General features: G+C 45.9%; 3 protein-coding genes and 1 non-coding gene across 4 annotated transcripts; all 4 read left to right on the top strand.

Moving 5' to 3' along the window:
- The first annotated feature begins 19833 nt into the window (after positions 1–19833).
- Positions 19834–20400, top strand: LOC123781249 (interferon alpha-1/2-like). The gene has a single exon (XM_045780647.2). The coding sequence runs from the start codon at positions 19834–19836 to the stop codon at positions 20398–20400; it is 567 nt and encodes a 188-aa protein (XP_045636603.2).
- A 7082-nt stretch (positions 20401–27482) lies between these two features.
- On the top strand, positions 27483–27672 carry LOC123781392 (U2 spliceosomal RNA). The gene has a single exon (XR_006776721.2). It is a non-coding gene; the product is annotated as a U2 spliceosomal RNA (small nuclear RNA).
- Positions 27673–29564: 1892 nt separating this feature from the next.
- LOC123781251 (interferon alpha-1/2-like) lies at positions 29565–30257 on the top strand. Its single transcript, XM_045780649.2, has one exon. The coding sequence runs from the start codon at positions 29694–29696 to the stop codon at positions 30255–30257; it is 564 nt and encodes a 187-aa protein (XP_045636605.2). The 5' UTR covers positions 29565–29693.
- A 30613-nt stretch (positions 30258–60870) lies between these two features.
- LOC123781329 (interferon alpha-2-like) lies at positions 60871–61422 on the top strand. Its single transcript, XM_045780767.1, has one exon. The coding sequence runs from the start codon at positions 60871–60873 to the stop codon at positions 61420–61422; it is 552 nt and encodes a 183-aa protein (XP_045636723.1).
- The last annotated feature ends 10387 nt before the right edge of the window (positions 61423–71809 follow it).

Below are 71809 nucleotides of genomic sequence, written 5' to 3' on the forward strand. Positions count from 1 at the left end.
GCTGTTTCCAGAGTCAAAAGTCCCACTTTTTATGGACAAAGGTCTGGAGGAGAGTGTAGCGCTGAAGACATTGGTCAGGTAAGTGCATGGCAGTTGCTGGGACTCGTGGACTCAGAGCTGCAGCAGTACAACGCAGGAGTTCCTGCTCAGATGACTCTTCGGGATGGCGACTGGCTGCCTGATGCGAGCCCATGGCGCCCCAGGCACGTCCTATCCTCACATCGCCCATCGTCCCATCGCCGCAATGTCCCACACCCCATCGTACCCTCAGGAAAGCCTGTGCCAGTGGCTGACCTCTGTCCCACCGCAAATCGGATCAGAAGTCTGCGGAGCGCATTAAAGGTTTGCGCAGGATTTCCTTCCAGCGCCAACAGGAGGATGGCGGCCCGCAACTGGCTGCCTGTACTGAGTCCCCAAGGCAATACAGGAGCTTCCCATCCTCGCATCGCCCCATCGTCCCATCGCCCCAGTGTCCCGGCACCCCATCGTCCACTCAGGAAAGCCTGTGCCAGTGGCTGAACATCTATCCCATCGCAAATCAGTGTAGAAGTCGCAGGGTGCATTGTGCGCACAGGACTTACTTGCAGCCCCGAGGCAGAGGGTGGCGGTGTGGGACTGGCTGCCTCGAATGCGTCCTGCTGTGCTCCAGGGGCGTCCTATCCTCCCATCGCCACCTCGACCCACTGCCCAACCGTCCCCCCAAGGCCTCTGGTACCAGTGTCTGATCCCTTGTCCCACCGCAAATCCCTGCAGAAATCCCAGAGTGCATCCTGGGCACAGGACTCCCTCCTGGCGCCTAGTCAGATGGTGGCAGTGCAGGACTGGCTCTGGGCAATGTGTCCCTGCTGCACTCTCCGCAAGTACTATCCTCCCATAGCCCATCTGCGGCCCCCACCTTCCCATCAAATAAGCCTGTGCACTGGCTGAACCCGTGTCCTGTGGCAAATCGATTTAGAAGTCTGCAGAGCACCTTATAGCTCTGCGCACGATCTCCTCCCACCGCCAAGCAGAGGATGGCAGCACATAACTGGCTGGGTGGAATGCGTTCCCGCTGCCCTCAAGGCATTCCTCTCCATGCATGGCCCAACCATTCCTTCGCCCTAAAGCCCAGTACCACCATCGTCCATCTGTCCTCATTGAGGCCCCATCATCCCCCATCATCCCCTCTCCCCTGAGTGCCATCAACTCATTGCCATTTTTGCCATCCTCCCCCCCTCCCCTCCTGCCATCATCCCATTGCGCCATCATCTAGCCCAGGAATCCTTGGCTTGTGGCTGCATCCCTGTGCCATCGCAAATCGGATTAGAAGTCTGCAGATCCCGTTATAGCTAGGCACACGACTTCCTTCCAGTGCCAAGGTGGACGATGGAGGTGATGGACAGGCTGTGTGGGATGCGTCCTGCCTGCGCTCCAGGAGCGTCCTAGGCTCCATGGCCCCACCATCCAGCCGCCCCACCAACCGCTGAGGAAGCCAGTGCGGGTGGCTGACACCCTGTCCCCTCGAAAAATCGGATTAGAAGTCTGCAGAGCTCATTAAGGGTATTCGCGCGATTTCCTTCCAGCGCCAACGAGGGGGATGGCGGCGCACGACAGGCTGCGTGTAATGGGTCCCCCCTGCGCTCCTGGCGCGTCCTATCCTCGCATCGCCCCATCCTGCCATCGCCCCAAAGTCCCTGCGCCCCATCGTCCCCTCAGGAAAGCCTGTGCCAGTGGCTGAACGTCCGTCCCATGGCAAATCGGATTAGAAGTCTGCGGAGCGCATTAAAGGTTTGCGCACGATTTCCTTCCAGCGCCAACGGGAGGATGGCGGCCGGGACAGGCTGCCTGTAGTGAGTCCCCGTGGCGATACAGGCGCTTCCCATCCTGGCATTGCCCCATCCTGCCATCGTCCCAAAGTCCCAGCGCCCCATCGTCCCCTCAGGAAAGCCTGTGCCAGTGGCTGACCTCTGTCCCATCGCAAATCGGATTACAAGTCTGCAGAGCGCATTAATGGTATGCGCACGATTTCCTTCCGGAGCCAAGGGTAGTGAGTCTCCATGGCGATACAGGCGCTTCCCATCCTCCCATCGCCCCGTCGTCGCATCGCTCCGGTGTCCAGGCACCCCATCACTCTCTCAGGAAAGCCTGTGCTGCTGGCTGAATGTCCGTCCCATCGCAAATCAGTGTAGAAGTCGCAGTGTGCGTTGTGCGCACACGACTTCCTGGCAGCCCAAGGCAGAGGGTGGCGGTGCGCGACTGGCTGCGTGGAATGCGTCCTACTGCGCTCCAGGGGCATCCTATCCTCCCATCGCCGCCTTGACCCACCGCCCAACCGTCCCCCCAAGGCCTCCGGTACCAGTGGCTGATCCCTTGTCCCACCGCAAATCGCTGCAGAAGTCGCAGAGTGCATCGTGGGCACAGGACTCCCTCCTGGCGCCTACTCAGAAGGTAGCGGTGCGCCACTGGCTCTGGGCAATGTGTCCCCACTGCGCTCTCTGCAAACGCTATTCTCCCATCGCCCCATCTGCGCCCCCCCCACCTTCCCATCAAATAAGCCTGTGCCCTGGCTGAACCCCTCTCCCATCACAGAGAAGTCTGCAGAGCACATTGTAGGTATGGGCACGATGTCCTTCTAGCGCCAATGCAGACGATGGTGGCCTGGAACGGCCTGAATGGATTGCATCCCCGCTGAGCTCCAGTCCTATCCTACCCCCCCTTCGCCCTATCTTCCCATGGCCCCAATGCCCAGTTCCCCCATCGTCCATAAGTCCTTCCTGAGGCCCCATCATCCCCCATCATCACATCTCCCCATCATCCCATCATCCATCCCATCGTTCCTTTTTGCCATCGTCCACCGTCCCATCGTGCATCCTCCACTCATCCTGTCGCCACGTGGCCCTATGGTCCCATCGTCCAGTCATCCCATACATGGCCATTGTCCCCTAACATCGCCCCATCGTCCTATCTGTCCCATCGTCTCGCCTCGGAAGCCGGTGCTTGTGGCTGAACCCTTGTCCCATCGCAAATCGGTGTAGAAGTTGCAGAGTGCCCGAGGGCACAGGACTTCCTTCCATCCCCGACGCAGAGGGTGGCGGCGCACGACTGGCTGCCTGGAATGCCTCCTACTGCGCTCCAGGCGTGTCCTATCCTCACACTGCCCCATCTTCCAGAGGCTTCTATGTCCCCTCACATCATCCCATGGCCCCATCTCCTAACCGCATCATCAGGTCACCCTGTCCTCCCATAGCCCCATCCTCCCATCATCTCCTCGTGGCCCCTCGCACACATCCCCTGAAGCTGTAAAGGCGACTGAATGCGCTCCTGTTCCCAGCCTCAAATCCTTCTAAGAAAACGATTCACACCCCAGAACATGCAAGATGCAGGACTTCCTCCTGGCAAATGTCCCGGTCTACAGGCCACAGGGGGCCTACTCACCGGAAAGGGCGGGCAAAGGATGAGTTTTGAGGAATATATAAGAAGCACAAAGCTGGCCCCTGAGACAGCAGCTCAGCCTTTGCCTGAGACTGCTGCTGAGAACGACGACCCACGAGCCCTTTTTCCACCGCCTGGAGAATCGTTGAACTCCTCCATGGCGCACCTCTCTTGGCTACTGGCAGCAGCCCTGCTCCCCTGCGTCCCTGCCCGCTCCCTCGCTGGACACCTGCCTCGGAACTATAGCCCAGAGTGCAGGGACATCCTCCTACTCATGACACAGCTGAAAAACGTCTCCTCTTCCACGTGCCTGAAGGACAGAACCTACTTCAGAGTTCCTTGGGAAAGAGGGACCGTCGCCCAAATCCGAAAGACACAAAGCGCCTGCTTCCACCGCCAGACGCTCCAGCAGATCTTCGGCCTCTTCAGCACAGAGCACAGCCAGGCTGCTTGGAGCCACGCCGCCCTGGATAACCTCCTCTCCAGCCTTCACGGCTGCCTGGAACACCGGGAGCCCAGGGAAGAGGACACCCTGGCCTGTCTGCATTTGGGGACTATTGTCCGGAAGGATTTCCGAAGCACCCATCTCTACCTCCAGGAAAAGAAATACAGCCACTGTGCCTGGGAGGTGGTCAGAGCGGAAATGGAGAGGCGTCTTTTCCTCCTTTCACACCCCTCAAGGAAAGGAGAAAGTGATACCCAGGACTCTCCCTAATCAGTGACATTCTGTGCTGAGCCCCCAAAAACGATCTCAACTCATCCCCTATTGTGGCACCAGCTGAAAAGATCTGAAACCAAAATCATGAAGTTTTTTTAAAAATGGAGTGCACTTCACGAATTCACAAAAATACGTTTAGACAGACCAGCATGAACGCCTTTCTTAAATAAACGATTTCATGACACCATTGTTTTACTCTGTTTCTGTTTGGGGGCATATTTGCTGTTTCCAGAGTCAAAAGTCCCACTTTTTATGGACAAAGGTCTGGAGGAGAGTGTAGCGTTGAAGACATTGGTCAGGTAAGTGCATGGCATTGCTGGGACTCGTGGACTCAGAGCTGCAGCAGTACAACGCAGGAGTTCCTGCTCAGAAGACTCTTCGGGATGGCGACTGGCTGCCTGATGCGAGCCCATGGCGCCCCAGGCACGTCCTATCCTCACATCGCCCATCGTCCCATCGCTGCAATGTCCCACACCCCATCGTCCCCTCAGGAAAGCCTGTGCCAGTGGCTGACCTCTGTCCCACCACAAATCGGACCAGAAGTCTGCGGAGCGCATTAAAGGTTTGCGCAGGATTTCCTTCCAGCGCCAACAGGAGGATGGCGGCCCGCAACTGGCTGCCTGTACTGAGTCCCCAAGGCAATACAGGCGCTTCCCATCCTCGCATCGCCCCATCGTCCCATCGCCCCAGTGTCCCGGCACCCCATCGTCCACTCGGGAAAGCCTGTGCCAGTGGCTGAACGTCTGTCCCATCGCAAATCAGTGTAGAAGTCGCAGGGTGCATTGTGCGCACAGGACTTCCTTGCAGCCCCGAGGCAGAGGGTGGCGGTGTGGGACTGGCTGCCTGGAATGCGTCCTGCTGTGCTCCTGGGGCGTCCTATCCTCCCATCGCCGCCTCGACCCACTGCCCAACCGTCCCCCCAAGGCCTCTGGTACCAGTGTCTGATCCCTTGTCCCACCGCAAATCCCTGCAGAAATCCCAGAGTGCATCCTGGGCACAGGACTCCCTCCTGGCGCCTAGTCAGATGGTGGCAGTGCAGGACTGGCTCTGGGCAATGTGTCCCTGCTGCACTCTCCGCAAGTACTATCCTCCCATAGCCCATCTGCGGCCCCCACCTTCCCATCAAATAAGCCTGTGCACTGGCTGAACCCGTGTCCTGTGGCAAATCGATTTAGAAGTCTGCAGAGCACCTTATAGCTCTGCGCACGATCTCCTCCCACCGCCAAGCAGAGGATGGCAGCACATAACTGGCTGGGTGGAATGCGTTCCCGCTGCCCTCAAGGCATTCCTCTCCATGCATGGCCCAACCATTCCTTCGCCCTAAAGCCCAGTACCACCATCGTCCATCTGTCCTCATTGAGGCCCCATCATCCCCCATCATCCCCTCTCCCCTGAGTGCCATCAACTCATTGCCATTTTTGCCATCCTCCCCCCCTCCCCTCCTGCCATCATCCCATTGCGCCATCATCTAGCCCAGGAATCCTTGGCTTGTGGCTGCATCCCTGTGCCATCGCAAATCGGATTAGAAGTCTGCAGATCCCGTTATAGCTAGGCACACGACTTCCTTCCAGTGCCAAGGTGGACGATGGAGGTGATGGACAGGCTGTGTGGGATGCGTCCTGCCTGCGCTCCAGGAGCGTCCTAGGCTCCATGGCCCCACCATCCAGCCGCCCCACCAACCGCTGAGGAAGCCAGTGCGGGTGGCTGACACCCTGTCCCCTCGAAAAATCGGATTAGAAGTCTGCAGAGCTCATTAAGGGTATTCGCGCGATTTCCTTCCAGCGCCAACGAGGGGGATGGCGGCGCACGACAGGCTGCGTGTAATGGGTCCCCCCTGCGCTCCTGGCGCGTCCTATCCTCGCATCGCCCCATCCTGCCATCGCCCCAAAGTCCCTGCGCCCCATCGTCCCCTCAGGAAAGCCTGTGCCAGTGGCTGAACGTCCGTCCCATGGCAAATCGGATTAGAAGTCTGCGGAGCGCATTAAAGGTTTGCGCACGATTTCCTTCCAGCGCCAACGGGAGGATGGCGGCCGGGACAGGCTGCCTGTAGTGAGTCCCCGTGGCGATACAGGCGCTTCCCATCCTGGCATTGCCCCATCCTGCCATCGTCCCAAAGTCCCAGCGCCCCATCGTCCCCTCAGGAAAGCCTGTGCCAGTGGCTGACCTCTGTCCCATCGCAAATCGGATTACAAGTCTGCAGAGCGCATTAATGGTATGCGCACGATTTCCTTCCGGAGCCAAGGGTAGTGAGTCTCCATGGCGATACAGGCGCTTCCCATCCTCCCATCGCCCCGTCGTCGCATCGCCCCGGTGTCCAGGCACCCCATCATTCCCTCAGGAAAGCCTGTGCTGCTGGCTGAATGTCCGTCCCATCGCAAATCAGTGTAGAAGTCGCAGTGTGCGTTGTGCGCACACGACTTCCTGGCAGCCCAAGGCAGAGGGTGGCGGTGCGCGACTGGCTGCGTGGAATGCGTCCTACTGCGCTCCAGGGGCATCCTATCCTCCCATCGCCGCCTTGACCCACCGCCCAACCGTCCCCCCAAGGCCTCCGGTACCAGTGGCTGATCCCTTGTCCCACCGCAAATCGCTGCAGAAGTCGCAGAGTGCATCGTGGGCACAGGACTCCCTCCTGGCGCCTACTCAGAAGGTAGCGGTGCGCCACTGGCTCTGGGCAATGTGTCCCCACTGCGCTCTCTGCAAACGCTATTCTCCCATCGCCCCATCTGCGCCCCCCCCACCTTCCCATCAAATAAGCCTGTGCCCTGGCTGAACCCCTCTCCCATCACAGAGAAGTCTGCAGAGCACATTGTAGGTATGGGCACGATGTCCTTCTAGCGCCAATGCAGACGATGGTGGCCTGGAACGGCCTGAATGGATTGCATCCCCGCTGAGCTCCAGTCCTATCCTACCCCCCCTTCGCCCTATCTTCCCATGGCCCCAATGCCCAGTTCCCCCATCGTCCATAAGTCCTTCCTGAGGCCCCATCATCCCCCATCATCACATCTCCCCATCATCCCATCATCCATCCCATCGTTCCTTTTTGCCATCGTCCACCGTCCCATCGTGCATCCTCCACTCATCCTGTCGCCACGTGGCCCTATGGTCCCATCGTCCAGTCATCCCATACATGGCCATTGTCCCCTAACATCGCCCCATCGTCCTATCTGTCCCATCGTCTCGCCTCGGAAGCCGGTGCTTGTGGCTGAACCCTTGTCCCATCGCAAATCGGTGTAGAAGTTGCAGAGTGCCCGAGGGCACAGGACTTCCTTCCATCCCCGACGCAGAGGGTGGCGGCGCACGACTGGCTGCCTGGAATGCCTCCTACTGCGCTCCAGGCGTGTCCTATCCTCACACTGCCCCATCTTCCAGAGGCTTCTATGTCCCCTCACATCATCCCATGGCCCCATCTCCTAACCGCATCATCAGGTCACCCTGTCCTCCCATAGCCCCATCCTCCCATCATCTCCTCGTGGCCCCTCGCACACATCCCCTGAAGCTGTAAAGGCGACTGAATGCGCTCCTGTTCCCAGCCTCAAATCCTTCTAAGAAAACGATTCACACCCCAGAACATGCAAGATGCAGGACTTCCTCCTGGCAAATGTCCCGGTCTACAGGCCACAGGGGGCCTACTCACCGGAAAGGGCGGGCAAAGGATGAGTTTTGAGGAATATATAAGAAGCACAAAGCTGGCCCCTGAGACAGCAGCTCAGCCTTTGCCTGAGACTGCTGCTGAGAACGACGACCCACAAGCCCTTTTTCCACCGCCTGGAGAATCGTTGAACTCCTCCATGGCGCACCTCTCTTGGCTACTGGCAGCAGCCCTGCTCCCCTGCGTCCCTGCCCGCTCCCTCGCTGGACACCTGCCTCGGAACTATAGCCCAGAGTGCAGGGACATCCTCCTACTCATGACACAGCTGAAAAACGTCTCCTCTCCCACGTGCCTGAAGGGCAGAACCTACATCAGAGTTCCTTGGGAAAGAGGCACCGTCACCCAAATCCGAAAGACACAAAGCACCTGCTTCCACCGCCAGACGCTCCAGCAGATCTTCGGCCTCTTCAGCACAGAGCACAGCCAGGCTGCTTGGAGCCACGCCGCCCTGGATAACCTCCTCTCCAGCCTTCACGGCTGCCTGGAACACCGGGAGCCCAGGGAAGAGGACACCCTGGCCTGTCTGCATTTGGGGACTATTGTCCGGAAGGATTTCCAAAGCACTCATCACTACCTCGAGGAAAAGAAATACAGCCACTGTGCCTGGGAGGTGGTCAGAGCGGAAATGGAGAGGCGTCTTTTCCTCCTTTCACACCCCTCAAGGAAAGGAGAAAGTGATACCCAGGACTCTCCCTAATCAGTGACATGCTGTGCTGAGCCCCCAAAAACGATCTCAACTCATCCCCTATTGTGGCACCAGCTGAAAAGATCTGAAACCAAAATCATGAAGTTTTTTTTAAAATGGAGTGCACTTCACGAATTCACAAAAATACGTTTAGACAGAACAGCATGAACGCCTTTCTTAAATAAACGATTTCATGACACCATTGTTTTACTCTGTTTCTGTTTGGGGGCATATTTGCTGTTTCCAGAGTCAAAAGTCCCACTTTTTATGGACAAAGGTCTGGAGGAGAGTGTAGCGCTGAAGACATTGGTCAGGTAAGTGCATGGCAGTTGCTGGGACTCGTGGACTCAGAGCTGCAGCAGTACAACGCAGGAGTTCCTGCTCAGATGACTCTTCTGGATGGCGAGTCGCTGCCTGGAATGCGTGCCCCTGGTGTTCAGGCGCGTCCTATCCTCACATCGCCCATCATCCCATCGCTGCAATGTCCCACACCCCATCCTCCCCTCAGGAAAGCCTGTGCCAGTGGCTGAACGTCTGTCCCACCACAAATCAGCATAGAAGTCGCAGGATGCCTTGTGTGCACAGGACTTCCTTGCAGCCAGGAGGAAGACAGGGGTGGTGTGCGACTGGCTGTGTGGAATGAATCCTACGGTGCTCCAGGGGCATCCTGTCCTCCCATTGCCCCGCATGGACCCACTGCCCTCCCCAGAAGGCCGCCTGTTCCAGTGGCTGATCCCTTGCCCCACCACAAATTGCTGCAGAAGTCGCCTGGCGCCTACTCGGTGGCGGTGTGCCACTGGCTCTGGGCAATGTGTCCCTGCTGCGCTTCACGCAAGTGCTATCCTCCATCGCCCCATCTGGACCCCACCTAGTCCCATCAAATAAGCCTGTGCACTGGCTGAACCCCTGTCCCTCCGCAAATGAATATAGAAGTCTGCAGAGCACGTTATTGCTGTGCGCAGGATGTCCTCCCAGCGCAATGCAGATGATGGCAGCACAGAACTGGCTGGGTGGAATGGGTCCCTACTGCGCTCCAGGCACTCCTCTCCGCCCATGGCCCAACAGTTCCTTTGCCCTAAAGCCCAGTACCACCATTGTCCATCTGTCCTAATCGAGGCCCCATCATCCCCCATCATCCCATCTCTCCAGAGTGCCTTGGGCTCATTGCCATTTTTGCCATCGTCCCATCCTCCCCTCCTGCCATCATCCCATTGGGCAATCATCTAGCCCAGGAATCCTTGGCTTGTGGCTGCATCCCTGTGCCATCGCAAATCGGATTAGAAGTCTGCAGATCGCATTACAGCTAGGCACACGACTTCCTTCCAATGCCAAGGCAGATGATGGCGGTGATGGACAGGCTGTGTGGAATGCATCCTGCCTGAGCTCCAGGCACGTCCTAGGTTCCATGGACCCACCTGCAGTGGCCCCACCAACCGCTGAGGAAGCCAGTGTGGGTGGCTGACACCCTGTCCCCTCGCAAATAGGATTAGAAGTCCTCAGAGCTCACTAACGGTATTGATGTGATTTCCTTCCAGCGCCAAGGAGGGGGATGGCGGCGCGCGACAGGCTGCGTGTAATGGGTCCCCCCTGTGCTCCTGGCGCGTCCTATCCTCGCATCGCCCCCATACTGCCATCGCCCCAAAGTCCCTGCGCCCCATCGTCCCCTCAGGAAAGCCTGTGCCAGTGGCTGAACGTCCGTCCCATCGCAAATCAGTGTAGAAGTCGCAGTGTGCGTTGTGCGCACAGGACTTCCTTGCAGCCTGAGGCAGAGGGTGGCGGTGCACGACTGGCTGCGTGGAATGCGTCCTATAGCGCTCCAGGAGCCTCCTGTCCTACCATGGTTGCATGGACCCACTGCCCCACCCCACCCCCCCAAGGCCGCCGGTTCCATTGGCTGATCCCTTGTCCCACCGCAAATAGCTGCAGAAGTTGCAGAGTGTGTCATGGGCACAGGACTCCCTTGTGGCGCCTACTCAGATGGTGGCGGTGCTGTACTGGTTCTGGGCAAAGCGTCCCCGCTGAGCTCTGCGCAAGTGCTATCCTTGCATAGCCCCATCTGCCCTCCCCCCACAGTCCTATCAAATAGGCCTGTGCCCTGGCTGAACCCCTCTCCCATTACATATGGGTTTAGAAGTCTGCAGAGGGCCCTATAGGTATGCGCACGAAGTCCTTCTGGTGCCAATGCAGAGGATGGTGGCCGGGAATGGCCTGAATGGATTGTGTCCCCGCTGAGCTCCACTCATGTCCTATCCCCCCTTCGCCCTATCTTCCCATGGCCCCAATGCCCAGTTCCCCCATAGTCCATAAGTCCTTCCTGAGGCCCCATCATCACATCTCCCCATCGTCCCATCATCCATCCCATCGTTCCTTTTTGCCATCGTCGACCATCCCATTGTCCATCCTCCACTCATCCTGTCGCCGCATGGCCCTATGGTCCCATCGTCCAGTCATCCCATACACTGCCATTGTCCCATTGTCCCCTAATAGGGCCTCATCGTCCTATCTGTCCCATCGTCTTGCCATGGAAGTTGGTGCTTGTGGCTGAACCCTTGTCCCATCGCAAATCGGTGTAGAAGTTGAAGAGTGCCCGTGGGCACAGGACTTCCTTCCATCCCTGATGCAGACAGTGGCAGTGCAGGACTGGCTGCCTGGAAGGCATCCTAGTGTGCTTCAGTCGCGTCCTATCCTCCCTTTGCCCCTAGGACCTGCTGCTCCACCAACCATCTAAGGCCACTGACCCCTTGTGCCACCGCAAATCGCTTCAGAAGTCGCAGAGTGCATTCTGAGCACAGGACTCCCTTGTGGCACCTACTCAGACTGTGGCGGTGTTCGACTGGCTCTGGGCAATGCATCGCTGCTGCGCTCCATGCAAGTGGTATCCTCCCATCGCCACATCTGTCTCCTCGCCCCACCGCCCCACCCCCCAGTCAAAGAAGCCTGGCTGAACTGTTGTCCTGCCGCAAATCGATTTAAAAGTCTGCAGAGCGCATTATAGTTGGGCGCACGAGGTCCTCCCAGCACCAGGGAAGAGGATGGCCGCACATAACTGGCTGCGTGGAATGTGTCCTACTGCTCCAGGTGCGTCCTATCCTCCCATCTCTGCATCTACCCACCCCCACCCTCCCCCGAGGGCCGCAGGTCCCAGTGGTTGATCCCTTGTCCCACTGCAAATCGCTGTAGAATTTGCAGAGTGCGTCGTGGGCACAGGACTTCCTCGTGGCTCCTACTCAGATGGTGGTGGTGTGGGACTGGCTATGATCAAGGCATCCCTGCTGCGCTCTGCGGAAGTGCTATCCTCCCATCACCCCATCTGCCTCCTGCCCCACTGTCTCTTTAAATAAGCCTGTGCCCTGGCTGAACTCCTGTCGGGCGGCAAATGGATTTAGAAGTCTGCAGAGGGTGTTATAGCTGTGTGCACGACGTCCTCCCAATACCAATGCAGACGTTGGCAGCACATAACTGGCTGGGTGGAATGGGTCCCCGCTGTGCTCCAGGCACTCCTCTCCACCCATCGCCCCCCTATTCCGTCGCCCCAAAGCCCAGTTCCCCTATTGTCCACCTGTACCCCGAAGGCCCCATCATCCCCCATCTTCCATCTCTGAAAAGTCCCATTAACTCATCGTCCATTTTTTCAATGGCCCATCATCCCCTCCCGGTGTCATCCCATCGGGCCATCTTCAGGCCGCGGAATCCTGGGCTTGTGGCTGCATCCCTGTGCCATCGCAAATGGATTTAGAAGTCTGCAGAGGGTGTTATAGCTGTGCGCATGACGTCCTCCCAGCGCCAAAGCAGAGGATGGCAGCACATAACTGGCTGGGTGGAATGGGTCCCCGCTGCGCTCCAGGCACTCCTCTCCTTCCATTGCCCCACCGTTCCGTTGCCCTAAAGCCCAGTACCACCATCGTCCATCTGTCCTCATCGAGGCCCCATCATCCCCCATCATCCCATCTCCCCAGAGTGCCTTGAGCTCATTGCCATTTTTGCCATTCTCCCATCCTCCCCTCCTGCTATCATCCTATCGCGCCATCATCTAGTCCAGGAAATCTTGACATGCGGCTGCATCCCTGTGCCATCGCAAATCGGATTAGAAGTCTGCAGATCGCGTTATAGCTAGGCACACGACTTCCTTCCAGCGCCAAGGCAGACGATGGAGGTGATGGACAGGCTGTGTGGGATGCGTCCTGCCTGCGCTCCAGGCGCATCCTAGGCTCCATCACCCCACCATCCAGCTGCCCCACCAACCGCTGAGGAAGCCAGCGCGGGTGGTTGAAACCCTGTCCCCTCGCAAATCGGATTAGAAGTCTTCAAAGCTCATTAACTGTATTCGCAGGATTTCCTTCCAGCGCCAATGTGGAGGACGGCGGCGCGTGACAGGCTGCGTGTAATGCGTCCGCGTGCCGCTCCAGGCGCGTCCTACCCTAGCATCTCCCCATCGTTCCATGGCCCCAATGTCTGGCCACCCCACCGTGCCCTCCGGGAAGCCTGTGCCGGTGGCCGACCCCTTCGCCCCATCTGCCCGCCACCCCACCGTCCCGTTAAATAAGCCTGTGCAGTGGAATAACCCCTCTCCCATCACATACGGGTTTCGTGATCTGCAGAGCGCATTATAGCTGTGGGCAACTTCCTTCCAGCGCCAGTGCTGACGCTGGCGGCGCCGGACTGGCTGCTTAGAATGCATCTCAGCTGCGCTACTAGCGCGTCCTATTCTCCTTTTGCCTCATCGTCCCGTTTCCCCCAGTGCCCGTCCGTCTTTCTGTCGGTCTTCTGTCCCGGGTTCCCATTATCCCATCTCAAAGCCTGTTTGTGCCATCGTCCCAGTGTCCCATTCCCCCCGCCCCGTCCCATTGGCCTCAGTCCCTTTGCCCCATCTTCCCCTCTTTCCATCGTCCATCCCCCGTTATCTTGTCCCCCATGGTCCTATGGTCCCATAGTTCTGTCATCACGTATCGCCATCGCCCCATCGTTCTATCAGTGTCCCTCGGGGGCAGCCTGTGGCAGTGGCTGCTCCGCTCTTCCCCCATTGCTAATCGGTCTAGAAGTCTGCAAAGCGCGAACGCAGGATTTCCTTCCATTGCCGACCCAGACACCCGCGGCGCGGGACTGGCTGGGTGGAATCGTATCCTCCCTTCGCCCCATCCTCCCCTCACCCATCATCCCGTGGCCCCTGGCCTCCATTCCTAACCTTCTCTTCCTCTGGCCACGTCCGCCGGGGCTCCGCCACCGTCCGTCGCGGCTCCGTGTCTCAGCCCTCCGGGCCATTACTGAAAGGCCGCGGGTCTGAAAATGTCCCGGCTGAATGTGCCGCCTGTTTTATTAGAGGTAGCGAAAGGTAACGCGGAAGCAAAAGTGGCAGGAGAAATGGGAGGGGCAGGGGTTAAGCAGGTTCCAGAAGCCCTACGGGGGATTCGATCCCAGGAGCCGAGGCTCCATGTCTCAGCCCTCCGGGCCATCGCTGAAGGGTGGCCGGTCTGAAAATGTCCATGCTAAATGTGCCACCTGTTTTATTAGAGGTAGCCAAAGGTAACGCGGAAGCCCATGCAAAAGAGAAAGCACACAGTGGGAGGGGAAATGGGAGGGGCAGGGGTTAAGCAGATTCCAGAATTCCTATGGAGGATTCGATCCCAGGAGCCACGGCTCCTAGTCTCAGCCCTCCGGGCCATCGCTGAAGGGTGGCCGGTCTGAAAATGTCTCGGCTGACTGTACCGCCTGTTTTATTAGAGGTAGCGAAAGGTAACGCGCAAGCAAAAGAGAAAGCACACGGTGGCAGGAGAAATGGGAGGAGCAGGGGTTAAGCAGATTCCAGAAGTCCTACGGGGGATTCGATCCCACGAGCCACGGCTCGGTGTTTCGGCCCTCCGGGCCATCGCTGAAGGGTGGCCGGTCTGAAAATGTCCCGGCTGAATGTGCCGCCTGTTTTATTAGAGGTAGCCAGGGTAACGCGCAAGCTCATGCAAAAGAGAAACCACCCAGTGGGAGGGGAAATGGGAGGGGCAGGGGTTAAGCCGATTCCAGAAGCCCTATGCGAAACTCGATCTCACGATTGTGTGTCGTGGCTCAAGCAGTAGGCAGAGGCTTTAACCCACTAAGCCAACTGAGCTAGCCCATCCACAGTTTTTTAAAGTAGCAAACAAATGGCTTCCGAGGCCACTTACGTCAGTCTTGAGCCACAAACAGCTGCCGGAAATTACATCCGCGCGCCCCCTCGAGGCCGCCTGGAGAATAGCCGAACTCCTCCATGGCCCCATCGTCCATCGCCCCATCGTCCTGTCACCCCGTACAGCCATCGCCTCATCGTCCCCTCCAAGTATCCTAACATCGCCCCATCGTCCTATCTGTCCTACCGTCTCGCCGCGGAAGCCGGTGCCTGTGGCTGCACCCCTGTCCCATCGCAAATCGGTGTAGAAGTTGCAGAGTGCTTTGTGGGCACACGATTTCCTTCCAGCGCCAACGCAGACGGTGCCGGTGTCGGTGCTCCACTGACTGCTTGGAATTCCCCGCGGCACTCCAAGCGCGTCCTATTCTCCCTTCGCTCCATCGTCCCGTTTCCCCCAGTGCCCGTCCGTCTTCTGTCCGTCTTCTCTCCCCATTGTCCCATTTCATCGCCTGTTTGTGCCATCGTCGCCCCGTCTCTTTGCCCCATCTTCCCCTCCTTCCATAGTTCCATCGTCCATCCTCCGGTTATCCTGTCCCCCATGGGCCTATGGTCCCGTCGTTCGGTCATCCCATACCGCCATCGCCCCATCGTCTTATCCCACTGTCCCGCCCGGGGAAGCCTGTGCCGGTGGCTGCTCCGCTCTCCCATGGCTAATCGGTCTAGAAGTCTGCAGAGCGCGAATGCATGACTTCTTTCCCTTGCCGACGCAGCCACCGGCGGCGCGGGACTGGCTGGGTGGAATCGTATCCTCCCATCGCCCATCCTCCCCTCGCCAGTCAACCCAAGGGCCCTGGCTCCCATTCCTAACGTCATCGTCCCGCCATCGTGTTCTCCGAACGCCACCGCGGCTTCGCCACCGTCCCCCGTGTCGAAGTGGCTTCGCCCCGTGGTGTCTCACCCGTCTGGGCCATTGCTGAAGGGGCTCCGGTCTGCAAAAGTCCCAGCTGAAAGTGCAGCGTGCTTTGTTGGAGGTTGCGCGAGCTAAAGCGAAAGCTAAAGCGCGCAGGGAGAGGGGAAACGGGAGGGGCAAAGGCTTAGCAGGCTCCAGAATCCCTACTGGGGATTCGATCTTAGGCTTAGACTGTGAATCATGGCCCAAGCCGCAGGCAGACGCTTTAACCCACTGAGCCACCCAGGCCCCCCCCCGCGTGGGTCCTTAAAGCAGCACCCAAATGGCTTCCGAGGCCGCTTACGTCAGTCTTGGGCCACAAACAGCTGCCGAAAATGACACCCGCGCGTCCCCTTGCGGCCGCCTGGAGAATCGCCGAACTCTTCCATGGCCCACCTCTCTTGGCTACTGGCAGTAGCCCTGATCACCTGCGTCCCTGCTCGCTCCCTCGCTGGACACCTGCCTCGATCCATAGCCCAGAGTGCACGGACATCCTCGTACTCATGACACAGCTGAAAAGTGTCTCCTCTCCCACGTGCCTGAAGGACAGAACCTACTTCAGAGTTCCTTGGGAAAGAGGGACCGTCACCCAAACCCAGAAGACACAAAGCACCTGCTTCCACCGCCAGATGCTCCAGCAGATCTTCGGCCTCTTCAGCACAGAGCACAGCCAGGCTGCTTGGAGCCACGCCGCCCTGGATAACCTCCTCTCCAGCCTTCACGGCTGCCTGGAACACCGGGAGCCCAGGGAAGAGGACACCCTGGCCTCTCTGCATTTGGGGACTGTTGTCCGGAAGGATTTCAGAAGCACCCATCACTACCTCGAGGAAAAGAAATACAGCCGCTGTGCCTGGGCATCAGATGAGAAATATCTGAACCAAAATCACAAACTTAAAAAAAAATGTATCGTCCTGAATGAATTTACAATAAACATGTTCAGAGAGAACGTGAGCTACTTTCTTAAATAAATGCTTTTATGATTTCATTTTTAACATCTTTTTCAGTTTTGGGGTGTACTTTGCATTTCCAAAATGTAAAGTCCGAGTTTATAGGGAAAAGTACTTGAGGATAGTATTTGGTTGATGACATGTGTCAGGTAAGGGAATGTCCCCCTGCTGCAACTGACCTAGAGAAACCGGTAAGAGCACGGTGCAGGAGTTCCTGCTCAAATGACTCTCCTGGCTGGCTCTTCTTCAAACAGTTATTCGGGGACACAGGGATCTTCTCTTCTGTGACTTTGCCATATTCTACGTAGGACTCCAAATGTGTCTGGGGTCCTTGAGTCTATTCCAATCATTTGCGAAGGGGAAAAGTGTGGTGGATCACAGGGGATGATTTCAGAGACCGAGACCATACCAATGCAGGACAATGTCACTTCCACCAACATTTGTGTGGCCTGAATTTATTCTCATGGGCGGTCTCAGTATAAAGAAGTTTCCGCTGTAGTATCTGTTGGTATTATTCTTTCTCCTATAATTACCATGCTTGTTTTCCTCATGAATATTGATGGTGTGCTGGAAAGGATGGGGACCGGTACCGGATGCCTAGAAAAACAAGTTGGGTAAGATGAAGTCTCTCCGCTTGGGTATTTTACAGACCCCTGAGGGAGACAGTCTAAGGAGAAAATATGTCAGGTCAGGGCTCAGTCCCTTTGGGCTACTTTTTTTAAAAATGGTATATCCTGGGTAACGTGTAAAGAGTAGAAAGTCATTGGTCACAGTTCTAGAGCTTGGAAATCCAATATTAGGGTGTCTCTTAAAAGGGACCCAATTTCATCATCAGGGCCATGTCCTTGTACTCCCATCACCTCCAAAGGGCCCACCATCCAATATCATCACTTCTGGGTTAAGATTTCAACAGATAATATCCAAGCATTCAGACCATAGCAGGCTCCATGACTGCCATCTAGAAGAGAGAATATAGCCATGCTTAGTAACAAAGAAGAGTAAGTGCATTAGCAAGTAAGAGCAATAGGGCCAAGAACTGAGAATCCACATCTTCATTTTTTGACCTGAAGTCACACTCTGCTTTTTACCCACCAAATTGTGGAAATCGAACTGAAATGGAGCCGACTCTCCCACACAAATGGATGGAGATAAGAGCATGCAATTGATCGTTCATTGTTGTCTCTGAGTTGTCTCCAGAGCATCTCAGGATAAAGGTCGTTCAATGACACTTCAGGAAAGATCCACCACAACTCATGGATAAATAGCCTGATTGCTGTGAGCTGTGTGAATCAGGGAGAGCTTGAGTTTAGATGTGTGGCTCTGTGTAGGACACCAGGCTAGTTATTTTTCTATGATGACCAAGTTGAGGGCAAATTTGAGATGAGACCATCCTTGGGGGTTTCCTCTAGTGCTGGGCAAAGGCTGAAAATTGTGCTCTTGCAGCCCAAATCCCAGAGCCCTGTGCACCTGAAAGCAACTAGAATCCCAGTAGTTTCAGCAATAATCTCAGTAGGAGTTGTTGACACTGGGAAGAGGAGAGTGGATATTTTAGCCACTGTCTCATACGGTCCTAGCAAATATGGCCATGAAGAAGCAAATCGGACAGCTGCTGCAGTAAACATGATGTATTGAGCCGGGGCGCTGGGCCTGGTGCCAAGGATGACTACTGAGTAATGAAGAGTCCATGACTAAGAGCTGGTGTGTTAAAAATGGTTACGTACCTTCCACATAAAGAGTAGGAATGTAGAGGGCTTAGGCAAAATGAAAAGAGTTCTGGATAGGAGGTGAGAGTAAGTTCTTCATATGATAATAATCAATATTTACACAGTTTTGAATTTAGGACAAACACCCTTCCTTTTTTTTTTTTTTTAATAGATCTGCTTTGCAATCTCTGAAAGTCCTTTGGGAAATTTGAAATTACATGAAAAAGTATAAACAGAGATTCAGGGGCGCCTGGGTGGCTCATTCGGTTGAATATCCCTCTTTCAGTTTCAGGTCAGGTCATGATCTCAGGGTGGTGAGATGGAGCTCTGCATCGGGCTCCAGGCTCTGAAGGGGGTCTGCCTGAGATTCTGTCCCTCTGCCTCCGACCCTTCTTCTGCTCGCTCTCTCTCAAATAAATAAATAAATCTTTTAAAAAAAGAAAGATTCACATTGGATACATTTTTTTACTTGCCTGTTTTTACTTCCAATGGTGCAAAAATTAGTTCTTGAGAGTGAACGAATCTTACATATTACAATGGTTCGTTGCTCTTTAAATCAACCATATCTGACAAAATCTTAGTCCTTAATATTTATTTTCTTATTATCTCGTATCTTATTGGTTTTTGTTGGGTATCTTATGTGAAGTATTGACATTGAGTTCATGGAAGTTATAGAAAATGTATGCAAGTTTAGAGCAATAAAATTTACATCAAATAGATGGTTCGCCAGATGATTCTCCCTCCGTCATTTGCTTGATCTCAAAGCTGCATTGGGACAGGTGGCCTTCCCTTACGTAGTAGCTGCCATTGCTTGTCTATGTTGCTTATGTGGAAGCCTTAGTGTGAACTGCGCTTCAGAATTAAATGCAAGTAGTTCATATTTGATCATTTAATTCTACTAAAGTTATTAAACACATTAATAATTATGTCAATTGCTGAAAAGAAATACATGTTGAGAATATCTGGATGAACATCTAGCACCTAGTGAAATTAAAAATTATTTTCTGATATGAAGCAAAATTAAAAGTTAAGGCCTAAAAATACATGTTAGGAAAATACTGTAAATTTTCAATTGTTTTGAGTACTTCTAATAAATTTTAAAGTATATCATTGCAGTCCTATTATTATTATATATTGGTATAATTTTAAATTTGGATATGATTTTAATACATTACTGTTTATATAAGTATATTACAATTTGCTCTGAAAACTTAGCTATAAAGTTAAATAAAATGTTAATAACTTTTAAATTTACTTTTAGCTTAAAATTTTTGTCAATCTTAATCCTGTATTGGATAGAAGAGTGAAGTTTGGCACTCTTTCTATGTATAAAGTACAGCTACATAGAGAGGACATAAATAGATATAGAGGATAACTGTGTCGTTAAAATTTCATGAGGGATTCAATTAGCAAAAAATATCTAAAATGCCTCTGGGGTCAAGGGAAGGGGAGGCAATAATGAAGTGAAATGGTTGAGAAACACTGCTCTAAACCCATTTGGAAAGTGCAAAATGAAAAACAAAAACAAAAGTAGAAAGTAAGAGGAACATTCAGAAGATGGAAACTGATGTGTTCCCATTTAAGAGGGCTCACAAGGCAAGATGCTCAGAGAACCTAGAGCCACGGTTCCCAGACTTGCCCACCCCAGCCAGGCCAGCAGCCTCTGCAGGATCCCCAATGGCCCTGCCCTTCTCCTTCTTGGTGGCCCTGGTGGTGCTCAGCGGCAACTCCCTCTGCTCTCTGGGCTGTGACCTGCCTCAGAACCATGGCCTGTTTGCCTGGAGGGCCTTGACGCTCCTGGGACAAATGAAGAGAATCTCCCTTATCTCTTGCGTACACAAGTACACACATGACTTTGCCTTCCCCAAGGAGGTGGTTGATGGCAAGCAGTTGCAGAAGGCTCAAGCCCTCTTGGTCGTGCATGTGATGAACCAGAAGATCTTCCACATCTTCTGCACAGAGGCCTCATCTGCTGCTTGGAACACGACCCTCCTAGAGGAATTCTGCTCGGGACTTTCTGAGCAGCTGAGCGTCCTGGAAGCCTGTCCCATGCAGGCGGCGGGAGTGGGAGAGACTCCCGCCATGAATGTGGACTCCATCCTGAGGAACTACTTCCAAAGAATCTCCCTCTACCTGCAAGAGAAGCAATACAGCCCTTGTGCCTGGGAGACTGTCAGAGCAGAAATCATTAAACCCTTCTCTTCATCAACAACCTTGCAAGAAAGGTTAAGGGGCAAGAAATGAGACCCATTTCAACATGGTAATGACTTTCACTGACAAATAATATCATACTGCCATGTATTCCGCCCTGTCAAAGACTCTCATTTTTGCTATAATCATGACATGATGGAATCAATTTGTCACATGTTTTCAGGAGTATTAAGTGACATCACGTCAGCTCTACAAGCACTAGCTGCTTTCAGATGACCATGCTGATCTATTTATGTATCTATTTAACAACTTATTTATTTAACCATTTATAGGATTTAAATTATCTTTGAATAATATTAGGTATACTTCCCCTTTGTGGTTAAGAGAAAAAAATATATCCTTTATATGTGTTCAATTTATTATTTCCTTTCTTTATTAAATATTTTGTATAGAAAAATTCTTGTATTTGTTTATTATTTAAAAAAGAAACGTCTCATTATAACCTGAGAGAATGGATTGTACAACACACTTACTCATTATTACATTATTCATGCTATAAGTTAAAACTAGACTTTCTCTAAGCCAGTTTGTATGTTGCTGTCAGGATAGAGGTGGGCATAACAAATCCAATCCTGCTTTGTACCACTGATTTTTGTGGCAAACCAACCTGAAAACAATTATCGTACTGAAGTAGTATCAGTCATGTTAAGTGGTATAATGAGAAGAAGAGGGAAAATGGAGTTCTCTCAGCAGAAGCAGTAGATACCTCCTACAATTGACTGGTAGACTTCCAAGTGTAAATATTCTTGGAAAATGGATATTTGAGTCTGTGATTTATAAGCCACTCCATTAACTGAAAGCCTAGGAACAAGAAGTGGTCACACGGGAAGAGTAGACTATGAGAAAAGAAGATTGATTAAGATTGATTAATTGATTGATTCCTCGACGGGTGCCGGAGTGCCTCAGTGGGCTAAGCATCTGCCTTCAGCTCAGGTCATGATCTCGGGGTCCTGGGATGGAGTCCCACGATGGACGGGCTCCCTGCTCATCAAGGAGTCTGCTTCTCCCTCCCCCGCCACCCCTCCCCCACACCCTGACTTGTGCTTGCACTCTCTCTCTCAAAATAAAATAAGATAAAATAAAATAAAATAAAAAGACTAATTCTTTAAACCTTTGAATGGTAAGGGAGAAAAGAGCCACAAAGGAAACAAAGGTGGAATGGCCCTAAGGCAGTAGGACAAGAAAGAATATTGGGACGAGTCTATTTCAAAGATGGAAAGTGCTTCAAAGAATTGCATCGTTGCAAAATGTGGCTGGAAAGTGCCCAACACACTGGGATATGGGGAGCACTGAAACTTTATTGAGAGCTGGTTTGCCGGAATTCATCAATAGAAACCATACTGGAAGGTGGGGGGAGTGACTGAATACAAGAAGAGAAGTTAATGTATTTGGAGAAAATATTTGTGAGAGATTTGCCTTCTGAAATGCAGCAGGAAAACAGAATGGGAATTGGAAATTTTGTGAATTTTTTTTTCTGCAGAGTTCCCCTTTTTGCAATGTATGTGTCTCTTAGTCGATTCATGGATTTGATTCATAGACAATCATGTCAATCTGTTTAATATGTATCTCTTTTAAAGCATGGCGTATTTCATTACTCACAATGCTAATTCATTATTATTTTGATTACTACTGTGTGGAACGTCAGTAAGCTGCTCTATGGATTGAAACCATCTGGTACAGGCGGAAGCAGACGGAACTGCCCACAGTGAGAGCAGGTTTGGTGGAATTCACAACCAGAGACCACAGAGCAGCAGGTGGAAGGCGGTTGCAGAAGAGAGGAGATCCCGATGTCTTTCTCTGAGCTGGGAGTCACTTTCGTGTTGTCACTCCGTTCCTGGTCAGATTGCCTTTGAGTTCCTGTGGCCTCACTGCCTCCAAATGTAATGACAGCTTTCTAGCAAAGCTGAGTGGAGAAAGGAAAAAAAAAATGATGTATTGAAAATGATAGAAACTAATGGTACAGGCCCTTCCTGTTTCCATTTTTACTTCCCTAGTTTGGTACTGACCTCAGGATGAAATGGAAAGGAATTCAGAAGAGCAAGACAACTCCTGTCGAGAAAATTACTAAATTAAAACGAACATATACAATTTTAAAACTCTGAACTAGTAAAGCAAAGGTGGCTGGTTTTCTCTAGCATCCTATGTAGCCTCACTGCCCCACATTTTCACCGTGAGACAGAGAGTAAGGAATCAAAAGGCTCAGAAGAAGAGGACTGACTAAATACTGCAGGGACGGTCATTCCTTCAATTGAAGTCCTGTATGGCAGCGAAAGCCTCACAGAGTCCCCTGTGGCCTCAGAAACCGAGAGCAGAAGGACTCCACAGTCTAATGAGCTGAACTCCACATAGACATCAACATTTAGCGACATAAAATTGCTGTCGCTAGTTAAGGTAAAATTGAAAAAAAGGGGGGGGTATGATTCATCCATATCCGTGCCCCTGATACAAGAATGTAGTACATAATGTTTACCTTGTGTCTTCTGGAAGACATGGAAAAATACGACACGTGAGTACCTGATGGAAAGAAGAGCAATTGGTCACAGAAACACTCTTGGGTGTTGGGCAGTTGATTGTTAGGGGGCAAAAACAACCCTCCTCCAAGACAGGTTGGCTCAAAGCTAGAAGTGTGATGAGCTGACTCCTGGCAGCCAGGTAGACAGAGAGGGAGCTAGCGAGGGAGGGAGGGAGGGAGTGAGGAGGGCGAAGGTGGAACACAGGTGGCTGTGGGCACACGGACCCACAGGGTAAGATGCACTGCTCGGTGGGATGAGGTGCTGTCCAGAAAGGACACACAGAAGTGCGGCTGAAATCAGAACGGAAACACCCAGGTGCACTTAAAAAATTAGGAAACCAGCCAGGGTCTTGGGGAAGAAACTGATGAGTCATTAGTAGGACAAGGTGGAAAGAGGGGGAAATGCCACTTACCTCCCTGGTCATGAGGCCCCCATACAGCATGCCACGTGGCCAGCCTTGGAAATCTTCTTTTGTACACAAAATCTGAGAATATTCTTCATTGGTCATTATTCCCTGAGCAATTAATATGAACGCTGGCCTATGATCAAGGTGTGGGAAGACCCCTGGGGGTGCTTGTCAAACAGGGGGAACACATCCTTTCTGAAGAGGACAGATGCCTAGGGATGAGGCAGCAGGGCTGAGGTGTGGAAATGAAAAGAGCGAAAACAGAGCCCAGGAGCAGAGGTGAAATTGTGTTCTGAGCAAGGAGAACAAAGCTGCATACTTATGACCGCAACACAAACATTTTTTCTCACTTGAAAGCTTTGGCTCTGTTTACATAGAAACACATCTCAAGCATTGAACAAATTAAACTTCGATGAAAAAATGAAAAAATAATTGAAATGGGTGATGTCTTCCAGTCTCTTCTAATCTAAGTAAAGTGTATGTAAAGAAAAGCAAACAAAAATAAAAAGGCATAGTGTACAGGAACATTCTGCAAATGAAAACTACCCTGTTCTATTTAAGAGTCCTGAGTAGAAAGAACTGGAGAGGAACTGGGGGGCACGGCGCCCCCCCACTGGTCACCCAGGTCACCAGACTCAGCTATGGCAGAGATTTTTGAATTGTCAGACCAGGTATTTAAAATGACAATCATGGGGCGCCTGGGTGACTCAGTCAGTCGGTTGAGTGTCTGCCTTCCGCTCAGGTAATGATCCCAGGGTCCTGGGATCGAGCCCCATGTCGAGCCCCATGTCGAGCCCCATGTCGAGTCCCATGTCGGGCTCCTTGTTCAGCGGGGAGTTTGCTTCTCCCTCTCCCTCTACCTGCTGTTCCCCTACTTGCGCTCGCTCGCTATCTCTCGCTCTCTGTCAAATAAATAAATAAATAAATAAATAAATAAATAAATAAATAAATAAATAAAACGACAATCATTAATATGCTGAGGGCTTTAATGTACTCATATTCTCATTCATTTATTCATTCATCTATTTTTTCCACTACGTACTATTTAAAATAGATTTGTTCAGCAAGATGCCCTTTAAAAAACAAAAAAATAGTTTTGTTCATATAATATCATATTTACCTTTCAATACATTTGAATGTAACAAAATTTGTTCATCTTATTTTTGTCAGATTGTTTTCTTTTTTTTTTTAAGATTTTATTTATGTATGTATGTATGTATTTATTTATTTATTTATTTATTTATTTATTTGACAGAGAGACAGCCAGCCAGCGAGAGAGGGAACACAAGCAGGGGGAGTGTGACGGGGAGAAGCAGGCTTCCCGCCGATCCCGGGACCCTGGGATCATGGCCTGAGCCGCCTGAGCCAAAGGCAGACGTTTAACGGCTGAGCCACTCAGGTGCCCCTATCATTTGTTATCTTAAAACTGCATATCTCTATGCCAGATTATGTGGTTATTCTGGGGACACAGAGGTGAATAAAGCAATTGTAAAGCTTATTCTCTTTGAGCTTTCCATTTTGAAGAGAAAGGAGCAGCAATAATCATCCTTAAGGAATTTCAATTCTATTTCATATTACAATGAGAGGTAGAGCACAAGAGACTCTTTTGCTAGAAGCTTCAATGAGGGATGTCAAGAGGGGGGACAGAGCAGATGAATTCTTTAAAGTAGATGAAACCTCTAAACACAGACATTCCGCCAGTACATAGGTCCTTGCATCCAGAATCTCCAACAGAGTATATAGTGGAGATATTAATTTACAATTGCTTGTTGCATACTTGCAAATCAGGGCATGATAATAGATGTGTTCACTTATGAGTAGATTGTAAAATGAGGAGATGACCTAAAGCTTAGGAAGATGTTCAACTTTTAAGGTTAAAAGGGAAGAGCTAGCAAAGGGCACAGAGATGGTGTAGCCAGTGCAGGTAGGAGACAACAAGAGAGGAATGATCTTCAGAATGCACTGACTAAGCAAACAAAGAGTTTAAATTTGAGGGGAGTCTTAGAGAAGGACAGGGCTAACTTGTCCCAGTGGATCTGGAAACATAGGTGCCATTGATCACTTTGGTAAGATCCGATTAGGCAGAAAGACAGGCCATGTTGATAGATGAAGAATAAGAGTGTGGTAAGTTGTCTCCTCTCTCTTTTTAAGCAGATCAGCGTTGCTATGGTTCTATAAATTTACTGAAAAAAATATTTTTAAGAAGCTCTTGGTTTCTTTTATTTTCTTTAGAGTTTTTCTGGTTTCTATTTCCTTGATTTTCACTATTCTCCTTATTGTTTCTTTTTATTTATTTTATTTTTTAATTGCTTCTTTTTATTTCTAGCTTGTTACAGTGAAAGTGAAGAATCCTGGCTTTGGAATTTCCCACTTCTCTAGCGTGAGCATCTAAAGCCTTAAGTTACACTTTAATCCTGCCTAGCTGCATCGCACAAATTTTGGTATGTTATGGGCTTTTAAATTTTTTTTTCATTTATTTATTTTTAAAGTAGGCGCCACACCCAACATGGGGCTTGAACTCACGACCCTGAGATAAACAGTTGCATGTTCTACTGACTGAGCCAGCCAGGCACCTCCAGTATGTTGTGTTTTCATTTCCATTTATTTCCATGTATTTTCATCCTTCCCTTGGGATTTCTTCTTTGTCCCATGAGTTATTTAAATGTGCGTTATTTAATTTCCAAATATTGGGAGATTTTTCAGGTATCTCTCTGGTATTGTTTTCCATTTCTTTCTATTGCAGTTAAAGAACTTACTCTATCATCTCAGTCCTTTTAATTCCATAGAAATTTTTTTATGACCCAGAATCTGGTCTATATTTATGACTGTCGTAAAGAAATCTGAAAAAATATATGTCACTAGTAATATTTGTAATATTTTCCATCACTAAAAGTTCCTATCAGTTTTTATTTGTGTCTTCCATTTTTTCCTTCCCTGTACCTTGAGGAAGAAAGTCATCTTAATTATCAAACTCAAGGAGATATTGTTCTTTGTCTCAGCATCACGGACAGTTTTCTAGTTTTTTCTGCTAGGAGCACATGTTCAAGCCTTCTTAATACATTGTGACCGAAACTGCACTACTTTCCTTTTAATTTTTATTTTTTAAAAGACTTTATTTGTCAGAGAGAGAGAGAGAGAGAGAGAGAGACAGAGCACAAGAAAGGTAGGCAGAGGGAGGAGCAGGCTCCCCGCTGAGCAAGGAGCCTGACGCAGGACTCAATCCCAGAACCCTGGGATCAGGACCTGAGCAGTGGCAGATGCTTAACCAACTGAGCCACTTTTCTTCTTAAAATCCAATTTATATCAAATCTGTATTCCATCAGGATTTTATTTTCATCTACCATATGATGTGAGAGTTGACATTGATCTCTACCTGGATTGGCAGGTAATCATTGTGGAATCATTTCTGGATAGTTAATCCCACCATTTGAACACCAGATACATCCTTGATCTGAAACGTGACCGTCAACAATAACACAACCGTTTTGAGCATGATATGTTTTACCAATCTGGTTACCTAATTTTCCTCTTTGTTACATTGCATTTTCTGTTGCTATGAAATACAGCTTATTTTTACATAGAGATTGATATGCCCAGACTTCTCTATTGCTTCCTTTCTTCCTGACTAAATAAAGATTTGATCTTTAGGTAGGGCAATGACTTCAGAAAAATGATAAATTCTTAGGCATTAATAAATAATGAGTTTACAATGAATATAATGGCCAGGGACACTTCCCGCATAAGATGAAAAAATGAAAGTGAATCAGAAACTTTCTCTTCTCCAATATCTGAAGGCCATCAAAAAAGACAGAGAGTAAAAAGTGTGTAAATTTGGGATTAAGATATATGAGAACTTCAGAATAAGAATTATAAGGCATATTTATGACACGTGACATAGGATTATGTACTGCACCTATATTTTGCTAAGGAATTTAGATGTTTGATCCTGAATAATTCACTTAACCACTTTGGACCTCAGTTTCTCCAAATATAAAGGACGTTAGAAATGTTCTTGAGTTGTGAGTATTAAATAATCTAGAACACTTAGAAGCACTTAGCAGAGTATTTCACCTCAACAGATGGTGACTATTTTCTTATTTTTCATAGAGATCTAGAAGAGAATAGTGGACTTCTCCTAGCCTTCTCTCTGTTACTGATTGCAAACTGCTGAGGGTCTAAAAAAACAGAACTGGGGCATCGCTTCTCGGCCTTTTGGCTAAGATCAAGTGTAGTATCTGTTCTTATCAGTTTAATATCTGATACGTCCTCTATCCGAGGACGATATATTAAATGGATTTTTGGAGTTAGGAGATGGAATAGGAGCTTGCTCCATCCACTCCACGCATCGACCTGGTATTGCAGTACTTCCAGAACGGTGCGCCCCCTCGGGGGTTAGAAAAAAATTTAAAAAAATAAAAGAAAAAAAGAAAAAAAAAACAGAACTGGGGACAAGTGGCTCATCAATTACATACATAATAGTATTATACACTATATATTCTGATACCTAGCACGTTTCCCCCTTCTTCCCTGCTTTCCCAGATCCCATCCACTCACTCCCATATTACAATGTTTCCCTCTCCCCATGTAGAAACCCCGAGTGGGCTCTGCCCTCCTCATTCACTCCTCATGAACCTCTCCTGCCCATTCACACAGCTGCTTCCTTTACTCTTGTAGTTTCTGGCTGGCATTCTGCCAAGTACGAAGCCGTTAACTGAAACCAAGAGTGGTGTGAAAGTTCTAGGTTTTTGGAAACTCTTCTAGGAGAGGCCTTGTTCTCTTCTTTTCCTCCTGGTGACTATTTTTGGGCCTGAGGGAATGTCCCTGCCCCAGTGATGCAACAGCAGCTTTAGCAAAAAGGAAATAGAAAGCAGGATCATTTTACTCTGTGGCCTGTTAAAATGTTTACGAAGGAAGAGTGTCACCTACTGGCTAAGATGGACAAAGACAGTGAGCAAGTCTGGAGACTTGCGTCGTGTTCTATGCAGAAGACTATCTCCTGGCAGGATTCCAGAGCAAAAGAGGCTCATTCTTGGAAGGAACTGACTCCAATAGTGTAATAAGCCAATTTCCTGAGCTTTTGTATATTTTGAAAAAAAAAACATACTTTTCTTAAAGAGCAGCTAGCAGTTAGCAAAATTGAGTAAAAGATACTAAGAATTTTCATGTAGTTTCTGGTTCTGCATCTGCATTGTCAATCGAATATCAATATTCCCCCAACAGAGAGAATAGTTGTTGCAATTGCTTCCAACAATGTTCCAAGTAGTTCTTAGGGTTGTGAACAAATCTGAAATATCACAATGGTCTGTGGTATCCAAAGCTTGACCTTGGAGCAGTCTAACACAACCTTAGTATTTATTGTCTCTCATTGGGTTTTCTTGGGTATTCTACAAGAAACAATGACATAGAATTCTTAGATGATACACAAACTGTCTGCAAGATCCTTGCGACAAACCAGGAATAAGACCAATCACTTAAGATTGAAGGAATTTCTCTCCATCATTTCTTGGATCTCAAAGTCTTACCTGGAGAGGTGATCTCTGCTTACTTTTGAGCTGCCATTGGCTGTCTTGTGGTTGTTGCTTGTCTGAGCTTTGATGTGATGCAGGCTTTGGCAATAAAATACAAATTATATTTTATTATTAGTTCTACAAAACTTACTCAACACATCAGTAATTCTCTAGTACTACGCAGAAAAAATATTTTGACAATACCTTCAAGAGTGTCTAGTAGCAGGTGAAGTTAAAAATTATTTTGTCATATGAGGCAAAATCAAAATTCAGTACACTAAAATGAAAAGTTAAGTAAACAATTTAATTTTTCACTAACTTTTAGCAATTTGGAATGATTTTAAATGTTTAAGTACACTGAAACCATTATGTCTTTTTTAGAAATTGCTAACTTGCATATGTACTTATATATTACAATTTCTATATGTAAATAAATTATAAGTCACTCATCAAATTTACTTACATACTTAGGAAACAATAGCTTTAAAATTATACTTTTAGTTTAAAATTTTCATTCATTCTTACCCTGCATGGGATAAACTTTACACTTTCTTTTTTACCTATAAAGCACAGATATGAACACAATATGTAACTATATATTCCATGGATATACTGTGTGTCTTGGAAGGTTCAATTAAAAACATCCAAAAAGACTCTGAAGGCATGAGACAATAATGAAAACACAATAAACGGTTGAGAAACTCAGGTTCTAAACCCAAGTAGAAAGCGCATAAGGAAAGCAAAAAGAGAAGTGGACAGTAAGGGAAACGTTCAGAAATTGAAAACTCCTAAGTCCCCTACTTAAGGCACACGCACAAGGCAAGATGCTCAGAGAACCTAGAGCCACGGTTCCCAGACTTGCCCACCCCAGCCAGGCCAGCAGCCTCTGCAGGATCCCCAATGGCCCTGCCCTTCTCCTTCTTGGTGGCCCTGGTGGTGCTCAGCGGCAACTCCCTCTGCTCTCTGGGCTGTGACCTGCCTCAGAACCATGGCCTGTTTGCCTGGAGGGCCTTGACGCTCCTGGGACAAATGAAGAGAATGTCTGTTAGCTCTTGTGACGGGTACACACATGACTTTGCTTTCCCCAAGGAGGTGGTTGATGGCAAGCAGTTGCAGAAGGCTCAAGCCCTCTCGGTCGTGCATGTGATGAACCAGAAGATCTTCCACATCTTCTGCACAGAGGCCTCATCTGTTGCTTGGAACATGACCCTCCTAGAGGAATTCTGCTCGGGACTTTCTGAGCAGCTGAGCACCCTGGAAGCCTGTCCCATGCAGGCGGCGCGAGTGGGAGAGACTCCCGGCATGAATGTGGACTCCATCCTGAGGAACTACTTCCAAAGAATCTCCCTCTACCTGCAAGAGAAGCAATACAGCCCTTGTGCCTGGGAGACTGTCAGAGCAGAAATCACGAGCTCCTTGTTTTCATCAACGATCTTGCAAGAAAGACTAAGGCACAAGAAATGAGATCCAATTCAACATGGGAATATTCTCTCTGACTAATAATATCACACTTTCCTGACTGAGTTTGCCATGTGAAAGACTCTCATTTCTGCTGTCCTGGTGACATGAACAGAGCCAATTTCTCAAGTGTTTCCAGAACATGTCAACTCTACAAGCAATAGTCTCTTACGGATGACCATGCCCATGTTTATTTATCTATTTAAATATTTATTTATGTAAATACTTACAAGATTTGGATTTTTCATATAATATCTGCACCTTTACATAGCAGATTATAATAAAATATATTTTAAATATACAATAAGTTTATCATTTTTCCTCTTTATTGAACTTTTACTATGGAAAGTATTTTTAAAGGGTAACACCAAGTCTAATTGTGCAACTTGATTGGAAACTGGAGGGCAGAATACATTTACCTATCATACTATATTAACATCGGAAATAACCACGGACTTCCTCTAAGACAACTTGCTCGTTGCCCTTAGGCTATAGGACGTAATAAACACAGTTTCTGATATCTATATTTTTGGCTGTTGTAGGCATAAGAATCTGAAAACAATCCTCATACTTAGTGTTATATGAAGAAGGGAAGGAAGTGAATTCTCTCACCTGCGGCTAGAATGGAGAAGGTCAGCCAGTACACATGCAAGCTGTGGACCCCTCGACGGGGGACTGGTAGTCGTGGACGCACAAATGTCCAGTGTCAGGGGAGAGGTGAGCCGGCATTTGACAAGAAACACCACGGCTGAGGTCCATATCTAGCAGGGAAAGCCAGAAACAGAGGTGGTCCTGCGGGGAGACCGTGTAGTGTGAGAAACAGACATAAACTTGATTCTGAGGCTCTCCAACCGTGAAAGGGAGGGGACAGAAGAGCCACAGGGGAGACAGTGAACTTCTGGCCATACAGTACACGGGTCACAAGAGAGGATGCTGATGAGCGTATCTAAGGAAATAAATGTGCTTTGGGAAGCGTCAGTGGATTCCTGGAAGATGTGGATTGCAACTGCCTGCTAAGTCAGAATAGATGCCTTCGCTGCCTTTCCTGAGAGTCAGTCTGGTGGAACGCAGAAGCAGAGACCGCAATGGAGCAGGTGGGAGCAGGAATAAGAGAAGTCAGCACCTCTGAAGTGGAGAAGAATACAGCATAGGATCTGGGAATAATGTGGGTCAGTTTTTCTGTGCATAGTTTGCCGTTTTATGTCATTTCTTTCTTCCTGGGTCATTCATGAAATTGATGTTCTGGCAAATCATATTAATGTGTTTAATACTGTATTTAGACTGAATCGTGACTTAACTACGTACAATGGTGTATCCTGTCTTGGTTCTTACTACCTTGTGTATCGGTGAGCTGCTCAGCTTTAAGAACTCACTGGGCAGGAATAGATAACTCATTCAATCCTTCATCCAATTATCTATCAATACTGACAAATAATGGTTCCTGGAATTATTGGCTTTATTAATTAGGTTCCTTAACTCCTCTTTGTGACCCTGTTTACTACAGCAGCTCTATAGCACATTTCGTTTTCTAAAGAGCTTGATATGATAAGAATTCTTTTCTGTTACCCACTAGTAATGTTACCTAATTTTATGAACGTCACAATTTTTAGTGGATCCCCAAATAACAGAATTCTCAAGCACATAAAGACTGACAGACTTTCTTCAAAAATGAGAGTGGGAAGCTGGTCAGGCCTTCTCTTAATATTTAAAGCAAAGAAAAATAATTGGCCAAAATCAGCTGAAAATACAACAGAATTATGGAAATCTGTGAAAAGAGTGAGTTGTGTATAATTCAAGAGTAAAAAGAGACTTAACAATTATGACATAATATTGTGAATATTCAGTGAACTCATGTCCTTTAAGGCACCTAGCATCACACGTTCCACAGAGGAATGACTTAAATTGTGGTAGGTATCATCTTATTTTGCTTCTACAGCTATATATGAGAATATTGTTTGTCTCTTTCTACAAAATTATGCAGAACTCTGTGTCCTACCCTTCAGTAACTGAATTCCAAAGGGGAGACTAACAATTGCTCAGGAGTTTAAGAAGAAACTGAACAATAGGGACACCTGGGTGGCTCAATTGGTTGAGCATCCGACTCTTTTTTTTTTTTTAATGATTTTTTATTATATTATGTTAGTCACCATACAGTACATCCCCGGTTTCCGATGTAAGGCTCGATGATTCATTAGTTGTGTATAACACCCAGTGCACCATGCAATACGTGCCCTCCTTACTACCCATCACCGGTCTATCCCATTCCCCCACCCCCCTCCCCTCTGAAGTCCTCAGTTTGTTTCTCATAGTCCATAGTCTCTCATGTTTCATTCCCCCTTCTGATTACCCCCCCCTTTCTTTATCCCTTTCTTCCCCTACCGATCATCCTAGTTCTTATGTTCCATAGATGAGAGAAATCATATGATAGCTGTCTTTCTCTGCTTGACTTATTTCACTTAGCATTATCTCCTCCAGTGCTGTCCATGTTGTAGCAAATGTTGAGAACTCATTCTTTCTGATAGCTGAGTAATATTCCATTGTATATATGGACCACAACTTCTTAATCCAGTCATCTGTTGAAGGGCATCTCGGCTCCTTCCACAATTTAGCTATTGTGGACATTGCTGCTATGAACATTGGGGTGCATATGGCCCCTCTCTTCACTACGTCTGTATCTTTGGGGTAAATACCCAGTAGTGCAATGGCTGGATCATAGGGTAGCTCCATTTTTAACTTTTTAAGGGACCTCCACACTGTTTTCCAGAGTGGCTGTACCAACTTGCATTCCCACCAACAATGTAGGAGGGATCCCCTTTCTCCACATCCTCTCCAACAATTGCTGTTTCTTGCCTTGTCTATTTTTGCCATTCTAACTGGCGTAAGGTGGTATCTCAGTGTGGTTTTGATTTGAATTTCCTTGATGGCTAATGATTTTGAACATTTTTTCATGTGTCTGTTAGCCATTTGTATGTCTTCATTGGAAAAGTGTCTGTTCATATCTTCTGCCCATTTTTTGATTTGTTTATTTGTTTCTCGTGTATTGAGTTTGAGAAGTTCTTTGTAGATCTTGGATACCAGTCCTTTATCTGTAGTGTCATTTGCAAATATCTTCTCCCATTCCGTGGGCTGCCTCTTAATTTTTCTGACTGTTTCCTTGGATGTGCAGAAACTTTTAATCTTGATGAAGTCCCATAAGTTCATTTTATCTTTTGTTTCTCTTGCCTTTGGGGATGTGTCATGAAAAAGGTTGCTTTGGCCGATGTCGTAGAGGTTGTTGCCTATGTTCTCCTCTAGAATTTTGATGGATTCCTGTCTCACATCGAGGTCTTTCATCCATTTGGAGTTTATTTTTGTGTATGGTGTGAGATAGTGGTCAAGTTTCATTCTCTTGCATGTAGCTGTCCAATTTTCCCAGCACCATTTATTGAAGAGACTGTCTTTTTCCCACCGGATGTTTTTTCCTGCTTTATCAAATATTAGTTGCCCAAAGAGCCGAGGGTGAGCATCCGACTCTTGATCTCAGACTGTGAGTTCAAGCCCCACGTTGGGCTCCACCCTGTGTGTGGAGCCTACTTAAAAAAATGAAAAAATTGAAAAGTAAAAGCTGTGGTGGCAAAATAAATATATTCACAACTCAAGGTGAAATGATTACAATTGGGTCTTTCCTCTAGGTTGACAACACAATCGTTCACCTCAGCATCTGAGGGCTGCTGACACTTTTGATGCCTGGTCAGGAGAGGAGGAGGAGGTCAGCACTGAGAGCTCGCGTCCCCGCACAAACACTCCAGGGGCGAGGGCAAGGACCTAGCGGCAGTAATGGCTTTGCTCACAAGGAAACCAGCCCCTGCACAGTTGGGGAACCTAAAGTCCTCAGGACATGGTGAGCCCGCCCTCAGGGAGTGAGTCCCGGAGAGCCCGGGTGGAAGACACTCAGCCACTCCAGAGGAAAAATGTTCCTAGAGGTGGTAACTACCTTGTGAGTGAGGTGTGCCTGGCAGAACACAATCTTCACCCGTCCACGTCCAGACAAGAACCAGGCCTCCTGCTGGGGGCACGGGCACAGCCTGAGGAGCAGTGTAGACCGGTTACAAAATGACCCAGAGAAAGGACAGCGTCTGTACTAGTCCTGACCCTGAGTCCCAAGGGACCCATCACTGCAGGGACCTGCATCAGTTACTTCTAGAATGAAGAGGAACATCGGAGAACTCCTGCACTCATTACCATAAGCCTCTGTTGTGACTATAACACTGAATAAAGCCCAGTCCTGGTTCTAGAGAGCGTCTTACCATAGCTGGTCTGGTCAGTACCCAACAAGATACAAATCCGTCGAGACGAAGGAGCCCGTCTCCCCGCGTGAGGGAAGGAGGGTAAAAACCTAGTCCAGAATCAAGGCCCCATTTTGTTCCTCACACAAAGAGCAACGTTTCTAGAGTAAAACTGGTGCGTGTGTAGGTGTGTGTGTGAGGCCTCACGTTCCTACACCACTTCCGTTTCAGGGTAAAGATGGCTCTCGTTTGACTGCTAAGAACCCACGTGGATGGACCCATCGGAAGTTCACTGGGAGAATGAGCTTCTGTTGTGCAAGTCATGGTCTAGGTTGGTGCCAGCTTCCTAGATAATGCGGGCAAGACCTCAGTGAAAACTAAAACTAGGCAGTAAAAGCAGAGAGGACTGCTCAGAAAAGGAACATTTCGGCGTTGCCCACTGAAGAGCCCTGCTGGCCAAGCCTGTCTTCAGAGAACCGCGGCTCGGGGTTCTCCGGGCGCCCAGCCCGGCCAGGCCTGCAGCAGCCTCGTCTTCCCCGCGGCCGTCCTGCGCCCTCTGCTCCGCGCCCTCGGGGTGCTCCCCTGCGGCCCGGGGGCTCTCGGGCTGTGCCCGGCCTCAGAGCCACGCGCGGGTGAGCAGGGAGCACTTCGTGCTGCGGGGCAAGGGAGCCGACTGTCCGCTCTCTTCTGTCTGCAGGACGGAAGAGCCTTCGGATCCCCGCGGGAGATGGCGGAGGGCGGGCGGCTGCACAAGCCTCAGGCCGCGTCCGTCCTCCGCGAGCGGCTCCCGCGGACCTTCAGCCCCCGCCGCACACGGCGCTCCTCGGCTGCCTGGAGCGCCCCCTGCCGGACCAGCTGCGCTCTGGCCTCCGTCGGCCGCTGCCAGACCCGGACCCCTGGGAGCTGCGGGCGGTGGGACGGGAGGAATCCGCTCTGGAACCGACCGCCCGACACCCGCCCTGAAGAGGGACTTCCGGGAAATCCGTCCGCACCTGGAAGAGAAGAAGTACAGCGACTGCGCCTGGGAAGTTGTCAGAGCGGCAATCAGGGGATCGTTGTCTTCCTCCGCCCACGTGCAGATAGGTTAGGGATTAGGGATGCAGACCTGGGGTCACCTCGAAATGCTTCTCAGGGACGAATGTGCCGTATCACCCACGCACCTATGTCTGGTCACTGCAAGGGGCTCTCTCATTCCTGCTTTCATTTCAGAATTTATTGAGTTTCACTCGGCAAGTATTTTCTAAGAAGTATTAAGCAAGAGTATGTTTAAAAATCCAGCTTCAGGATCAACTGTCCCTAAGAGATGACTGCCCTGATGTTATTTCTTTATTGTTTATTCTTATTTATTTATTTATTTATTTATTTATTTATTTATTCACTCATTCATTCTTGTAGCTTATCATATTTATATTTATATTTTCATATAAAATATTTGTCTTTACTTGTATTATAATTTAGAAAACAGTCATCTTTTCATGTTATTAAATATGCATTTTATCTTATTTAATTCTTATCAAGGACGACTTCTTGAGTCTGTTTTTTGTTTCCTCTTTTCTTTCTCTCTCTCTTTTTTTTTTTTTTTTTGAGAGAGAGACAGAGAGAGTGTGAGGGGATAGTGGGAGGTGGGCAGAGGGAGAGGGAGAGGGAGAGACTTTTAGGCAGGCTTCCTAATGCTCAAGGAACCTCATGGGGAGTGGGGGAGGAGAATCCATTTCATGACCCTGAGAAAATGACCTGAGCCAAAATCAAGAGTTGGACTCCTAATGGACTGAGCCACACAGGCGCCCCGAGTCTGTTTGTTCAAATCTAAATCCGAATAGTGGTTTTCAAAGCCAAATGGAAGAATGAGTGGTAATATTTATCTATTCATTCGTTCATTCAGTTCATTTCATATGTAAGCTGAGTGTCAGTGTGGCGGATTGCAGAATCACCTTCCAGAAGCACAGCTCAGTAAACCTAACGGGACAACTCCTGTTTTCGAACTTTCAGTCTCACAAGGGAAGAGGCATAAAGAGACAATAAATAGTTTTTAACTTTCAATTATTTTATAAAATTCAAAAAGATGTAAAGGAAAATGATGTTCTTACATAGAAGCTTTAAATACAAATAGTGTGGAGGGGGTGAAGCTAGCATCCTTTGTAGGGTGCCTGGGAGATACTTAATCGCAGAGATCTTTTTGGTGGTTGGGCTTATGGGTCTAGACTGAACAACAAATGCCCTGGGGGGCAGTATTCATGTGAAATTCTTTATTGCATATCTGGGAATGAGGGCAAGAGAGTGGATGTGGTCACTTCTATGTAGAGAAGACAATGAGAAGAGGACCTAAATATAGTCCTGCAGACCCTCAGCATTTGAAGGGCAGGCAGAGGAGAGCCTGTGGCAGAGTAGCCAGTGCAGTTGGAAGGACACATGGGGACGATGACACATGGGGGACAGACGTGGTGCTTGCAGGACAGGTGCAGATGATCTGTCCCAGGGACTCTGCAAACAGACGCCTTTGGTGACCTGAGCAGAATCTGTTCAGTGGAATTGATGGGGCAGAACCAGATGGGAGTAGGTGGAAGAGGAAACACAGGCACGGAACTCAGGGCCACTGTGTACACAAAGTCATTTTGGGGAAGCTTGTTTGCAAAAGGGAGGAGAGAAATGAGGTGGTACTTTGAGGGATAGGTGGGTTAACATCTCTGTGCATATATATTTTTATGTTTCTGCAACATCTTTCTGGAAATCCAGGGACCAGGACAAAGAGCCTTCAATAATAGCCTAAACTCAGATTTAAAAAATAAACAGAAATCCCTAATATGAAACATAAAGTGTCATCCCTACTCCATAGTATAGGATTTTGCATCGATTACCCATTCTGCCATTTTGTGTGTGTGATCTTGGGCAAGACACCTAAGCCCTCTGGGTCTTTGATTCTGAAATGTCCTGGTCTCCTTCTGGACTTCACCTGCCCAAGACACCTGTGTGTGGGGACAGGGATGATGGGAGGCCCAGGACACCGCTATGGCGGCTGTGAACTTCTACAGGGAATCACTGTGCAGTGTCAGCTGGATCCTCCCCTCGTGCAGTGCTTTGCTGTCATAGGCAGGACACCACGGATGAGCAGCTGAGTAGAGAAACTGAATAAAGAGAGCCACAGCACCAGCACTGCCCGCGAGTCTACACCACACAAGCTGGTAAAGTGTCCAGGAGCATCTTGCACCAGTGTGTAGGAACTAGATGTTCTCATTCCACCAGGAGGAGACGGCACCCGTCACAGGAGCTCATCTGCTCAACATAGCAAAGTGGGCATCAGGAACTGTGAGGCTGTAAGAGGCAGCAGCAGCTGGAGACCTCGGAACGGAAGCAGCTCAGCAGCTCTGGGCTCCCCGGGGCTCTCAGCTGCACAGATGAAGTACAGACGTCAAGCGTGATCTGTTTCAGTTGCAAAGTGGTGTGTAGGCTGGCTGCTTTCTCCCGGGGCTTCTGCACTGCTGGTTCTCTGCCTCCAGCCACATTTAAAGGCCAGTTGCAGGGTGGCTGGGTGTTGGGGGAGGCAAGCAGAGCCTAAGTTTGCAAGTGCAAGAAAAGCAGAAAAGACTCACTTGGTAGACAGCAACACGCAAACCCATCCAAATTCAGGTTTTAGAAAACACTGCTGGCCAAGCAAGGTGTTTCACAAATGCCGTCATCCTCCAGGAGACAAGACCAGTGTATAACAGTTGTGAGGATCGTGATGACAAGGTTAACTGGACTGTGAATGTCTGTCATGAGGGGGTGGTGCCTGCTACGCCCAGGACAAATGGGAACTGGAGAGAGAACTTCTTCTCTGAGACTGTACGAGACAGAGCTCTCCAGACAAACAGAACCAGTACTATGTATATACATAGAGATTTAGTTTGAGGAAGTGGCCCATGTGTTTGTGGAGATGGTCAAGTCTAGTAGCTGTAGACTACTCTAGAGCTGGAGGCCCAGGGAAGAGTTGCAGTTTGAGTCTAAATGTGGTCTCCTGGCAGAAGTTCCACTCCTTCCGGGAAGGTCAGGCTTTTTCTATGAAGGCCTTTGGTGGAGTGGATGGGGCTCACCCCCATGACAGAGGGCAGTCTGGTTTGTTCAACATCTACTAATGTAAATGTCAATCTCATCCAAAAAACAGCTTCACAGCAACATCTAGAATGTTTGACTAAAAATCTGGGTATCCCAGCCTTGTGACACATAAAGTTCACCATCCCAAAGGCTTCCCTCAGATTTTCAACAGCCTCTTTGATTAGTGTGGACCGTGATAGTCCTACCATGTAGTCGGGAGCTCAGGCTGGGGAGACAGAAGGCCTACATTCCAGACTGTATGACCTTGAGAAAGTTATTTCACCTCCACGTGCTCTGTTTGGTTCTTCAGAAAATGGAGATAATGAAAGAGTGTCTATCGGCCCATTCTGTTCACTGGTATGAACTACAGTGACTGACACAGTAGGCAATGAGAAGCAGCTGTTTGGTAAATGCATATTGGGGAGCAGTGCTCATCTCCCCAGCCTGTGTCAACAATAGAGGGAGGATTTGGGGGCAGGTGGAAGCTATTCCCCACCAAGAGATTCAAGGTCATAAGGACTTCCCCTTGCCCACCTGAACTTAGAGCCCCAAGAGTCCAGCTGCATGTTGGGATATGTGATGTACTTTGTCTCTTACCATTTTCAGAGGCTGGGTGGGAGGTTTCTGGCCCTATGCTGCCTGTGTGACCCCAGCTACTCCACCCCATGACCATACAATGTTCTAGATAATGAGGGAACACAGGGAAGGACTGTTGGGTCTCAGTACTGGGCCATTGTCTTTGGTTTTCTCCCTTTTAAAAATTTTGTTTATTTATTTAAAAATTTTTTTTTAAAATATTTTATTTATTTGAGAGAGTGTGCGCGCGTGCAGGAGCATGGGGGGAGGGGCAAAGGGAGAGGGAGAAGCAGACTCCCCACTTAACAGGGAGCCCAAAGTGGGGCTCGATCCCAGGACCCTGAGATCATGACCTGAGCTGAAAGCAGACACTTAGCCAACTGAGCCACCCACGCACCCCTGGTTTTCTCACTTTTAAGGCCCTTGAGCTTTGTATTTTTTGTTGTATTCTTGTGTTAGTATTAACAGCGTTGGTATTAACAAGATCTTAAAATTGAGATACATTCATAAATACAGATGAAAGAATCTGAGGTGATGGTGGGTGTAGAATGCCACTGTCACCAGTCCTCCCTAACCCTGATGACCTCCAGAAAGTCAAAGCTGGCTCTCCATAGAAACTGAAGCTGACTGTTACTCTAAGCCTGAGCTCCTGGCTAACCATGAACTTCCCCAAAATGTGGCTGAGGCAGAAGACACAAATCTCCTTTCAGAAGAAAATATATATTCTGGAAATACATATCTCTACTTACAATAGAGACTACTTCAGAGAAGATGGTATGTGAAAAGCAATTTTCTCTGGTTTTATGGGAACATTTCTTTGAGAGAAATTTTGTAGGGATTGAGGGATGCTGGAAGACTGTTTGGCTGACCTGAGGAACATGCTTCCAGAGGCAGAGTTGGGGGGAGGGAGCCTCATGGATCCATGGCTGTGTATTGGAACGCTCCTCACGTCATGTAGGAGGCCATTGTCCCAGTCTTCACATAGCTGAATAATTCGGGGGCTCTCACTTGGAGCCTTGGATGACTAGGGAGAGAATGGACTGAACCACTGGAATCCAAGGGGTATGTCACCTTAGGGGAGTTGTTGAGATCCTGAGAGAGAGTGGGATCAGGGTGGGAGGGTGCCGGGTGATGAGGTGGGATCCAAAGACAATGTGGGGTCTGAATTGGAAATAGGGTCCTGTATCTGAGTGTGTTTTCAGCGTAGAAAGGAAAAGGTCAATATGGTAAGGGTAAAGATAGTCCTGACAATGTGGGATCCAGTGAAATAGCAGGCTATGTTCGAAGAAAAGAATCCAGTGCTTATATGGTAGAAAAAAGGAAAGTGGGTGGTATAGTCCAATCAGGGGGCGGAGGCCTGAGTAAGGACACCAGAGTGAATCATGACTTAGTGGATCTCAAAGACGACATTGAGAAACATCTTCCTGGCACCATGAACAACACCATGTCTGCTTCCTTGGCTGCTTGTTTTTAAAAATTTTTTTAAAGATTTTATTATTTCTTCAAGAGAGAGAAAGAAAGCGAGAGAGTGCATGAGCAGGGGGACGGGCAGAGGGAGAGGGAGAAGCAGACTTCCTGCTGAGCAAGGAGCCCCATGCAGGGCTTGATCCCAGGACCCTGGGATCATGATCCAATCTGAAGGCAGATGTTTAACTGACTGAGCCACCCAGGCGGCCCTGCCTTGTCTGCTCTAACTCACTCCTCAGAAAAAGGATCTTGGTGGAACTGCTCTGGAAAGCCACCTGCCAAAGGAAACTCGTGCAGGAACCTGCAAGAGACAGGATACAGAGTACTTTTAAAGGCAGAATGGGGAGAGGCAGGCTTGACAGAGGTCACATTTTGCCACATTCTGACCTCATGATATTCTTTTTATCCCACTGTATGGCTTGATTTCACAACCATTTATGACTTGCCTCTAATGTCAACCCCAGGCTGCATGTGGAGCCTGGCATTCCACAGTCAACCTAGGAAGAAGGATGTCTGAAATAACAGGACTAACAGGACAGATCAATCCCCTTTTCTGAAGAGAAAATAGGTCTGGTGCCATGTTAATGCCTTGGCCGTGAGCTCCCAACAGAGAATATAGGACCCTGGGTCACATAGGATGAAGGTAGTATCTTGTAGGAAGCTGAGTAGAATGTTGCATTGGGCATAAACTCTTGCAAGATTAGATTGTGAATGCCCAGGGATTAGGATGCAAAGTCGAAAGTTCAATGACAATTATAGTAAGCTTCACTTATGGTTAGGGCTATGTCATCTTAACACTCTTTCCAACACATGGTCCCAAGTGATCAACACAACAGCCCCACGAGATTTGCAGGCCAGTACTCTTTCCAAAGAGTAGTCTGATGCGTAGGGAAGTTAATTTGGAATATGTCCAAAGGACTGGGACATTTGCCCCCCCCCCAAACCAACAGTCCTTCCACTACATCTCACACCACCACCTAGTGGGCAAGACCCATGGCCCAATTCAATCACTCTTCCATTCCAATGGGTGAGTACAAAGATCAGGATCAGGCCTTGTTCCCAAAGGGCGGGCCTACCAGGTCATTAATTTCTTTTTTTTTTTTTAAGATTTTATTTATTTATTCGACAGAGATAGAGACAGCCAGCGAGAGAGGGAACACAAGCAGAGGGAGTGGGAGAGGAAGAAGCAGGCTCATAGAGGAGGAGCCTGATGTGGGGCTCGATCCCATAATGCCGGGATCACACCCTGAGCCAAAGGCAGATGCTTAACCGCTGTGCCACCCAGGCGCCCCCCAGGTCATTAATTTCTGAGAAGGACAGGTTCTGGGAACTGATCTCCCCAAGCCCTCACTGAAAAGAGATATGAAGTCTAATCGACAGAGAGCCTGGCTTTCAAGAGTAGAACATTACCTTTAAGCCTCCAGCTTTTTCTTTCTGCCTCTATGTTGATGCTGAAAGACAAGGAAAAATGATATCTAAGACAATCTCCCTTTCCTCTGTCTACAAAAGCAGCAGCCAGTCATGATTAGTGAATAATGTGAGTCTACACTGATTTGAGACCCATCTTTTAAGTTATTCATTTTTTAAGTGGTTAGCAATATTTTCTACTGATTCTTCTCTGAAAAACTCCAGGAATGGTTTTCTGCGTGTGGTCCTTTTAGCATATTTCATGCACGAGTCCTGCTGAGGAAAGGCGCACAATGTCAGGTCTTCGGGATCACATGTTCTCCATTTGATAGGATTCTACTCTGAGGCCATATTGAGTAGCATCTGCTGGGAGACTTTCGGGGGCCCACCACGGCTCTCCTCACTACCGTGTTGGAGCTGACACAATAAAGAGGTCTGGCCCAGAGACCCCTGAGATGGGAAGGTGTCTGATGAACAAAGGTTGACAGACCTGTTTTCCTCAGGAACACCCCACCACACCCACTTATTGAAAACATCTTACCTCCCTTATTCATTTCTGAGGGACACTGTAACTAATATTCAATTACTCCTCACCATAGAACTTTCTTACCGATTCACTAAAAATGACAAAAAATTAGTATCTCTAAAAAATATATTATCAGAAGCTAAGGAATAGAGGATTCATAGAGTTGAAACAAGGAAGACGCCAGGGAAACTTAAGAACAGTAGTGTCTCTGCCTGGAGAGTCAACTAATTCCCCCAGGGGCACTAAAGTGGAAATAAAGAGAAACAAACATTTTCAAATAAAACTAAACCCTGCCCTGAGGTTCATTCCAAACGTCCTCACTTCATGGTGCTTTTCCTGTTAAATCAGCTCCCTCAATTCTGTTAACTCACTTTCCACTAGAGTTCCTGAATTAAGTACTTTTGTATAACCTGACTCTTCTACCCACTTCTTCCTTCCTTCCTCCTCTGCTCACATCTCCCCCACCTTTTCCATTACCGACCCACACCACTCGCCACGATCCGGAACAGCTCTGTCTTTCTAATAATTGAGAGCTACACCCTTCTAGTATATGATCACTTAGTCTCTGGACCTTCTAGGTTTTCACAGCGCTCTGGCTGTGAATCTAGACTTCATCATTGACTGAACAGGGGAACTTTTTTTTTAAGAGGTTGCCTAGATTCTATGCCAGATGAATTACAACAGACACTTTGCGGAGGCTGAGGAGAGCATAACTATTTTAGAATAATTTTATTTTGAGATAATTTCCAAACACAGAAAAGTTCAAAGAATAGGAGAAAAAATTCACGCACTCCCATCACTCACAGACCCCCCTCCATATGCCAACTGTCCTTCCCAATTCCTTTATATTCAAAGAATTTAATCCATGACTTTCACCCAGTACTCATGTAGTTCTTTTTCCTTTTAATTGGAAACTATTCTTCAGACTTTCCTTAACTTTGACGGCCTTGACAATTTTAGAAAATGTAGGGCAATGACACTAAAGAGAGAAAATGTTTTCAACTCTTAACACTCTGAGATAAATGAGCCATTAAAAAATAGTAAAAATAGTAAAAGCAAGTGTATATGGGAACAGAGTTTGCCTTTTGCCTCGAGCTCCAATAATTCTCAGTCGTGCGTTGGGCATATTAACCAGTCATTCCACTGCAGGATTTCGATATTTTTGAGATCGTGTCCAGATTATGTAGATGTCTATCCCCCCTTCCCTGAATTGGTGTCTTTCTCCCCAGAAACAATCGTGGGTCTGCAAACATACCCCAAGCAGCCCTCTCCCAGTTGAGGCCGCGCATCCAGAGGAAACGCATCCTTTCTTTGTACATCGCTCTGGCTAAAACACTGCGCGACGAAGGAGAGGACCCACGCAGGGGCCGACCCAGAGCACGCAAAGCTTCCCCTCGCCGGTCAGGCCCTACAGGGGAGAGTTTGCTCTCAGTCCCCGCGGCGCCACGCCTTCCCGGACCCGGCGACTCCTCACCCGGGCCGGGCCCCGCTGCTTGCGCAGCTGCGGTTCTCGGGGGACGAGCTGCTGGCGCGCCGGGAGTGCCCTCTACGTTGAGTTCGCGCGCCCCCTTCTGGCCGTCGGGGTGCAGCGAGGGAGCCTTGCGTGCGCCGTTGAGTGCTGGCCGCGCGTGTTTCCCTGTGGTCCGCTCGATCACAGAACTCAGCGGCATAATCTGTTCGCTGATGGTGCTGGCGATGCTTTGGTCTAGCCCCTCCGGATCTGACGGCCGTGAAAAACAAGAAATCACGCTTTTGAGAAAATGATAGCTTCTCAGGCACGCCAGAATAACAGAACCTCCTTTCATTTTTTTCCCCACCACAAAATAGGTATCAACATCCTGAAGACACAAGCCACCTGTTCCTGGCATCGGATTCTCAGCCTGTCCCACAGAGACTACAATACGGATCTTCACGCTGCTTACGCGGAAGACTAGAGCACAGCTTGGAGTAAGAGCTGCTGGTTGGATTACTCCCGAGGCAGTCTGGAACAACAGGGGCAGAAAAAGAAAGTAGAAAATCTTCGGGTTTGTCCTTACTTGGAGATTTTATCTAAAAGTACTTTCAGGGAATCAGCAGCTTCCTAAAGAAGAAGGAATAGAGCTGTTGCGCCTTGGAAGTTGTCAGAGCGATGGCTGAAATATGCTTTTCCTTATTTAATAAATTCCAAAGAAAATCAGGAAAAAAATTATTTGCATGACTCTCTAATCACTGTATTATTGTTTGTCAAATCAAAGAAAGCAATCTGCACTGTATTTTCTGTGCCAGCTGTCAAATGTCTGAAGTTAAAACTTTATGTTTAAATTATAGTCTTCAGAAAATGTTCAGAAAAATAAGCGATCTGTTTCTTAGATAAATAACCTGTGATAATACAATTTTCATTTATCTTTTCAAATTTTTGGAGGACATTTGTCGACCCTAGAATCTGAAATATAACTAATCCTGGAAAACTTCTCCATTATTTTATTTTGTTACAGACTTCTTATCTGTTAAGGTCATGTTAGCTGCTCAAACAGATAAACATGGAAATGTCAGTATTTTGAACATAATACAAGTTGATCTTCTCTTCGTGGGGTACTTCAATGCAAGTATTCCTGAACAAATGACTCTTCTGGTAGGTTCCCCCTCAAACAGTGATTCAGGGATCCAGTTACCTTCTATTTAGTGCCTTTGCCATCATCAATAGGTGACTTTAAATACGGCTGTGGTGCTTGGGTTTCTCCCACTCAGTTGTAAAAGAAGAAAGCTTGGTTGATCCCATGGGCATGTTTTCATGGGCCAGACCTGAGCAGACCAAACATAATTTGCAGCCACATTCCATTGGCCAGGATTCCTCCGCATGGCCACATCTACTGTAAAAAAGACTGGGAGAGCGAGTCTAATTTTGTGACCAGTGGGGAAAAGATGCAAGTTTAAGGAATAAGACCACTATTAATTTTTAAACTATGTACACTAATTCTGTTTTTAGGAGAAACAGCCAATTTTCTTGCTGACCACAAATCCGAGTCCACAAATGAAAACCAGGCAAGGGACCCAACAGGAGAAGGCATGGGTGTTCACATTATTGGCCCTTGAAATGGGAGATTTGCATGGATTCCCTAGGGCATCGGTTAAAGTTGAAATACACCACTTCTGGATCGCAAGTTCATTTGGCGTCCCTCTTACAAATCAGTCTCCAGTCAAGGTTTCTTTTGGCTTGAGGCCATGCTGATCACCCCACAGTCCTCCTATACCATTCCACCTCTCAGCAAACCTCCGGCAGAATACTTTGGCATTTTTAAAAAAAGATTTTATCTATTTATTCATTTGGGGGGGCTGGGCGGGGAGAGGGGAGGTGGGTAGAAGGAAAGAGAGACGCAGACTCCCCGCTGGGTGGGGAGCCCTGGGGAGCCCGACACGGGGCTTGATCCCAGGATTCTGAAATCATGACCTGAGTGGAAGGCAGACGCTTAATTGACCGAGCCACCCAGGCGCCCCTACGTTTGACATGCAATTAACTGCTTGGAAGCTTTAGGCTGGGAGATCTTACCCAATCACCTCTGCTTCCTGGGCAATGTACGTAGGGTAGAAGGAATCGGTCAGGATGTACTAGCCCCCTCGCTCCTTGTGGTGCTTCAACTTGAAAATATCCCCTTTAGGCAGCAAGAGCAGCCCACACTGCAGAGCTCTCCATGTCCCCAGAAATCTGGGTGCACATTTAGCAATGTTCTGGGAAAAGGTTGACTATGCAAACCCAGACAATCACCCTCAGAACCCAAGAAATGTGCCAAGTAGGGCTAACTGCATAGGGAATGAATGGTAACATGCTTGCTCTTCCTCTTTCTTTTTTTTTAGAAGATCTGTTCATTGTCAACAAGGCAGCATAACACAATTAGACTGGGTGGAATTTTCAGTTAGACTGTCTTGGGTTTGAATCTTCATCACTTGGTAACGGTGTGGCCTCGGATAAGTTATTGAATGTTTCTAAAGTTCACTGTCCTTATGGGAAAGTGTGAACAATAAAAATGATAAGCCTACATTATTATAGAAGAGTTGATATCATACACATTATGATCAGATAAATTTACAATCAGATGAAAAATGAAAATAAGAATTTGGAACCTTTGAGGTTTGGTCCTCCAAAGGACCGGGGCTTTAGGAACTAGACAAGGTTGATGGTGACTTTTGCCAGTATTCTTACCCACAGGACTGTGAATGTGTTCTTTAGTTTCCAAACTTCATCAATCTATCCTGATCCCATAAAACAGGACCAATGAGATCTGAGAGACAACTGTGTGCCAGGCATGTAGAAACCCTCACTACCACCCTGGGTAGGAGTTGTTCCTGATGAGAAAATTCAGACTTAGGGTAAATAATTTTCCTGATAGCTCAAATGGTTCAAAATAGTCCCTGAAATCGAATCCACGTCATTCTGACTTTAAAACTAGCATAATCTTGCCCCTTTTTCCATGATGGAAAACACAATTACAAGCCAATCTCCCATACTGTATGACACGGGCAGCATCTCTCAATACAGGCATCTTGTTCAACATGAGCCACAGCCTCGGAGTCACTAGGGGGACTTATCTGAAGTTTAGAACTACTGACGATCCTTGACATGGATGTTCTCGGGCTTGGTTCTTCCAGCTTAACATCAATCATCAATACATTCCAGGAGTGACAAAATGAAGGCCTAATGATGTTTCAGCTCTTGATGTCTCTAAGAAGGTCAAAGGCATCATCACTGCACGGTCTTCCGAGCTAGATGTGTCACCGCGTTCCTGCTTTGCACCCCCCTTATGCAAGTCCCATCTGAAAACGGAAGCCTGACAACATCCTTCAATGAATCTGAACACATGTTGGAAGAACTGTGGAAGAAAGGGCATGTTACTCATTCATCATACTCCCCTCATTCCAGCCTTAGAGATACAAATTCTTAGCTTAGGCTAGACGAAGACGGCCATCTCAGTAGAGCGTTAGGTGGCACCTTTCCATGTGAGGATCCTTTGGGGGAAGTACGTTCAGCTGCCACGTTGAGAACATCAGCAAACCGTGGTGTTGGCGCGTCAGCCCACTGGATTCCCATCTCTAGTACCGAATCATAAAGCCCACTCATCCTTGGGCAGAATTTTGCAAAGTTTTCTCTCATCCAGAAGCTCATTGGAGCTGCTACGAGGAATGGTTTTCAGATCAAAGGTGGGAAGTGGTATCTTCAAGGACACCCATCCACGCTGTGGCAAGTGGCAGAGATGGGACTCACAGCCAGTTCCACAACCAGGGTCCTTTTTGTTGTATTGAATCTGTCTAAGTCTACACCTTGTCACCGGTCATGCAAGACCGATGAAGACCCTCCACACTAATATGGCTTTAGAAGAAACTTTTAATTTTCAGTGCATTTCCCTTTTAAAAGTGAGTAACCTCATTGATGCTTACCCTATTAGATTGGTATGGAAAAGAAGAGAGTTCAGCAAGATCAGAAAGCGAGAAAGAGAAACAAAAATGTATCTGGCCATTTATGTGCCATCTACAAGGTACATAATATATTACCTTATTGAATTGCCTGTCAATTTGCTGAAACAGTAATGCTATCGAGTCCAACTGAATAAAGCAGAACCCCAAGAGATGAAGTGACCCGTCCAGTGCACAGCAAGGGGTTGGTAGAGCCGGGACTTGAGTCCGGGTGTGCTGATGGAGACTCTTACACCTGGCAAAACTGAGTGAATGTCATGCTTCCCCGCCGCCCAGATGGCTGTGGCAATCAGGGTAGTCAAGCCCCCACCAGTCACCCCTCCTGGAGCCCTGAATTCACAGAGAGCCTCTGCCTTGTTCCCCCTGAGCCTCACCCCCCCCCCACAATTCTCCTCATTCTCACACCACCACCCCCAATTCTCATTCTCCTACAGCATTTTTCTAGGTTATAAGCAAATCTTCTGTCACCAGCATGAATACATTCAAGACCCCAAGGGATCCCCCTCAGTTATACTGAGATATAATTGGCATGTAACTTTGTTTTAGTTTAAAGTGTATGACGTCATGGTTTGATGTATGTATATATTGTGAAAGGATTACTAAATTTAGTTAACTTCCACCACCTCATATGGTCATGATTTTTTTCTTTTGATGGGGACTTTTAAGATCTACTCTCTAAGCAACTTTCGAATATATGCTACAGTACTGTTCACTTTAGTCGTCACGCTGTGCATTACATCCCCAGTACTGATTTCTCTTATAATTAGAAATTTGTGCCTTTTGGTCACCTTCACCCATTGCCCATCCCCCCCACCTCTGGCATCCACCAATCTGTTGCACACTTTCAGGCCCTTCATCTGTATTTACTCATTTCCTACACTAATCCTTGAAAAAAATGCCATTATCGTCCCTCATATTAAAGACGAGGAAACTAGAGAACATAGTGCCACTAGTAGTGGATAGCAGGGCTGGGATTCAATCCTCAAACTCGGGCTCCAGAAACGCCTTCCTTAACCGCTAAAATAGATACTGTGCGAACTAGCAAGGTGAGCTGGGGCACAGTCCAAAACAGTAAAATGAGATGTGTACAATAACCACTGACTTCCACGTGGCACTTTGTACATGTATCACACCTACTCTTCCAGTGTTCGTTCCCTCACGTGCGGCTCAGAGCATGATGGGGAAGTGTGAGCTTTTGAGATGGCAAGGTTATTACCCAAGAGCCACAGCTGGTGAGGAGGAGGCAGAAGTGATCCCGGGACAGATTACGGCCTGTTGTTTTCTTATCCGCTTCACAGAGGACAGCAGTAAATAGAGGCCAGGATTAAGTGTGTAATGGTCCCCTACCTTGAGTGAGCCCAGCTGGGTGTGTTGCACGTGCTTGGTGTTCCAGTCAGAAGAAGTTCTAGACGTGCCTTGTCTCTGTATTGAATGTTTAGATGCAACATGGCATGACACCTCAGAATTCTTGGGGTCTTAAAGAAAGACAAATCCTGGGGCACCGGGGGAGCTCAGTTGGTTAAGCGTCTAACTCTTGATTTCGGCTCAGGTCATGAGCTCAGGGCTGTGAGATCGAGCCCCGAGTTGGGCTCCTCTCTCAGTGCAGAGTCGGCTAGAGATTCCCTCTCTCCTCCAGCTGCCCCTCCCACCACTGGCAGGCTAAATAAATAAATAAATAAATAAATAAAATCTTTAAAAAAAAAGACAAATACCATGTGCTCTCACTTATATGTAGAATCTAAAAAGACTGAACACTATTGAAAGTGACTGTTCATACCCAGTCTTGGAATCTCACTTCCAGGAAGTTTTTTTCTAAATATCTGTGACCAAGGTTCATCTCCAGCTACTGACAATGCCCAATGTAGAATTTCTATGAGAAGCAGTCAGAACCATCCTCCAGGAATAACAGACAGGAAACACTCAGCTTTTGGTGAAGCAACATGATATCCCAGTTGTCCAGACCATGGTCTGAGTCAGCTCACAACCCAGAAAGAAAGATGGGGCTAGGGGCGCCTGGGTGGCTCAGCGTTAAGCGTCTGCCTTTGGCTCAGGGCGTGATCCCGGCGTTCTGGGATCGAGCCCCACGTCAGGCTCCTCCACTGGGAGCCTGCTTCTTCCTCTCCCACTCCCCCTGCTTGTGTTCCCTCTCTCGCTGGCTGTCTCTCTCTGTCAAATAAATAAAATCTTAAAAAAAAAAACAAAAACAGATGGGGCTAGAGAATGGATCTACTTTAAATTCTTTTTTTTTTTAAGTTTTCTGTCAAATATTTTTGGACAGATTTATATAAACACTTTACCAAAGAAGTATGCAAGTGACAAACAAATATGAAGAGATGCTCAACACCATTAGTCATGTGGAAAATGCCATTTTCCTCACCTCCACACACTGATGGAAATAGTTAAAATGAAAAAGACTGACCATACTGAGTATTGGGGAGGATGTGGGGCAAATGGAGCTCTCCTTCATTGGTCGTGGGAAAGTAAAATGGTACAACCATTTTGGAAGACAACAAAAATTCCATATGATTAAGCCATTCCATTCCTAGACATTTACCTCAGAAAAATGAAAACCAGAGATAGACCAAAATTGTACTTTGTTTCCTTTAATTTCTTTCATCTCCCCTATTCACTATCCTATAGGAAAAACAAACAAGTGAGCAGACAAAAAACAAATAACAATGTTTTTTGGAATAAAAATGTATTTAAGAAAATTAAAAAACACAGTGGCCAAGTGTATGGTATAAAATAAGTGCTCAAAGATTGTCAGACAAAGGACTGGTCTGCTATACAGTATAATTTCTCATTTCTTCGCCAACGTATGTCATCACTCTGGCTCCGATTGATAAAGATTGGCTCTTCCCCATTTTGTCATATCAGCACTACTTGGAGGTCTTTTGAGGATTAATGCTTGTCTCTCCCTTCTCTTTTTGAATTTTGAATGTACAGATTCAAGCTCTAAATGGATGCACCAGGAGAGGAGAATAGAGCTGGAGGTTTCAGGTAGATCTCTACAAAGTCTAATTATTGGTCAAATGCATACCTGCAGGGGAAAAAAGAAAAAATTTAGTTAATGAAAAGAAAACGTGTGTGTGGTGTTGTGTAAAGAAAATTGCCCGAGCAGATCCAGGTTATTAGATTTATTATTATTATTATTATTATCATTATTTAGATTTCTTATGTTAACAAACTTCTGTGGGTCTCAGGTGATCTTTTTTTTTTTTACTCAGAAGATTTGTTTACATGATGTTGGTCACGTTTGCGAAGATAGGAGGTGTGGTCCAATTCCTTTCTGAAGTCGTTTCTCTATCTGGGATCCTATGGGAAAGGTCTAAAAGAAATACGTTTTGGGGTAGGCAGAGGGTACCCCTCTGCTACGATTTGCTCTTCAGCTCCCCGGAAAAGGAAACTCCAACTATGGTTAGACCAACCACAGGATAAAGGACACCTGTGAGGTAGTGCCTTAAAAGGCTCCACATCCTTTGAGACCTTCATTGCTCACCTGAGCCAGCTGGAGCCCTAATGGACTCACCTTGAATCTCAGTCCCCCCTTCTCGTGCCTTATGTCTATCCCCTGCTTTGAACTGTTTCCACGTCCATCTGATTTCTGTCCCACTACTTTCTACCTGACTGCTTTCATGCGACCTCCCCCTCAAGCCTGACGGGCAGCTAGAAGGTCACTTCTCAGTAACTCCAGGAGTCCCAGCTCATGGTCTTCCTCCTTGAGCACCTCACAGAGACCCAGAGATCAGCCATCTTGGTCCTGGACGGGAATCCCAGGTCCAGCTTGCTTGAAAGGGGTAGCAGAAACTTAGCCCCAAGAGATGCAAATAAAATTCAGCTTTTTATGGTCCAAACACTTAGAATGATCCCCGATTATTCCAGGAAGGTTGTTGAACCTGGCTGGAAAAAGTTACTTTTCTCACCTCATCATAAACGAATCACCTCACTGAATCTTCCTCCACACCGAATTTTCTTCTGGCTCAAAAAACTTTGGTGTTCATTCTGTCCTTTGCTAACCACCCTAATTGTCAGCACGCTCTGGCTGCCACTCCCAGCCCTGACAGGGCAGCCTTATCACCCTGGGCCACACAGGCAGGGCTCATTGTCCTGTGATCACAACCTAGCTCGTGGGATTCCACCTGGAGAAAATGTCCAGTGAGCATATGCTTTTAATGAACGTTTTCCATGAAAGAAATTACCGATGGGTTATTGATGGGGGAGGTGGGTGAGCAAATTTGCATAACAGAACTCAAGGGCTTTTAGAGAAAACAGGAACCCAAAGCCCAACTCCATTCATCCCAAGATTCAGTTATTAAAACTTGATAATTGTCTCGGTGTGGTGCTTGATACAACACAAGTCAGCGCAAGGATATCAGAAATACTTACAAACAAAGTGCTAATGAAATATAAATGTCTCTTTTTTGGTTTAAATTGGACTATTTATACACTATGGCAATTATATGTATAAACTTACTTTGGAGTAAGAAGATGACTATGTAGGCCTAAGAACATTTCCCATTACTAGGGTCACTATTATGAATTAGAATTTATTTTGTTCCACTTATACACTTGTTTCTTTCTTTGTTTTTTTTTTTTTTTTTTTAAGATTTCATTTATTTATTTGACAGAGATAGAGACGGCCAACGAGAGAGGGAACACAAGCAGGGGGAGTGGGAGAGGAAGAAGCAGGCCTCCAGCAGTGGAGCCCAACATGGGGCTCGATCCCAGAACGCCGGGATCACGCCCTGAGCCGAAGGCAGATGTTTAATGACTGCGCCACCCAGGCGCCCCTGTTTCTTTGTTTTTAAATGGGCAGAACATCAAAAATGTTCTTTCTTTTATTTCTAATGTCCTGCCTTCTTCCCACTGAAGGTCCTGGAAGGGAGACCCAGCCTCTGATCCAGTAATTGCCAGTAGATGGCAGTATAACACCAGACTTCCGTACCTTTAGCTAAGGAAAGCGTGGCCCACTAGTCAAAACAAGACTGGGAAGGAAAGCGAGGGCCTGGAGAACGGAGAAGGAATGTTGCCTAAAATCTTTATTCTCTCTTTGTTGTAGCTTGATCGAGCATTAGATAGTAAAACACCAAAGAGAGGCCACTGAAGGCCTACAGTAACAGATGGAGAGCATGGAGAGAAGGAAGCCCCGTGGTTTATACTCTACATGCAGACTAACTTGATTCATCTGCCTTTTTGGTAAAAGGTTGGAGGGAGTCTTCGAAAAGGGGTAGCACTCGTATAGATCTTTCATTTGTTTCCTTGGTTGTGCGTGTACCTTACCGCGGCTTCAATATGAATCTTGAAAAACGTGTCAGAAATATAATGACTAATAATGGCAATAGTATCATTCTCATTCAAAGATTTTGCGTTCCAGGATGAGAACTTCTTCAAAGCCAATTTAGAAAGTAACAAGAATTTCAAAGTCATTGCCTTACAGTCATATGTTTCATCTTAACATTGTTTAAGGCAAGTTGATTACCCCCTGGCTGACCACAGGACTCCTAAGAACTTCCAGGGATTACATTTGGAGTACAGGTCCTTATTTCACATACCACATCCGACTTACTGCCATTGGAAGAGCATTCAAAATTAAATATCTTTGTTTTCTAAAATAAGAAGTCGGGGCACCTGGGTGGCTACGTTGGTTAAGCAGCCAACTCTTGGTCTGGGCTCAGGTCGTGATCTCAGTGTTGTGAGATGGAGCCCCGCGTGGGGTCCGTGCTCAGCGTGGAGTCCGCTTGTCCCTCTCCCTCTGCTCCCCCCCCCACTCGCGCTCTCTCTCAAATAAATAAGTAAATAAATAAGTTCTTTAATATCAAATAAAATAAAGAAGTAAATTTCTATTCACTAACTTTTTAGACCTCATCTGTTTCTATATCTATATGAACATAAACTCACATGCGTATCTAGTATACGTGGTCCCTTATGCACAATCGTTAATGCTGACTTCAAGCCACAGTGCTAGTAAGAACTGGGACTAAATAATAAAATCAGTAATTTTCTATTAAAATTTAAAACTTTATTTCTAAAGTATTGTACAAGTTTTCACTCAAAAATTAGGAGAAAATTTAAATTGCTTTAAAAAAATATATTATCTTTGATAATAAGTGGGCAGCTGGAGGGAGTATGACAAGTGTCAAAAAAATAAAAGTAATATAGAAAGTAAAACATAAATCAATACATTTGAGAACCAAACACATATGGTTAAGATTATAAGTATAAACTGCTTAAGCTTCCTTATTAAAAGAAAAAACTCTCTATTGGTTTAAAGCACTTTGCATAGGGAGATAAGCCAAAAATCAAATAATACTACATATATAATACTAAAACAGCACAAGAAAAGATGGGCAAAGGTAGAGCAAGAAAATACAATGAAGGAAAGTAATTAGAGGTGGCAATATTAATACGAATGAGATATTGAAAATGATTAACAATACTGATATCTGTGAGAATTGAATGAGTTAAATTTGGGAAAGAGGGTCAACATACATAGGACACAAATAGAATCTGTAATTAAATTATAGAAGGCATGGAACTAAAATTCAAATAATATAAAACATTGCAAAAATGCTTAGCGACATATAGAAATATGAATAGAAACAGGATGGTAGCATTGCAATTTTAGCACAATGTCTATAAAATAATTACAGAAAAATAATGACGGAAAGAATTGGAAATTATGATTTAAGAGAGTAAATTAGTGGTTAAGACTCCAGGGCACTAAAATTTCTTTCAAATATTTATAAATCATTCACAAAAATCATTGTATATTAAACTACAAAGAAAATATCAAAAATCCTTTCAGAGCAAAAATGCTGTAAAGTTGAATGCTCAGATCACAACGTCTGAAATCAATTTAAAAATAATTTTTAAACAAATCAATTAGATATTTAAAATCATACCGATAAATTATAGTCAAGTCAGAGAGAAAGAAATGAGAAATTTAGTAATGGAAATGAAAGCACTATTAAAATTTGCAGAAGCAGTCACAGTTACACACTGGGATGAACTCACACCTTTACCAAACATATGAATGAAAATAGACCCGCCTCACTAATTAAAGTCAATAAAAGATTCTAAATAATATTAATACACTGTATAAATAATAAAAGCTAATGTTTATTGAATTTTCACTCTGCAGCAGTGACTGTGCTAGACACTTTACAGGAACATTTTTATCTTTTCAACAATCTTTCCATGCTCTTAAACAATACCTTATTTTCTACTGCATATCCATAGATGATAATATTTTTTTGAGCACCTACTGTGTGTAAGAGCAGCAGATAATAGAAGCTATTAAGCAGCAGAACTATGATTCAAACTTAGTATTTTCCCAATTCCATAGGCTTTCCACTGTGACAGAACTCAAAATCACATGAATAATCCAGTTCATCATGATTAGAGAGTATCATAGAAATATAAAGATGATTTTATACAAGAAAATATATTTATATAATGCATTATTTATCACACCAGAACTTGTTAAGTGGTAGTTTCTTAAGGATTAGTTGCAATGTGGAGTCTAAAACTAAAACAACAAACTTTTAAAATTCTATTACAAAAAATAACCTATCAATCTGACTTAGTCTTTGAATAGATCTCTGTCGCCCACGCATAATTTTGTAATATACGCATTGGTCATTGAGAAAATATTGCTTCACTGAGATATTCTGACATAAAGATCTATATATAGTTCCAGTGTAATAACCAAGTGAGTTCCTTGTTAATATCACCATTGTTGTCATCACAGAAGTCTTTAAGTCTTGAGAACTTGTCAAGTTCACAAGGTAGGTTTTCCAAAATTTTAATTTTCTACCAAAAGCTCAAACGTTATCGTTGGCACCTCATGTTTTTCTTTGAGTTACAAGTTCACTTTGTAAGTATCTTGAGAAAATGTTTGTCAAATGCCCGAGTCTGAGTAACCATAGTTTGTCTGTCATTCTTTCAAGCAAGAATGGATTCCGTGAAGAGTGGCTAGTTTAGCTCACAACTCAAATAATCATAGAAATGCTTTTCCTCAAAACAATCACCATGCAGCCAAAGTGCCTGTCGCACGGAACACTAAAAGACTATCACAGAGACTATTAAAAAGATGTGTACTCAGAGTTAATAATATTACTATTCTTTCTAGTTCATCAAGGGCATTATTAAGTGAAACTGGTTTTCCTTTTACTTTAAGTATATTACAGTAAAAAATATAACTGCTGGTACATTTTGGTGCCACTACCCTGATTGACACTTGGGCACCAGGAGATTTACCCACCATCATTTCTGCACCATCAGCGCAAGCTGTTAATGTGGTGAAAAAAGCAAATAACGTCTTGATATTGTTATAAAAGTAATTTTGATGTCATGGATCCCCTTAAAGTGTCTTGGGGACTCCTAGGGGCCCACAGACCACACTTTGAGAACTGCTAGTCTGATGAATTTCCCTGCATCTGCTCTGGTCAGGCTACTCGCTTATTTTAAATCCTAAAGTAACTTTCCTTGACTCCTAAGATAAAGTCTAACACTTCTAAGATAGTCTGTGGTTGGACTTCTTTTCATTGCAGGCCATGCTTTTCATCTGTCAGTACAGTGCCTCTACTCTGGTCTTTTTCACTCTTTCAAATGGACCACGCCCCTTCCTGCTACAGGGCCACCCCCTCCCTATGCAGTTGTTTTTGACCCTGGGAAATGTTGCCGTCCATGTGATACTTAACAAACTCCTACTCATTTTTCCGGTCTCCTACTTCATAGTACTTCCCTGAGGAAAACTGCAAGTACTCTGAGTGAGCTACCCATGAAACTCACTGCCATAGCATCTCTTACCTCTGTGTGGCCCAGGTCCCAAATGTAAATACCTAATTCTATGTTAACTACTTCTTTAATGGCTATGTCTTTTGCTCCAACGTCCTCCAGTGAAACTACACATCTCGTACTCAAGACTCTATCCCCAAGGCCAATAAATGAACAAAGGAAGTGTACCACATATGTTTATACTTCGTTTGCAGAATTAGGACTTTGGAGAAGGTCTATAAAAAAAGAAGAGAAACGTCTTAAATTTAATAAGTAAAAAACCAACATTTTTATTAAAGCCCTGAGACAGGTCACAGCTAGTGGAGGTCTTGGGTTGCGAAATCATCACCAGGGCTATCGGTAATAAAAGTACTAAAGTACTTGGTAAGCAGCTGGTAAGTTCCAAGAAGACCTTCGGATGGAGATGGTGAGCTTTTGTCCAGCTTCTCTGAAAATCTTCTGTCTATGGGTCTCTTAGGGATTGAGTGAGAAGTTGTCATTTTCTTAATTTCCCTCAGAACTTTGTACTTCCCCATTTTGGGCTTTACTTTCTCATCAAGCCTTCTGGAAAGTTGTCATTTGTTTCAACTCTTTCTGTAATCCTACAATTGAAGCAAAATTCACTCACTAAAAAATTAGAAACCCTAATTCAATGGAATGCTTATCATCTTAATAAAAACCAGCTTTGAACTAGCAGTAAAGCTCTCTGGATCTTTTTTCCTCATGCTAATAAACAACTTTTAGGGAAGGTTTACTAGGATTCCTTTTAAAACCTTCTTTATTCCCCTTCCAGATGGCTCTCTTGGAAGTGTTGATCAGGTGTGAAAGATAACCTGATTTGTAAATACATGGCTTTCACCTTATTCTCTGCTGCAAAACATTTAATTTGTCAAATTTTGTTATTTACTCTGCTTCATAGAGAAAATTACTGAACATTTACTATGTGCCAATTATTACACTGAGCTCAGGCTATACCAAGATCCTTAAACCTCTAATCTTGCCCACAAGAAGAGTAATGTGCAACCTCTACTACCGTACGGTGTTCAAGTTGTCAGAATGTGTGTTTGCTGCCTTGTGGCTGCCTCTTTGCCTTAGCCCAGACCATTGTCTTAGTTCTGGCGAAGTAATGGTTAAACCACCCTTGCTTTTCTTTGCTGTTGTTACATAATTATAAAATTGTTGCCTTTTCTTTGTCATGGTCTTTTCTCTTTGTAAAAGTGGTCCTAACGCTCCCCACAATCTTTTCTATTTCCACTTTGAGGTTTCTTGCAAAACAAGGAAGGGAAAACGTAAGAGAAAAGAAGAGAGAACATTTCCTGTATGATTTTCAAGACATCAGAACTTGCCTCTCTCTTTTTCACATTCCTAGAGAGTAGAAGGAAGCAGTTATAAAAACGTAATGCACAAAAGGCAAATGGAAAGTAGATGCTGAAAATGAAAGGAAAAAAAAGTGACATCTTCTCTGTCCCAATGACGAAATGTTACTTACACTACACAAGGGATCAGGAGCTCTACAGAGTGGCAGATTCAAACCAGCCGCAGCCGGTGTGAGACAAGACCCCAGGGAGGGCAGCTGGACCTTTAAGGCAGACTATTACCTAAAAGGCTGGCTGGTTTTCCTCTTTGCTGAATCAGAGAACCCATCTATCTAGATAAGTTTACTTTTTCTCACAGAGAAGATCAGATTCTGAGGACTTAGTCATACCAACTCACACTCAAAAGAGACTGGATTATAGATCGGATGGCCATTTTATTGATGTGTGAGAGGTCAGCCATTACCCGGAAGCTAATAGATGTTAGTCATTTGGACGGAGCACTCCCTGTCACATAAACACATGCTCATGTTCACGTAAGAGATCAGATTAGAAATAAAAATGTTTATTAGTGAGCTGAGAAGGAAGGGAAGGGAAGCAGATCACCTCAGGGAAACAGCCACCCGGTTCCCACAGTCGGATGGCTTAGTTTTCTCCATTGTGGCTAACAGACGTTGAGTGCTTATTTTGCCCAGGCATTGTTCCAGGTATGTGACATCATCCTGTCTTCACAACAACCTGGTTAAATAGATATGATTATCATTTCCGTATGACAGAGGAGAAAAATGAGGAGCCCAAGGTCACACATCAGCGCAAAGGCTGGACTACGACATGAATCCCAGGAGTCCAGCCCCAGAGTCTACGGGCCACTAGATTGGGCCTTCTCCTCTGACAATGTTCTTCCCATCTTAAATGAACACTTAGCAAGTTCTTACTCTCCAGTTGCCGTTTTAGTGACCAAAAACACCGTTTGTGGGTGTCTGGATGACGTGGTCAGTTAAGCGTCAGACTCCTGGTTTTGGCTCAGGGCACAATCTCCCGGTCGTGGGATCCAGCCCCAAGTCAGGCTCCCTGCTCAGAGCAAAGTCTGCTTGAGTTTCTCTCTCTCTCTGCCCCTTCCCACTGCTCACGCTCTTTCTCTCTCTCTAAAATAAATAAATAAATAAATCTTTTTTTTTAAAAACACCATTCGGTTATTTCAGAGACTTTACCATACACTTGGAGAGGAGACAACTCCCTCTTCACTTGCCAAGTTCCAGTCCTGTCTTCCAAATGACGTGTTTTGTTGATCTCTAGTGGATCTTTGAAACGCCCTGTTCCCCTCTGAAATATTTTCAGAAATTATCGCGGAGGTTAAAGCATCCATTTTAAATGAGTATCACTTGAGTTGGTCTTAAACTCACTGAAGATATTGTTTGGAAAGCAGTGCTGCAGAATAAACGTTATTCTTACTATCCCTGCTTTCAGAAGACTATCGTTTTCTGACATAGTCCCCAAATTTTAGGTCTACTCACTTTTTGGAAAATGTAGTCCTTTTTGTGCCTGCTATGGGACAGTAAGTTCTCTGCATGCCTCGTCTGTGACAGGCACTCAAGGTACACATACTAGGTACAGTTTATCAGGGCAGCCAAACATTAAACAAATAATTAAATTGATTACTTAATGACAAACAAACAGAATGTAGCCAAAGGAGAATGCTTAAGATTATGAAGTAATATGGAGGCAGAACAGTATAGAGGTGAAGTACCACGCATATAAGAAATTGTGACTTTTAGCAAGTTAAGTAACCTGTCTTGAGTTTTTGGGTTTCCTTATTTGCAAAATATAATTAGAGTAATTACCTCATAGGGAAGTTGTGAAGTTTAAATGAACTACTGTTTGTAAAACACTTTGCTGAGAGCCTACAAATAATTTGAAGATTGCTGCCATTAATATTATTAAAATAATCTGTATGTTACAGATTCAATGAAGACATATCATGGTAAGCTTTGAACACTGTTGCAGCCCCATTAGCCCTGAGTAAGTGGTAGGATATGACTTATCAGTGCAGTACCTAAGGGTATGAGATTACCCGGATTACCACACAATGGCTAAGGCAAAGGTTTTACTGTGAAAGGTTGTACTTGGTAGAGAACCAAGAGAATCGCACACATGCAAACTTGAATCTTTTAGGGAAACCAACACCTAGCAAAGTGCTTGCTTGGCAGACCATAATTTATTTTTGACAAATGATATCTGCAAAATTGTTTTCCAAACAATATCTTCAGTAACCAACTCAAGGGATACCTTTGAAGTACATATACAACTGAAACTTGTTAAAGAAGGGGGAATAGTGTAAATAAGGAAAATATAAGAAAAATTTAAATCTCCTGTTTTATAAGCTTTTTTATATTTCCTGTTGACCTGGAAAGACCATCATTTCTTGCATAAATATTTCTCCCTTTTCTGACTTTGTCTAGGCTTTTCTTTCCAAGAACAACCTGGGAGGTGTGAAAAATATGAAAATATATGTTATAATGCTCTGTAAATACTGCATTGGCACACGTGGTTGGAGTCCCCCATCTAGGTGCTCATGTTAATAAATGTACCTTTTTAATTGACTTTGTAAAAATAAAAAAAAAAGTAGAAAGGGAAAGGAAAGCACGACAATGGAAAAACCCAGAAAATGAAAGTTTCTATACTCACTATTTAAAAGGCACTCAGCACCCAAAGTTCTCAGAACCTACTGAGACTTCCTCTTCAGGCAGTCCTGCAGAATCCCCCCCAGCTGCCTAATGGCCCTCTCGATCTCTGTGCTGCTGGCCCTGGTGATGCTGTGCTCCAGCCCTGCCTGCTCTTTGGACTGCACCCTGCGTCCAAGCCATCCAGAACCCTTCGTGCTGTTGAGTCAAATGGAGAGAATCTCCATTCTATCCTGTCTGAAGGATAGGACTGACTTCAGCTTTCCTCAGATGCTTGTGGATGGGAGCAAGTTTGAGAAGACAGAAGCCACAGCTGTCATGCATGAGATGTTCCGGCAGATCTTCAACCTCTTCAGCCAAAGTGGCTCTCTTGTGGCTTGGGATGAGACCCCACTAGACAAATTCCTCGCTGGACTTCATCAGCAGCTGGAAGACCTGGAGACATGTTTGGAGGAGGAAAAGAATGTGGAACAGTTACTCCTGGGAAGCGAGAACTCCAGACTGGCTGTGAAGAGATACTTCCATGGAATCAGTCTCTATCTTGAAAAGAAAAAATACAGCCGCTGTGCCTGGGAGGTTGTCAGGGTGGAAATCAGAAGGTGCTTGTTCTTCGTTAACGAGCTCGCAGGGAAACTCAGGAAATAAAAAAGATGCCGAGTCTGAAAACTCATCTGGTCAACTAAACGGTTATTTTCTAGGACTCAAAGTGCAATTTTCATCTCTATCTTTATGCCAGAAGATAAAAAAAAAAATAATAGCAAATGTATGGGATTATTATAAAGTTATGTTAATTGTTGTAAGTTGTTTAGAACAGGGAAATGCACAATTCATCTGCAATACTTCAAATCTTTTGTACTTTTTATTTATTTAAATTATTTGAAATATTTGTCCTGTTCATACTATTTAAATATTTATTGTTCATAAACCACTTGTTTAGAATTATTTTTTATATAAGACTACTGCTCATTTTTAAGTTATGGGAAATAAAAGCAATTTTTAAAAATCGATTTTGCTTGCACACACTTTTTGAATAAAAACCTAACCCAAAGCCTGATCTCACAAAATAGACCTACGGAAGGTTCCTGAATGAGCAGGGAATAGCGATAGTACAACATGGCTAGTGGAAAAGCCAGTGCTAACATTCATATGGAATTGCAAGTGACTTCAAATTGCCAGAACAATCTTGGAAAATAAGAGCAAAGTTGGAAGGCTCACATTCCTGATTTCAAAACATGTTACAAATTACTGTTATCAAAACCGTGGGATACTGGCATAAAGGTAGACATGTAGACCAACAGAATAGAATTGAGAATGCAGAAATAAGCCTATACATCTATTGTCACTTGATTTTTGACAAGGGTATTAAGACCATTTAATGAAGAAAGAACAGTATCTTCTACAAAATGGTGCTGGGAAAACTGGATATTCACACTGCAAAAGAAGGAATTTGGATCCCAACCTCACATCATATAGAAAAAAAATCCAAAATGGATCAAAGGTCTAAATATAAGAGCTAAATCTAAAAAACTCTTAGAGAAAAACAGAAATAAATCTTGACTGACATTAGATTTGCCAATGATTTCTTAGGTAAAACACTAAAGGCATAAGTAACAAAAGAAAAAAAAATAGATAAATTGAACTTCATCAAAATTAAAACTTTTGTGCATTAAAGGACACCATCAAGGAAGTGAAAAGGCAATCTACAGAATAGAAGAAAATATTTGCATATTATATATCTAATAAGGGTTTAGTATGCAGAATATATAAAGAACTCGAATAACTCAATAATAAAAAGGCAAAAAACCTAAATAAAACGGGGCAAAGGATTGAATAGAAATTTTTTGCCAAGAAGATACACAAGGGGACAACAATAATATTAAATGAAGTTCAGTATCATTAGTCATTAGGGAAATGTAAATCAAAACCACAATGGCATACCACTTCATACTCACTAGGATGGTTATAATCCCGTAATGGAAAATAATAAGTGTTGGTGAATGTGGAGACATTGCAACCCCTACACATTATTGGTAGGAATGTAAAATGTTTCAAATTCCGTGGAAAACAGTTCGGTGGTTCTTGAAAAAGTTAAACATAAAATTATCATATGGACCAGTAATTTCACTTCTAGGTATATACCACAAAAGAACTGAAACTGGATATTCAAACAAATCCTTGTACACATATGTTCTCAACAGCACTATTCATGATAGCAAAAAGTAGAAACAACCCACTGATGGATGAATGGATAAACTGTTGCGTATTCATGCCATGGAATACTGTTCGGTCATAAAAAGGATGAAGTACTGGTACCTACTGCAATGGGAATGAGCCTTGAAAACATTATGCACAGTGATAGAAGCCAGACACAAAAGATGACTAATTGTATGATTCCATTTATATGCAATATCTGGAATAGGTAAATTCAGAGACACAGAAAGCAGATTGCGGTTGCCAGGGGTTCAGAAGGAAGAGGGTATGAGGAGTGACGACTACTTAATGTGTATGAAGTTTCCAGTTGGGGTGATGAAAAAGTTGTAGGGGCACCTGGGTGGCTCAGTCGGTTAAGCATCCAACTCTTGATTTCGGCTCAGATCATGATCTCAGGGTTGTGAGACAGAGGCCCACGTTGAGCTCTGCACTGGGCATGGAACCTGCTTAAGATTCTCTCTCTCCCTCTTCCTCTGCCCCTCCCCACTCTAAAAAAAAAAAAAAAAGTTCTGGAACTAGACTGTGGTGATGGTTGCACAACATGGTGAACGTACTAAATATCACTGAATTGTGTACTTTAAAATGGTTAATTGGGCAGATGACCTTTTTTTCCTCTGACCATTTCCCATGTTCATGTCTTCCCTGAAGACGGTAAGTTCCTTAAAGATAAGGAAATACTGGATCCTTACCCAACTCGGCTAGTCCAGAATTTTGAACAGAGGAATATTTACATGATTGCTGAGTAATTGGTCCTTTAGAGTAGTGATCATGACTTCCCCTTTCATAGTGTCTTATCCTGTTTGCAGGGCAGTGCAGGGAGGTCCTAAAGATGGGTAATAAAAGTAAAAAATTTCACCCATATAAATAGTAGCTGTGTTGACATAGTAATCGGAGTTTTCATGAATGCTGCATCATTCCAAATTTTCTCTAGTATGCTAGTCTTGTCTTCTCCTTTGGACATTGCTTGCAGTGGAACCCTTCTTAGCAACTCCCACGGTTTACTGCAGGTCTTCGGCAAGTTGCCTAAACCTTCTGTGGCTTAATTTTCACTGTTGTATTATGGGGTTCATAATAATACCTATTCAAGAGATTTATGAGATTAAATGAGTAATGGGCACAAAATGCCTGGTACAAAGGAATCACTCAGAAGTGAGATATTTGTTACTTTCTTTTTTATTAACTGTGCACATATTAGTTACTCAGTAAATAATTCTTCACTTCTGAGTTTCTTATGGTAATTATTTAAAGAAATTTGGATGCCTCTTGACCTTTCGTTAATGTCTCAACTTCTCGGGAGCTGGAGAGAAAGAACTGGTCAAACGTACAGAGAAGGGGGCAGGGAGCTTGCCTCAAAAACCAAAGAACAAAAACTTTGGGGGATAAAAGGGTGTTGAAAGTCTTGCATAGATAACAACAGCAATAAAACCCAGACCTAATTAAAAAATGGGCAAAGGACCTGAACAGACATTTCTCCAAAGAAGATATATAAATGGCCAATAAGAACATGAAACGATGCTCAACATCACTAATCATTAGGGAAATGCAAATCAAAACACAATGAGAGGCTACCCCACACTTATTAGAATAGCTACTACAAAAAGAAAAGTGTTGACAAGGGTCTAGAGAAACTGGAACCCTTATACCCGGTTGGTGAGAATGTAAAATGGTACAGTCGCTATGGAAAACAGTGTGGTGGTCGCTTAGTTAAAAATAGAATTACCATATGATCCAGCAAATCCAGCAATTTTGCTTCTGGGTATATCTCAAAATAAGTGAAAGCAGGTTCTCAAAGAGATATTCGTACACTCACATTCTCAGCAGCATGATTCACAATAGCCCAAAGCTAGAAGGAACCGAAGTGCCTACTGACAGATAAACAGAGAAATAAAATGTGGTCTATCCATACAATGGAATATTATTCAGCTTTAAAAAGGAAAGAAATCTGACACATGCCGCAAGATGGATGACCCTTGAGGACACTATACTAAATTAAATAAGCCAGTCACAGAAAGACAAATACTGTGGAATTTCAATTATATGCAGTACCTAGAATCATCACATTCATAGATACAGAAGTGGTTGCCATGGCCTTAGGGGATGGGAGAACGGGAAGTTGTTTTTTAATGAGTATACAGCTTCAGTTTTGCAAAATGAAAAGTTCTGGAGGCTGGTTGCACAACAGTGTGAATATAATTAGCGCTATTGAACTATGCACTTCAAAATGGCTAAGATGGTGAATCTTATGCCTTTGCATTTTACCACCATTAAAATTTTAAAAAAACCAAAAACCTAAGCCTTGCATAGACACACAAACATCATATCAGTGTGGGTAAAGGCATGGGATTTATTCACGTTTGAACCAGTGTTTAAATTCTGACTTCCCACTGATTAACTGTATGACCTTGGGAAATAAGCGTAACCTTTTTGGGCAGCCTCAGTTTTTCTCCTCTACCGAATGGGAATAATAATACCTTGCTGCGTCTCAGGAAAGCACTCTGAGAAGAACAAATCACCTCCCCCCGGTGTGTCCCCGGCCTTTTCCAGATCACTGTTTCCAGGCCATCCTCCCCTGGCTTGTGGGCCTCCTCTCCTCACCAGGAGCAGCGGGGTGCCCTGCGGCTTCTATCCCAGCCAAACCTGCCGACTTTTCAAACTCCGGGCTTTAGGGACATGATGTGGGCAGGGGTCTGTGCTGCTCTTCTGGAGGAGGGTCTCACTGAGCTGGGACTGCGGGGGCATGACCTGGAAAGACAGCCTCACCAGCGTGCAGCGACGTGGGGTTTGGCGGAAGCAAGTGCGGCAGCCTGTGCCGGCCCAGTGCTGCCTCCTGCTGGTGCATCTGCGTTCCTGCTGCCAGACGGGGAGAGAAATGGCGCCTTTGGGAGAGGCATCTCCAGGGCTACGACTACCTCCCTGCGACTCCTCCGAGAAGGGCAAGTCATCTCCCCGCCGTGTGCTACAGGTACTCTTTAGATGGCTGTTCCCAGGCCCTCTGCCCCCCCGGGGGGTTTGCCTGCCTTCTCTCTGGGAGCAGGGGCGCCCTCAGGGCTCTAGGCCAGCCAAGCCCACCAACGTTTCAAAACTCCAGGCTTGAAGCCCCTCTGGCTGCAAGAACTCACAAAACTCAGCCCCGCTCTTTTTCCCAGCAAATGGCTTTGGGAAATGTTCTCCTCGTGGGCTCCCCTATGTGCTTCTCTCTCTCTCTCTCTCTCTCTCTCTCTCTCTCTCTCGCTTCTGCAACCATGGCTCCCTCTTCCCCACAGCAGTCCTGATCCTTGTCTGCCCCAAACCACGTCTCTACCCTTCCAACCCTCCTCGGTGAGGCTTCTTCCCACCCTTTTAGTTTTGAAGTTTGTTCTGTCAATCTTCAGGCCAATTTCTCGGGTATTTAGGATGATTTAATAGTTATCTCTTTGTGTTCCGGACAAGGCTTGGGTCCTCCTACTCCCGCCGCCATCTTAGCCCCTCCCCCCTTCAATTCATTCCTAATCCATACTTCAACAAGATTTTTTTTTGAAGATTCTGTTTATCTGTTAGAGCGCGGGGGCGAGAGAGTACGCACAAGTGGGGGGAGGGGCAGAGGGAGACGGAGAGGGAGAAGCCGACTCCCCATTGAGCCGGAAGCCGGATGCAGGGCTGGATGATCCTGGAACTCCAGGATCATGACCTGAGCAAGACAGATGCTTAACTCACTGAGCCGCCCAGGAGGCCCTTCAACAGGATGTTTAGTTGGATCTTTACAAGTTGATTGTAAAATGTATCAAGAAGAAATCATTTATAAGAAAATCTGAGAAAGGGGGAAATACACAGATGAGCTTGACTTATCAATCCTCTAAGGCTATAGAAAGTGAAACCAAGTGGTGTTATTGTAAGAATAGACAAATTTGATCCAGAAAACAGATTACAGGTTGAGGATAAGACAATTGAATTTAGTGGACCTTTGCATATAATAAAAGTGGCATTTCAAACAAGTGGGAAAAGTGGGTGTCAGGGGGCAATTAGCTAAGCCATTTGAAAAATAGCATCATCCCTCTGTCACGTTCTTCCAGGTTCTCCTTGCTGCTTTCGGCCTAAGTATATAATCAAAAATGGGGAGGAAGAGGGGCGCCTGGGTGGCTCAGTCCGTTAAGGGTCTGCCTTCTGCTTGGGATCCTGGGATGGAGCCCCCGCCTCAGGCTCGCTGCTCAGTGGGGAGTCTGCTTCTCCCTCTCCTCCCCACTTGTGCTCTGTCGCTATCTCTGTCTCTTTCTCTTGAATAAATAAATAAAATATTTCAAAAAAAATGGGGAGGAAGAGACCAATATAAGCTAGATATAGTCATGTGACACAACTCTAAAAAACAAGATTTGGGAGAAGTCTGCTGGGCAATTCTAGAAAGAATTTCAGCTCTTATTCCTCTCTTTCTGCTAGGGATGCTCTCGCAAGGGTTTGATACTTGGAGCTAGTGTTACCTGTCCTCTGACTATGAGCCAGAGACCAAGAGAGTCACAGAGATGCCATTCAGCACACTCAGGGCTTTGAGCTGCTGATCTAACCCCTGCAACCATCACCCTGCAGACTTTAAATTGAGATAAGCACCCACCTTCATTATTTTAGCCTCTGATAGCTGAGTTATCTGTTAACTTACAGCAAAAAGCATTCCTAATCGATACAATACTATTGATCAGATGTCAGCTCTTTCTTCAAGCCTCGGTAGGCTAAGGTATAGCTTTTTAATTAAAGCCCATGTTCTGGGGCACCTGTTAAGATTAGTGTTTGGTTAATCCTTGTTGCATACTGATGTAGTGAATTCTATGAGCAGGTTTTCTTATTTTGAACTATCATTAATGTCCTGGGTAAACTCCAGTTGTTTATTACCATACACCTGTGGTCTGATTTACTCCTATTTAACATGGTATTTTTATCTTCATGTTTACAAGTAAGAATGTTCTATGATTTTCTCTTCTGATTTTGTTCTCCGGGTTATAACGGCCTTATAAAATGACTTGATGAGCTTTCTGAGCTCCTCTGTCCTCTTAAAGCAGGAACAAAATATGATTTACTAAATAGTTTCATGATATGGTTTCCCACTTTGCTGTTTCTTCAAACCACTTGATTAAAAGCTCATATTGCTTTTTAAAGACTTTTGATGATGAATTGCTGTTTCTTTTGGATGCAGCAGCATGCTGGAAAGAGTCTAAGAAGACCCTCATGCAGTGGGGCTAAACTTGTCTAAAACAATATTTTTTAGTTTTATCAAAATGAATTTTGAATTTTATTTTGCTTCCTTTGTTCACTTTGCCGAGCAGTGTGCTCATGGATATGACAGGGGCTTGAATTCTTGGCTAGAAGGTTTATTTCGTAAACACAGCAAATAGTGCTGAGATAACCTCTTGCAGCTTGACAGCAGGAAGCTCATGAAAGCACATATTGCTCGCACAGTACTTACTTAATAAACAATACTTAAGTTCCTACCGTGGGCTGGAAACTGTGCTAATGACTGGGGATACAAAGCTCCGACTCAAAAGTCTAATCTTCTGGAACAGACAGAAAAAATAAATGATCAATTATAGAACAGAATAAGTGTTCTAATGGAAATGGCGTATTTGCATAGAGCCGTAGGCACGGAGGGTGGGTTATGAAATGGAGAGAGATAATCAATTTATTGGTACTGTAAGACGATACATGGATATGGAAAGACATCGAAAGAACTGGACAATGGGAAAAGGGCCAGAAACGTGGAGGGATTTGGAAGTAAGAACTAGCCGAAGAGTGGGCAAAATTGGGCATTTTATAAAAATGAGTAAGAGCTAGGAACAAAATCAAGTTTCCCTCCTTACAAGGGGTCTAGAAATGAGACATGGGAAAGTTACACTAGACCTTGAATGTCCCTGCTACAACTCTGAGACCAGGATGTTGTTAAACTTCTTCACACAGGCCGGTCAAAGAGGCCTCCCTGTGTCCAGTTTCCTTATCTGTAAAATGAAGATAATCATGGTACCACCTCCTAAAACTGGGGTGAGGATTAGTTGCTTTAGTTTGGATAATGTGGTCAGAATGATACCTGGTACTTAGTAAATGCTCTTTTCACGTCAGCTCTTCTATTGGAATCTGGTGAGAAGTTTATTCCCTGGTGTTCCAGGTTTGTGGCTGGGAAGAAGAGGCAGTTCAAGAGAGCTGTCCAGGAGAATTTGTAGGGCCAGCTGAACACTGCACAAGGACGGGGAGAAATAGCCATTCTCGGGGATGACGGCGCCCGGTGTATCTCGGCACACGTTCCTACTCATACACATACCCGCTGTCTATAAGCACACGCCTTTCCCCCACTGCTTTCCTCACTGTGGTTCTGCCTTGCATTCAGGGCATTTAGGATCTAAAAGTTTCCACGAGAAGAATCCTCTGCTCTGTGAAGATTCCATGCACAGGACTCAGCCATGCCCTCAGGGCCAGAGGAAAATCCCAGCCTCCTTTTTTAAGCTTCAGTTTGACAGCTTGAATTTTAGTTTCCTTTTCACTTGTTGCAGCAGACTTGTTATTTTTGCATTCCCCGGTTCATTACACAATGGCAGATGATGAGATAAAACTAAATTTAGCTGTAGGTTTTAATTACGTAGAGGATTTTGCTTTGGACTGTTTCACTTTAAAGAAGACCAAGGAACTGCTTCAGAGACAGGAAACTCACACGGGGAGTCCAGCAATAAGACATTCCCATGTGTTAGCGGAGGGAGGGACCGGAGCTTACTCGGCTGCTATTGTAAATGTGTTGCCCGTTTAATTCCCTTCTCATGGCCAAGTAGGCCTGGCTCCATCCGCCCCCTGAGTGGTCCTGAAAATTAAAGAAGTCTGGCTCAGAGCATTGCCGAGTATCTGAAGGGAAATGTAAATCCAGGCTTGATGCAGACTGGGAGTCAATTAGCATCAGTGGGAATCCCCGGGGCAAACGGGGGAGATGCTGGATGGGCAGCCCTGTGAGTGTCCCTGGGCCACCAGCATGTTGATGGGACCACCCTGAGCATGACAGGGGGGCACACAGTGTAGGACCCTCTGGTTGAGCATGCATATTGGAGCAGGGGTGCTACAAGCAAGAGCTAGGGAGGACCTTCAGCAACGGGGCCTTGTCCCAGAGGGATTCCGGGTGATGAGGAAGGAAACTGAGGAATGAGTTTAGTCAAAGGCCTGTGACAAGATATCCAGGATGTGGGAAAGGGAAAGAGAGGAATCTGAAACCAGAGGCACTTAGATCTTCGCTCCACACCAGCTCGGTGGCCTGACGGTGGCTCGCTCCCTCAGCAGCTGCTGGCGTGTGGTCACAGGGAAACCCCAACTCTAGACTCAGGCACCGAGTGAGAGTGAGTAGAAGGGAGCAGGTGACAGACTCTCCGCCAAAGCAGGCTTTTGCATTGTAGTTCCAAAGTTTAACAGAACTCTTCAGGTTCTGGAGTAAAACGTCTCCAGTGAAATTAAAACTTTTGGTGAGATCACCATGCGTTTTTATTGTTGTAGAGAATATTCTTTTTGAACCAAGTTCTTCCTCATTTCCTATGTCCTCATTGCCCCCACCCTTCCTCCTTTTTCAGTGGGCTTCACTGCAAGTGCAATCTCACACCACAATTGCTACCCAGGGGCAGGAAAAAAAATCACATTTGTTATCCTGTGATTCAGATAGAACGACCAATAAAGAAGAAGGATTCATGTTATTATAAACCCATAATACTTCTTCAATTTACAAGAACCAAGTGGGTTCTTGTAAATATTACCAACATCAGCTGTTTTTAAGTGTTCTGGTCTCAAGACCCACTGATACTCTTTAAAATTATTGAGACCCCCAGAGAGATTGTACTTATGTGGGTTGCATTTATTGATATTTACCATGTTAGAAATTAAAACTGAAAGAGTTCTAAATAAACCGATTTACATCTTAACATAAAAATATAGTTTTATGAAAAAAAACTACATTTTCCAAAGCAAAAAAAAATAATGAAAATATTTTAAAGTTTTGCACATCTCTTTAATGTCTGGCCTAATAGCAGACAACTGGGTTCTCACATCAGCTCTGAGTTCAATCTGCTGTGATGTGTTGTCTGTTTCAAGTCTTTGAATGGAAATCCAGACTCACACAGATATGGGAAATGGAGAACCTTGCAGACCACTAAAAGAGTCTCTGGGAACCTCAGAGGTGCTCAGACTACACTCTGAGAACCACTCAAATACGTGATCATCACACAAGATCGAAAGGATACTTACTGCCCACAGTGAGTTTGAATTACTGTTCTTTTCTGCCCATTTTCCAATTCTGCTTATTTTCATTATAGTTTAGAAAACCAAGCAGTTTGGGAAAACTATACCCTTGTGGCTGATATTGTTCGGGATTATCAGTTAAAAGTTTTAGGTAAGAGTAAGTGTTCATTCATAGCTTTGATTCTTGTTTACTAACCTTTCATTGTGAAATAGAAAAATCATTCCCAAAAATGCACGAAAGATAAGTAAAAATGTTAACGAATAATTAAAGCAAATATTCATGTAACCACCAGCCAGTAAAAATAACCAAATTTCACAACATTCTAGAAGCCTCACCACCATTACCAGCCACTGCGCCCCTCTTGGATATAACTCCAACTCTCTGTGCTAAAGGTAACCGCTATTCTGAATTTTATGGTAATCACAGGCTCACTTTTCTTTGTAATTTTACATTGAGTCATCCAGTCTAGTTTTGCCTATTTTTTAAAAGAGATTTATTTATTTATTTGCGAGAGAGAGGAGAGAGCTGGGGTGGGGGGTGTGGAGGGGGTTGGGGCCGCAGAGGGAGACAGAGAATCTCAAGCAGACTCCCCACTGAGCATGG

Source organism: Ursus americanus, chromosome 18 (genome assembly GCF_024610735.1).
Source record: "Ursus americanus isolate L20-20 chromosome 18, mUrsAme1.1.p, whole genome shotgun sequence".
Classification (NCBI taxonomy): Eukaryota; Metazoa; Chordata; class Mammalia; order Carnivora; family Ursidae; genus Ursus; species Ursus americanus.

Bases quoted from the DNA above. Each gene is read 5' to 3' on its own strand.
- LOC123781249 (XM_045780647.2), top strand. From the start codon at position 19,834: ATGGCCCTGCCCTTCTCCTTCTTGGTGGCCCTGGTGGTGCTCAGCGGC.
- LOC123781251 (XM_045780649.2), top strand. From the start codon at position 29,694: ATGGCCCTGCCCTTCTCCTTCTTGGTGGCCCTGGTGGTGCTCAGCGGC.
- LOC123781329 (XM_045780767.1), top strand. From the start codon at position 60,871: ATGGCCCTCTCGATCTCTGTGCTGCTGGCCCTGGTGATGCTGTGCTCC.